The sequence below is a fragment of the Myripristis murdjan genome, chromosome 15 (assembly GCF_902150065.1).
Source record: "Myripristis murdjan chromosome 15, fMyrMur1.1, whole genome shotgun sequence".
Taxonomy (NCBI): domain Eukaryota; kingdom Metazoa; phylum Chordata; class Actinopteri; order Holocentriformes; family Holocentridae; genus Myripristis; species Myripristis murdjan.
This window is the reverse complement of record NC_043994.1, coordinates 14,357,353-14,419,961: the sequence shown is the minus strand read 5'-3', so window position 1 is coordinate 14,419,961 and position 62,609 is coordinate 14,357,353. Positions and strand designations below refer to the sequence as shown.

Below are 62,609 nucleotides of genomic sequence, written 5' to 3'. Positions count from 1 at the left end.
CAGTGTAACTATGCACTCTGCTTGAAGTCAAAAATGAAAAAAAAAGAAAAGAAAAATGGTTTCTTCGCCAAAATGTTTTGGTATCACACAGATATAACCTACATAACAGGAAAAAAAAGAATATGTTTGCTACTGCACGATAGTAAGATGATCAACTGAATATTTGGTAAATATTACTACGAAACTACTTTTTTTCTCCTCTTCTATTTGTGTTGTCAGTATCTTTGAACTTGTATTTGTATTGTATATATGCTTTGGCTGTAAGTACATTTGTATTTTATGCCAGTAAAGCACATATGAATGGAAACTGAACTGAGAAACTTTCATAATGAAATGTTTTTTCTTTTTATAAGAAAACAGTTTCATTTTTTAATGATATTTTCTCAACATATCAACATGTTATAATGAAAAACTTTCCTTATTATAACGGCATACCTACAATGTTGTTGAAACATGAAACATTTCTTATTATAATGAAATAACTTAAATCATTATAACATGAAAGTTTTCTTTTTCATGTGACAGGTGCTCTTTAGTGAGGAAGAATGCTGGAAAATGCTGGAAGTCTTGCTTGACATTAATCTTTGGTGATGCCATGGAAAAAACTAAAGCACCCCATCTTTGAATGAGGCAAAATAAGTTATTCTTTGAGCAAGGCAACTAAGCAGACCAACGTGTATTGACTGAGGGTCTAAAGACTAACATCACACACAACTTACAGGATTTTCTTGTTATAATGAGTTACCAGCAATCTCAATATAAAACTGATCATTTCTTATTATAACAAAACAATGTCATTATAACATGATACGGTTCTAGTTATAACAAGATAAGTTGGTTTCGGTTGGCAGTGAACTTCTCCTGAACAGGAAACTTGTACCATCCACTGTGCACAATAGCAAGCATGAAGCAGAAGGAGATCAAACGTGTCACTGAGTCTTTCTCAGTGTGTCCACTCTCCTTGTGCTGTTTTCTTATTATGCTCCAACAGATCGTTTTATCATTTCAGCTAGGAGGGTTTCATGTCCTAACATGAGCTGCTATGATGACAAAAGTTTCTTGTTAAATAGAGGTAAGTGTGATAAAAATGAGCTACAATGTGAAAATAGCCTTGTGTGTGGAAGGTCCCTGTCACTAGCAGTGTTTAGCTGGTGGCACAATTTATTCAACACATCAAAATTAAAAAAAAAAAAACAAAACAAGTAGCAGCAGTAACCTATTCTGCTACTACTAGTGGTTGCAGTTATGGTGGTAGTCAAACAGCGGTAGCATTAGAGCAGAAATAGCAGTAGCGCTGTGGTAGAAACAGCAGATGTGTGGCAGTACTAATAGTAATAGTAGGCCTGTAATACCAGGCCATAAAGCACAGGGGATAACACATATCTCTGCCTGGTGAGAATATCCTGTTTGTCCTGCCATGTTGAATCAGGTGTGAGTGGCAAATTTATTATGGATGTTCTGATACAAGTACAAATTGTATTGCATAAAATATATCTCTCTGTCTGGAAAGGACACTTGAGAGTTGTTTGCTGTTTTCCCAGGGCATGTTATGTTAGCCTTAAGTCTACTGTGAAAGTATGTGTTCCTGTTTGTTTATACGTAATAGCATTCTATCAGCGTTTTGGACCAAGGTGAAGACGTGATATTTACAAGTAACAATAAAATGATCAAAAAGTGACTGAGGTAAAACATGACCTATAGAAGGACATTAAGAAAGAAATGACGATGGGTGGCATATTAATGGTGAAAAAACAACATAAAGCGTGTTAATAAAGTGTTGGGCTACTATGAGCTGCTGGAACAGCTTCAGTGCTCTTTGGCATAAATTCTGCGAGTCTCTGGGACTCGACCGGAGGGATGGATCACCATTATCCCAAAAGTTACCAAACATAGAGAGGGTTACACCCCTCAATACAAAGACAAAAGGATATTTTCGAGTTCAATGGTTCTGGTCAACAGAGATGTGGAAAAAAGTGAGGTGGTGCGATGAGTCATCCTTCACCAAATTCTATACAAGGAGAGGGGTGCATGTGTGGCGTCTACCAAGAGACCACTACAGGCCTGAATAGTTGACCCCCTACAGTGAGGGGGTCCACTGGCTGTCTTATGCTGTGGGGGGCATTATCCTCGTATGGTTTTGGTTCAACTTATAGCCTTACAGGGAAAGCTCCCTGCAAATCAATACAAAGTTATTCTGACTGATCACCTTCATCTTATGATTAAACACTCTGTCCTGATGGGCGTGGTCTCTTCCAGAGTGACAAGACCGCCATCCACAGGACAAGAAGGCTCACTGACTGGTTTGATGAGGATGACTATGGTGTAAGTCATATGCTGTGACCTTCATTGTTGCCAGATCTCACCCCAACTGGACACCTGCGGGATTTTGCATTAGTCATCAAAACACCGGATGAGTGAATATCTTCCAATACAAATGTCTTCCATAAAATTTACTTTTATGATGCCTATAAAGCTCAGGCTTTCCTTTTGTCACAGTAAAAGAATTGTGTTAATTCAGTTATATGTTGGCATTGAGCTCATAGTTCATAGTAGTGCCGCTGTTGTGCTGGACTGCATTTTATTGAGAGGTGTTTCTAATATTCTGTCCCCTCATGCATATGAAATGGAAGGACAAAAATTTAGAAACACCTCTCAATATAATGTAGTCCAATACAGGAGCTCTGCAAACCACAACCTCAATAATAAACATAGAATTAAATTTACACATTCTCCTCAGTGCCAACAAAAACTGAACATTATAGACTTTCTTAAAAGGTAGAATTTATGGCAGAGCTGTTGCACTGAACTACATCAGATTGTACAGGTGGACCTAATAAAGTGGCCACTGAATGTATAATACACATTATTGCATTACATGCATTACACAATAACATGACACATGGTGTGAAAATGTAGCAGTGGGCAGATGTCAGCTAACAGTTACCACTTGTTTGACCTTTAGTTGCACAAATTACAAAGTACATAATGATTTATCAACAGTACTTTTCCTTCTTGACACACAAACATTACTGCTACATGGTGACGTTTCGCAAACTCAGGATGAAAAACACAAACAAGCCTGGCTTCCCCACCACTTCTCACTCCTGCATTGTGAAACTGAAGCTGTCTTTTTTTCCCCATGCCCCCCGCCTCCCTCTTTCAGGATATGCCTGCGTCATTCTCCTAGTCGGCACGTAGCTGGATGAAGGACGTTGGGTGGTCTCTCTCTCCTCTTTCTGTCTGACCTATTTATCTAATAGCAGCACATCAGTACAAAGCTGGTGGTGAGTCATGGCAGCAGAGCCCCTGACTCAATGCTACACTGGTTAATCAGTAACCAAAATGGGAGAGCTGAGGCAGGCTGGCTGGGTTAAAGCAGGGGAGCAGAGCAGTGGGGCGCTCACTCTCCACCTCACTCAGCAGCAGCAGCAGCAGCACATGGTAAGAGAAACTCTGAGTTTGATCTCATAATTATCTATAGATAGTGCAATGCTGTGATTTAAGCTCATCACAAAGACTTGAAGGAAGTAGAGTGCTGCCTTTAATGTGTCTGTCAATCATTTTATCTTGTATATCTATAAAGAAATGGTCTAAATATGTGAAAATTACTGTACAGTGAAGCACTTTCAGTGGATTGTGTCTGAGAGAGACCCTGGCAACAATTTTAGTAGAAATTCAGGATTGTCTGCTGAAAACTCTGAGTGTGACTTTCTTTTGAAGCTGCCAGGTTAACACAACATATTCTCTTTAAAACAAAACAAAACAAAAAAAGATTATTATTATTATTAAAGATCAGTATGGTCACAAATGCAGTCCAAAGTCTGGAGTTTGGAAGAAAAGCATGTAGACTGTGTGAAACAGTGACTGAGTGGACCTGCTATCTTTGCCCCGACTGTGATCAGTGAGGTTGATGGTGAATCAGCCATGTTTTTGTTTTTACCTCTGTGATCGAGTCATCAGTACAGGTTTAAGAGCGTCTGAGTGTACAGGCTTCATTGATCAGGACCCAAGGCCATGTCCTGTGGTACATGTCCAAACAGAGGAGATTCCAGTGTTTGCTCACATCTCCCCCACGAGTCCATCAGTCCACTCCACTGCTTGTTCACGTTCAAAGGATAAAGTCCTACTTTTATGTAAGAAGATTTATTCGCATAATGCTTTTTCTTGGATATCTATGTCACTCCATTCAGATGGGTTCTTCTGTGAGTGTGACAGTAATCAAGTGATAATAGTAGTGCTACTTCAGTGCATTTCCACCTGCCCTACCAGGTGAGCAACAAAATTAGCATCACCAGTTAAAAATCTAAAAGAAAAACTCATAACAGTCTTGAATAATACTCAGAAAAACAAAACTTTTTATCAGTAATTTGATAAAACTATAGCTTTTATCAAAAATCACTAAATTGGTAGAAATTGGAGGGTGTAGTGAAGAAACATGCACAGGATCCAAAAGTAGGATCAGACCTTCAGAATATATATTTTTGCTGGGCTACCCATTTGGGAGGGTTGATTTTATTTTATGTTATTTTATTATTCATTCATTCATTTATAAAGCAATTAGTAAACCACAACCGCTGTAAACAGTTTTGTGACAGGCGAATTTGTTTTTGTTTTTTTTTTTGTTTTTTTTTTATTGCATAAGTCCTCATCCTAAACTGAAGGCTTCTTACACAACAGCTAATGAGGATCCAAATAAACGATGAGCAATAGCCAAATAAAACATCGACTTTATTTTAGTGTTTTTCTGCACACAAACACACCAACGCTCTTCATTAACTACGTGACCTCTACTGCAGAGGGTAATGCCTGCTTTCATTCACTGACCACCAGGAGAGAGGACACACAAAGAGCAATGAATCAATCATTGACATGCCGCTCTGTGCCTAATGTCTCTGCCAGCCAATCCTGTCAGAGAAGGAAAACCAGATCCAGCCAGATTTCTAGTGATGTACTATTCACAGCACCCCCCCTTATGGTCCCCATGCTTAAGACCCCAGGAGACAGGAGGCAATGTAAAAATTAATTTGATGGGTTGATGTAACCAAGCTTGTTCATCTCAAACTAATCATGCTCATCTCTCCCACAGAAGAATTTACTGTGAGGTGATTTGACTGTCAAGGAAGCCAAAATGCAGAGACTCTGGTCCCCTCCTCTCCTCCTCCTACTTTACTGCTGCCTCTCAGGAAGCCAAGCCAATCGTGTGTACGTTCATCCCTTCTATCTCTTTGCCGGTGAAAATGTCAGCTGTGAGACTCTGCAGACCCAGACTACCAAGCCTCTTCAGACGCTTCCTGTGGCATCCCTTGATATCGAAGTCCTAACGCCGGACAGCAGGGACACGTCAGGCCAGGATGGGCAGAACATCACCCAGAGAACGGCCGTTCTGGCAGAACTCTTGAACTCTCTGGGCCTGAGGATGTACCAGGCACACAGCAGCAAGCATCAAGGTGCCAACATCCTCCTCTCTCCTGCCAACACCTACGGCTCTCTCGTCACTTTCTACCTGGGCGCCTCCAAGAAGATTGCGGGCTCATACCAGGTTCTTGCTTTTGATTTGTTGTCAGCAATTCTTAAGGTGCACAATGAGAGAAAACACTACAATGATATATAATGAGTCAGTACCCATCAGAGAAATGTCAAGGTTTTGGGTTATGCATATTCGGGCTGGAATACCTCAATATTGATACTGTGATGATATTGTGTAGATGTTTACACACAGGAGATTTTTGATACACAATCGTTAGTGGTGTAGATATGATGAAGGGGTAGGTGGAGGAAAATAGAACAGCTGGAATTATTGAATAAATCCAGAAATGAACACTAAGAAACACTTAACAAAAACAAAATCCAAAATCCTGGACTATATCCAGTCTCTTATTACAATATCATATAGCCCTAAAGCACATGCATTAGACTTTAACCTAATGGTTATTAACAATGAATGAGTGATAAATCGAAAGATGCTCTCCAACAGTTGAGACCATGACTGACTATGAAGCCATGAACTTTTTATGCCAACCCAACCTTTTCTCTCCCAGGAAATCCTGGGCCTGGGCAGAGAAACTGATCAAGAGGACTGCGTGTCATTAGTCGACGGGCACAAAGTACTGAAGACCCTGCAAAACATCAACTCTCTGGTGGATGATGGCCCCAAAGACGAGATAACCACCCAGGTCTGGGCCTTCACTCGCCAGGACGCCCATTTATCGGAGGATTTTATTCAAGGCACAAAGGATTTCTCAGACTCGTCGTTCATCCGCGGTGTGGACTTCTCCAAACCTGAGGAGGCCGGGGAGCTGGTGAACAGCTTTGTGGAGAAGACGTCAGGCGGGAAGGTGAAGAGCGTCTTCAAAGATCTGAGCTCCGGCAGCAACCTTCTGTTCATCAGTTCCTTTAATTTCAAAGGTCTGTCTCTTTGCCTGCCTTTTCTGTATACCACTGCTAAGCTAATTCACACATCACATCATATGTAATTATTACATTTTACTGACATTTTAATTTACTTAAACTTACCTGTTAAATTCTTTTAAATGACTTTTTTTTAATGCCATGCCATTTTATTATGTGTATTTTTTATTTTTTGATGAGATAGTTTGGAAATATTGAATCAGAAAGGTCCTATATTAATAAAGTTATCGGTGTTATTATTATTATTATTATTATTGTACACATATCTAGAATGATGATCTAAAGTCTAAACCTACTTTAGATCTTCAGAGCTCAACCATATAATGCAAACAAATCAATATCATGTGGATGAATGTCTTTGACCAAGACTAACCAGCACACCAGGCACCAAAGTTTAATTTTGGGATGGATAGCATCTCTCAGATCTGGATTCCAGTTAATATTAATGTTTTGCACTTGCTAAAAGTACCAGTCAAACCTGAGGGGATTTGACTTTGTGCAGTTACGGAATGCAGTTTATCATAGCATTGGAGAAATCTAGATGCTATGAAAAACAAAAATGCTACCATCCGCAATGCCAAAAGTACTGCGAACTCATACGATCTTACCTGAGGTTGACGATTACTGGCTGTGTTTACTCAGGTAACTGGAAGACAGCCTTCCAACCAGAGAGAACGTCCCTGCAGGAGTTTCATGTGAATGAAACGACCACAGTGATGGCTCCGCTGATGACCCATACGGGCCAGTACCACTACCTGAACGACAAGGTAAATCATTGCCTGGTGCATTTATATTGTTTGCTGTTTTGTTGTATCATTTTGTGCGAAGTGGTTGAACTTTCCTCACTCTCAGCTCCTCTATTACCCTGTGACCCCTCTCTTATTTAAGAACTGGACTCATTAGTAATGAGTGTTTTTGTATGATGTTACCATGAAGATGCGGCAGTGCACAGTTGTGAAGCTGCCTCTGAGTAAGCGGTCCTACATGTTGCTGGTCCTGCCTCATGAAGGAGCCAGCCTCCACAACATCGAGACCCATCTTCGTAGCGACATCATCTCTGAGTGGCACAAGAACCTCAAGGAAGGGTGAGTCTCCTGACGATTCAAAACTTCAAAACCTTAAACCTAGACCCCAGTGGAACCTGCACCGACTGCTGGCACAATATACAAAGTTGAGGGGCTGGTAATCTGCAGAATCTCCTGTCTCTTGTCACATTTAACTTGTCGGTGTCTTCTTGTGTGTCCATTCCTGAAATCCATCAATTCCATGACTTTTCCCTGATTTACAGCAACATTTCCATGATCAATATCTTTAAGATAATTTGTAAAAGTTCCATCTTTAATAGCCTATTTTAATATTCAATGTTTTGCCTTGTCTAAGTTCAACTTTTCAGATGAGACTTATATAATTAGGAAATTTATATTTTGGATTAATATTCAGAGATACTTCGATCCATCAGCTTGAGAAGCAAACCTCCATGACATGACTCCATGACATGTATCATCAGCATCAGTTTCATCATTTTTTTTTTTTTTTCCCAAGCCTAGAAGTCAAAGCTGTGAAATTCAATCCCATTTGTCTGGTTAAGTGCTTCTCTGTCACTGTGTAGATACATGTGCCAGTTTATTTGCTCCAAGTAAAAAGACCTAAGTCAGGAAGTGTCTATCAGCCTCTGAGCCAGTCAATCAATAGAGGGTTATTGTTTCAGTGTGGACTATATGCTAGCAGCTATGGATTTTGGGGGGAGAAGTGGAGGTCAGATCCAATCCCATGTCAGATTAACCACTTTTTTGGAAAAAAAAAAAAAGTAAAAGCTGTGTTCTCCCTCTGTCCATCCACCCAGTCTGCTGGAGCTGTCTCTGCCCAAGTTCTCCATGTCATCTCTGACCGATCTGCACAGCCTGCTGAGCGACATGAATACAGAATTAGAGAGCAAACTGCTGGGCTCTCAGGCTGAGTTCGCCCGGCTAAGCACCACTGAACCCTTCACTATAGATAAGGTGACATACATTAGATGGTCGTCCTGTCAGATTATAGAAATCTATCGCTGTGTAAGTGTGTCACTAACTCTGTGTCTGTGTGTAACCCTGTGTCCTCTCAGGCCTTCAACAAGGTGTTGTTTGAGATGTCCGAGGAGGGGGCAGAGCCTCAGGACAAGACCGAGGAAGCAGGCGTGCCTCTGAAGCTGACCATCAACCGACCTTTCTTCTTCTCTGTCACAGAAGGAAACTCTAATGCCATCCTCATGCTGGGCAAGGTCACCAATCCCACACTCTGAGGTTACAACCCTAACCTCTGATGGGTCTGATGTAGCGATCTCATCTCTCTATGGTGTTCTACCATAAAACTTTACCCACTGAAGCTCAAGTTTCTGCAGGGCTTGAAATCAATCTCTTCGAATATCTCATTTAGATCACACCCACGCTTTCCACCTGAATTAATGTCCGCAGATACGAGGAAATGAAGCACGCACTCACTCAAGAAGGATCCATCAATTTTCTGCAGTATTATGGCAATTTGTCACCGCTGCCAAGCTGACAAACTGGTGGTGATTAGAGTGACAGGCACTGAGGATCCATTCATCAGTATTTATCAAAAACCTGTTGCTGTGAACTGAGCTGAATCGCATTAAAGCAGCAGGTTGAAAACATACATTTGTTTCCTCTGTAAAGTTTATTATAGCAGTGTTCTGTACAGTATTTTTCCATAGAGTAGGAACAGTAGGCACAATTCTCTATGATGAATGACTAATACTTTGAATATTGTGTTCATTAAGAATTTATTTTTGTTTTGTTATGGTTTGTAATTGCTGGAATAAAACATTTGTTTCTCAGTGTAGCTGATATCTGTTTGTTTCTTTTCATCAAGAGCATATTCCCAACAATTACAGGGCATCAATAATGTCCTGCGTCAATTTTTGTCATCATCTAACCAACCAGTGAGCAGCCAACCAAACTGGACTTGAGTCTAGAGTTGCACTAGCGGTCATTCAACTGTCTGGTCAGGGTTTAACCCAGATACAGTTGACAGAGCTGTATTTGCAAGTGCTGCATTTTTAGAGATAAGGAATCCTCTTTCAGAGTCACCACGCTTTTTACTTTCTCAGATAATGGATTTTAAATGTACTACATTTAAATGCTTGGTGGATTTATGGTGCTAATTCTCACACAGCCTAAAACAGGTGAAATTTAAATCATTTTGTCTTGCTTCATTCAAAAACTAAACGGGAGCCCTCATATGCTCCAGACAAGAAGACTTTAACAAGCGCGCAAACAGAAAAGTACAAGATTGAAACAAACAACATTATTTAACCTTTATTTAACCAGATAAAGATCTCTTTGAGACTTTTACCTGGCCAGGTGACCACAAAGGCAGGATTAAACATACGGGACTGCTACTGCTTTTAAACCATGATAACTGATCTGATTTTACCTGATTTCTACCTGTGTGTATGACTTTGTCTGAATGATTGTAACTTTGTAATTCAGCTGCCTCTTGGCCAGGTCGCTTTTGTAAAAGAGATTCTTTATCTCAACAAGCTTATCTGGTTAAATAAAGGTAAATAAAAATAAAAAATAAACAAGTATACATCAAATGATGACAACATATGCTCAGTTACAGAATAACATCTGCTGAAACTGAAATAAATGTAGGTGTGGCAGATTAATAGAAAGTGGGTACATCTAAATAAATAAATGAACACTTCAGCACCAAATAACCACTGAAATGCACTGAACCAGCCTGACATGACAGAGGATGATACTGATATAATCACGGTGTTAGATCAACTGCAGGTGCTTTTTTTTTCAGCATAATACTACACCAACTCTCATCAGGATACTGACTTTCACACTTTAAAATGAGCCCCACTACACAAGGGATACTGTTGTAATTATGAAATGACATGTCAGCCATTTTCCTGTCTTGTCAGCACTCCTGAAGAGGAAAACCTCGTATGGTACTGAAACTACGAAGCAGCTAACTGCACTGAATATAACTACAGTATTCTGATAAACTGTAAAATAAATTTGATTCCTTGTAAAACAATAATAATAATAATAATAAATGTATCCCTGTGCTTTGGCAAATCCTTGAGCAGTCTCTCTCATTATATTATACTGCCAATGACTCAGTAACATTCTATGTCCCATGAAAACACACAGGATTTGGGTCATTTGTGCCTCAAGTATCAGCTGTGTTGCAGTGCTGTGAAGGAGGAGGAGGAAGGGCCATCTACCGGCCCACCAGGGTACTCGATCTCTTTGACTTTCATTGCAGTTACATTTTAAAGATTTTCAGCTGAAATGTAGTTCAAATGCAGCATAAGAGTCTGTTAAGGGATATTGTTGTGTCTAATTTCCCTCAAAGCCATTATTCTGTTCACTGATGTAACATCAAACTGTGTAGATCTGCTGTGAGGAGCAATATTACCTCTCACAGGTAAGAACGGCTTTCTGCTTCAGGCTCACACCAAAATAAAACGTCTCATGATTTCTGGTCAAGTGTCATGTTAATGCCTAAAGCCTCTGATTTCTTCTGTTTTCTTCAGCCAAGGCCATTATGAACCAGCTGTCCCCCTCCCTGACCACCATGCACCATCATGCCACCTTTACGAGCTCCATCTGTGATGAGAAGGCCCACTCTGTCATTGAAAAGGTAAAAAAAAAAAAAAAAATGCCAGATGTCCTAATGAAGCAGCTGAACCACAGTGGCACACAGTTTAGTGCAGATATCGTCGCCGTCACAGTGGAAGAAACTGAGGTGATGTTTGAGCCCCAGAACGACACAAAACAGGCCGAAGTCGAGAACACCAACAAGGCAAGAGGACCTGTTCACATGAATTATAAAGGAAAAAAAACAGCTTTTATTTTCCAAATTTGATTGAGGAACACAACATGGTGGTGGTGGGAAGACTTTCAGAGGTCTTATGACATATTATTCACTGGTTTGCCAAATATTTTCATGAGAAGCTTTCATAAGCACCTAAATTCGAGTTGTCAGGTATATGAGTTAGTGTTTAAATGAGTGCTCTGGATATTTCATGTGCCCTACCCTCCACTTGGCGAATACCCACAAAGGAAAATATAACGTGATAGGACAAATAAATTATCTAGATACAAAAGTTGTTTTAATAAAAGAGTATGTGTGAAAAGGAGAGTGTGTACAATATCTGCCTGACTCTTTGCAATGTAAATTTGCACTGATGCAACGATGGATGATAAGCAAATATTTGTCAATGCCATTAAAGTCCTCTGACGTAAGAATCAAACAGAATCCTAAATCACTGCCTTTGTTCAAACATTTCATTGTAAGAGTTACTTAAGTGATAGTTTCTTTTTTATGGTCATTTTCAAATTTAAAGATAATGAATATCAGCATAAAATACTGGTAATCGGCAACATCTATTAAAAAAACAAACAAACAAAAACAAAACAAAACATGAGTACCCTAACCCATTCCATATGTTTTTCCAACTGTACAGCATTTAAGAAAAAATAAATAAATAAATAAATATTGCTCAGTAGGGCTCAGGAGAGAAACTGATGAAAAAAAAATCTTGCTTCATTACAGAAATTGGATATTATGACATTATGGACATTATTGGACTTTAGAAATTTCCAATCATCATAAAACTTTGCACATAGTATGTTGAGAGGTGATTAGAAACATTGGCAAGGTATTTTTAACACCACAAATTTTGCTTAATCTGACGGATTGAATTTTATGAAATCTGTAATTAGACTTTAATGACCCACATGGGAAAAAACTAGATCATCACAGCTACGAGCAAAAAGAGACAGATCAGAAGAAGCAAATGCAGGTCATATGAGGGCGACTGATTACTCCAGTGCTTGGACATATTGGGAAGAAATGTGTGAATTAAAATAAAATATGGATTCCAGCCTTGCTGCCTTGCACTTCTTGTGCCACCTAGAAAAGACTTCACCACTCCTGTGCTCCACCCTCCACTTTCCAACACAGGACCAATCGTGATTCAGGAGAACCTCTGAAGGACATTAGAAGTGTAGAGGCCAGATAATCAAAAACCAAATTCTTGTCATACACGTAGCTAATGAAATAACTGCTTTCCCCTCGCTGTAATCTCCTGAGTTACAGGGGCTCCCAAATAAATTACACATTATACCTAAGGTGATTTTTTTTAAATTTTATTACCAAGTTCATTCTGTTAATAGCATTATATTACACCTTGGTTTTTAATAGAAATGGACACCATTCACACTAGCTGTCTCCGCTATTTGAAATTCATCCTTCAACAGGTAACAGTGAAGAGACAGAAAGAGTTGGTTGGATTTTGTTGTTGTTTGTTTTACATTCACTCCATAGAACTCTTACATTTGAAACGCACCATGTTTACCCAAGATCTCTTTTGGCCATATATCACCAAAACAAACATCTGTATTGGACAGTGCACACAATACCTTCAGCATCACAGTCATTTTGCAAAGAACGATAATTTCCCAAACTTCTAGTCGCCGTATAAAAAGTACCATCTCTATCAGAAATACCACAATCCCAATCTCCCATGTGAAAATTTGCCCATATACAGTCAACTGTGACCCTGAAAACACCTTAAGACAGGAGTTCCTCTCGTGTTTACACCCAGAATTGACAACATGACCCACAGTGGCTGGCAGAGCTCGACGGCTCCTGGTGTGTTATGAACCTCTGACGTCTCTGAACACCAAAGAAAAAATGGCTGACTTAAAACCTAAACAGAGAAATGTGTAGAGGAGGCGAACAAAAATACAGTAGTGTCAAAAAAACAAAAAAAACAAAACAAAACAAACAAAAAAAAAAACGTTCTCCAGTCCTGTCAGGTCTTTACAATCTGCTTGATACCCAAATTACTTTTTTGTAAGGTTTATTGGGCTTCAAATAATAAATATACATATTAATATATATTTTACTTCAGTGTATTGTGCAATCTTTCCCAAAAATATAATTTAAAAGAAACAAAAATGAAGCCTTCATACGTTGGTGAATGAGTTTTAGTTTTAGTCAAAGAAAATTAGGGGGGGTGCCAATGTCACTGACAGGATTTGGCTAAAAGCACAGATCTTGTGCCTAAGGCCTAATGTTTATTGGTTTGATTCATCCAGGCATTAAAAGTCCCACTAAGTCTTGTACTGCAGGAAGTTGACGGGATGTTCTGCAGTATCACAGACCAGGTGTGCTTGGACCAATGAGCCCAGCATGTTAAAGTGTTTTAGTTGCTGTGGGTTCAGTGGCTCTACTGGTTCTGTTCAGCCAGCTCTCGGGCCTCCTGCACCAGATCCATCAGCGTGGAGAACATGGAGATGTCGCCTGGCTGGAGACCCATCTTCTGGATCTGAGGAGGAGAAACAAACACACTTCAAATGACTCTATAATTTTACCTCATTTTATGATAACCTGTACTTTTTGGGGGCCTTGCCAAGTATAATGACAATAAAGTCCTATCTATCTATCTATCTATCTATTGTTATTGTCATAGTATGTTTTTATTGTAACTGCAAGTTTTTGTGTTCCTGCTCAAGGCCAACTGATGCAAATTAACCGGAAGTTATCTCAGATGTCTAAGGTCTAACAAACAAAAAGTTACTTTATGTCCATGGTTTGTTTTTTTGTTGTTTTTTTTTTTTTTAACTCACTGCCTTTTGAAGAACTTTAAAATTTCATTAATTTCAAGTTTAAGTGTATTTTAATCCCAATATCAATGTTTACATAGCCTACTATTACTATTTTTAATTTCATGTTGTTTATGTATTTATTTAGCAGTCTTGAATCACAAGTGTTAACCCATATAAGCTTAAGCATTCATTCCTATGCAGAAATATGATAAATACGGGGGTTTGTTCCTATAATTGGGCTCTATTGTCTTTTCACTTCCTTGAATTCTATATTTTCTTAACCTATAAAGCACATTGCTTTACATTTGACTGTATGAAATGTGCTAACTAAATTTTGATTAACTATAGAGTACATTCTGAAAAAAGTTTTGATTAATTATTTGACTGATTGATGTGTCTGTGTCTGTGCCTGTGTTATGTGTGCTTATGACTCAGTACCTGTTCACCCAGGTACTCCACGTCCAGTGCCAGCTGCAGGCGGATCTTGCTGTCGTCTGTGGGTCCCCCGTTCGCTGCTGCTGTGGTTGTGGTGGCTGCACCTTTCCTGGCCTGCTTTAGCCGCTTCAGACTCTCCTCCATCTTCCTCACTGAGCTCAGCACCTCTGAGATGGTCTCATAATACCTGCACACAGAAGTACGAGATAGGAAACGATGCTGAAGAAAGAAATACAACCACACCGTCAGCTTCGGTCCTATAATGATGAAAATAAAATATAATATTTATTATTTATTAACTATATTCTAGCATTTAAAACACCCTCTGAAAAGGCTAAAATGTGACACAATACACACACAACACAACCTATGGCTATCTACTCAACCAGTCCCAACAGAGGACGATTTCACTCAACTGTGGTGATTACTGATGTTGCTGGTGTGTGTGTGTGTGTGTGTGTGTGTGTGTGCAGGGTCACCTCTGTGTGCAGTCTGACAATGTAACTCGCAGCCATTCCTGTGCTGTAGAAGGAGTGACCAGTCCCGTTGAGTCAGTCAGCAGCTGATGTAGCGGACGCAAGGCGTTGTCCATGTACGCTGACGCTCGCACCGGCAGATCCTGACCAGGAAGCACGTGCAATGTGATATCAGGAAAGTAACAAATTTGTTGGTAGCAAAGACATCCAAATCAAATTTTTGCCCATGTTTAGGATGATGCCAACAATGTAGGTCTATTCAGGGCACTTTACTTTCTTTACAAAGAGTCTAAAACATAAAATTTACTACAGGTGAGTCATTTCCAAAAGAATAAACTGAGGACTGATGAAAAGCATCTGCACACTGGCCCAAAAAGGGAAAAATCCAACAGAGAGACTCTCACTGATGGAAAACTGGAAATAAATATTAATAATATACTCAAGTGAGAAAAAATATGATTAAAATAAAAACTGTTTAAAATTAAGAAACAGTACATAGTACACGTAGAGCATAATCAAACCAAAGACACTGTTTGATTACTCTGTATATTACAGCTTTGTATTTCCTGTAAGAGAACATGTAAATGAAAAAATACTTAGAATTATGTCCACTGAAACATTAAATATTTAACAGGTAAAATGTTATGGATCAAAAGATGACCAAATATCCCAACAGCATTTGTTTTAATGTGGCATGCTATCACATTTGTGGCTATGCTGTCATATATGACAAACGCCGGTGTGTGGACACTACAACTTCGCCCACCTTATTGGTCCTTCGGTAGAGGCGAGGAACCTCAGAGGCACTCTTGAGGAAGCGGCAGCACCGCTCAGTCAGATGCTGGGTCATCCTGGTGTTGAGAGTGGGGACGCTGCCGGACAGACAGGCTTTAGAGTCCGCCAGAGCATCTGACAGGGAGGAGAGCACCAGTACACACGTTAGCCTGGTTTATTCTACTGTGGAGGAGAGGGATACAGCTCAATGATTCGGCAAAAGCATCATTATATTTTGCGACTGAAATTTTCTCTTAGAATATACCCTGCTCAGGGGTCTGCTGGGAGTGTGGAGTGTGTTAAAGTCTGTTGTTGTTTTTTTTTTTTGAATGACAGTCAACACCAACAGTGTGCACAGTGCCAGGAGCCTTCCCTTCTGCATGTTTTCCACAAAAATAAGACCATGTGGGATATACTGTGGTGAAGGATTAGAAAAATGTCCTCCAAAAAGATATGAGATTCCACACGTTACCGTTTCTGTTGAGGTAAACCCCAGACACTTTGCAAAAGATGTATGAAAATGCTTCTTTCTGACTGACAAAAGTTTGAGCGGTAAGATAGATCATATGCTGCAAGGGTAATAAAACGATCAGCAACTTCCCTAGCTCTATGCTTATGTAACTTACCTTCCACAATAGCAAAATTTTTGAATCCGATAGCTTCCAGCCTTTGTCTGACCATCTCCGACATCTCTGGTATCTAAGAAAACAACAAGCAAAATGTCAGCATAAAAATTAAAACACAATCAAAACATGAGAGAAACCATTATAAACATGTCAAAACGGGCTCTTTAATACATGTAAAATTGAGGTTTGGGTCAAAACCAACCTGTCTAAACCCTTCATTTAGGTGTGTGACATAATATATGTGTTAAATATCCTGGTGTGTGTTTGTGTGTACCTGCTCCTGCAGTTTTTGGATGTCAGCTGCAATGTAGACCAGCTGCTTGGTGGACAGGGAGGTGGGACTTCCGCTCTCACTGCCAGCCTCATCCAATGAGGTTCGACTGGAGGTGGAGGAGGCGGAGCTAGGCAGGGGCCTGGTTGGCTCTTTAGTCACCTCAGGGGGCGGAATCTTGGTCAGCACCTGTCAGGACAGCGATCAAGATGTGCAACAAGAACAAGCACGACCAGCAAGTAACCAGGCTCTGCATTTGGATGAAGACGCTGCTTTGGCTTTGTTGCTCTTGCGGGGTGTCTACAGCTATAAGAGACCTTTTTAAAACAATGTTAATGAAATGGAACAAATCATCGTTTCAGTTTTACGTAGGAATGTGTGATTAATTACATGACTCTATTAAACCAGGTTCAGCAGTAGTCTTAGTGTGTCATAGGTTAACTCTGACGCAGAAGAACTTGACAAATTTTGACAAAATAGATGGATAAAGAGAATTAGATAAGAAGTTTATGTTGAAATGAAGACCTCATAGATTCAAATGTAAGACTATCTGATGACATTTAAATGCTGAAATTTACAAAATTGAATTTAAGACACTTTAAGACTTTTAAACACCAGCAGACACTGTGTGTGTGTTAAATGAAAATTCCACCTTAAATTATGAACACTGTTTAAAATATGGATTGGTGACTTACATAGGTCTCTATGGAATAACAAAAATACAATATTAAACTACAAAACAGCATCAGAAACACAATGTGAAATTGAAAATGCATTGTTTTTAAATGGTGTAAATATTTTTAGGCAGGAATTTTTTACCAACTTCAATAATTTAATAGATTTTCAATGCATTAATAAAACAGTGAAAAATTTTTAAAACCAGCCCGCTGTAGTTTACCTCGTTGAGGAACTTGGCGTATCTTGAGTACAGCTGCAGCGTGAGCTTCCAGAAGCGATGGGCCAGAGGGGACAGGTACACTTTGTCTGACCAACACCTCACGAGGCAGGACCACAACACATCAGACACCTGCAGGTGGTACGCACTGCCCGCTGCAGACGAAAGCACACACACACATACACACACACACACATAAAAAGTTCATACAGGTAGTAGGATAGGGCAGTCATTACATCCAGACTCATTAATTCTCTACAGTGGTCACAAGAGGGGGTAAATGCGTACCTGGAGCTGCCACTAATCCATCATTTATGGCATTTTCCAAACTTCCTGCTATTTCCTTGTACCTGAGACAGCGGAGGGATTGAGACACAGAGTTAGCGAGAGGGGGGGAGGGAACAGCGTTAACAAAACAGTCTGTGTTCATGACATAAAAAACAGTAAGTTTTACTCGCAGTGATGGACCTTCCAAAAAGTCTGAGCTGTACAGGATGTTTGTATTGTGAAATGGACATGTGGATCTAATCTTGACGTGCTTATGGTGAATCTGTTTTGTGTACTTTACTGTGTTTGTGTGTGTGTGTTTAGGAGGCAGCGGGTGGTTGACAAACAGCAGAAGACACAGTGTCCAACTTCCCAGTTATTTCAGATCACAGATCAATGTCCAATCAGTCAAGGGTTACTGTCATGTTTATGGGCTGTGGCTGGTATAAGGCTGCCTTCGACTGCCTCGATTTACATATTGCTCCCTGTTCAATATGAAACAGCAATCCATATTCACTTTTCCAAAACACCAAAAAATAGGGCATTGTTCAAGTTATCAGCTTTAGATGACCCAGTTTTTCTGAAATAATGCTGACAGGCAAAGTGCAACTCCAGTCTGGCTCCTCCCTGGAGGCCTTACATCCAGACTGCTAAATTCTTCTTAAACTCTGCACTAAAACAGAAATCCCCCCACCGCACCCTCGAATAATATCTGACTGAATTCATTTAAGGTAACTGAGATGATGAATTTCAAAGCCGTGCACCAGAAGAGAAGATTAAAGCCTATTCTCTTCCCATTGTTAAACAAACTTACATAAAAAATTCATTGGACATGGATGCTGAAGTTCTATATTCATGAAGGGTTTGATACCAAAACAAGAACATCAATAAATATGGTGCTTGCTCTGGTAAAATGGTGCTGGCATAAATTCAAAACTAACAATATACAATTTCTGACATTTGGCGTGACTTACAATGAGCCGTAAATAAAATGACAACACTGTAGAGGGCGTAATTCCCACTTTAAGACACAAAGAAATAAAGCATTTTGGAATGAGAGTCTTACTGTTTCAGAGCATAGCCTGCAGAGTATAATAAGTCTCCCCTGCCATTCAGACTGGTGTAGGAGGGATATTGTGTTGTGTGTCTGTGATCTGAGGTGTAGGCTGGAGTGTGTAGGGTGTAGCGCATACTAAAGTAATACGCACCGCAGCTGAAAGTAGACAGGAAGGTTCCACTTGTTATGAAAGCTGGTGTATGACGGGTGCACTCTCAGCCTCTTCACACTGGCCTGTGAACTGCACTGGCGCTCAAACCTCCGCACAAAATCCATACTCACACTATACCGCTGGGAGAGAAGACAAGCAAGACGCACAAATGCATTCAAACACAGATGAGATTAAAAACACTGTAGTAAATGCCGAGGTTTGCATGCTATATGTACATCCAGCATGTGAACAGATTCAGCAGAGGCAGAGTTAAAATGCAAACTACTGCACTGCCTTTTCAGTTCTGTAACATTAAGATAAACTTACAGTAATAAAATTAAACTCATAAAATTTTGACAGGCTCGTACAGGCGCACACACATCAACAGTCTCCGTGTTGCAGTACCTCATAAAATATGTCAGGATTTCCAGGGTTGAAGAGGAAGGCCATCCTGTCCTCTATCCCTCGGATGATTTCTGGCCACACAGAGTTCACCAGGAAATCGTAGCCCGGCACGATATCTGCTTTGTCACTGAGGCCAAAGGGAACATTGACACGTAATTCAAGCATTATTGTTTTCTCTTCATCAGGCCGCACCATGGAGGAGCACGGCTGTGTTTCATCTTTTGTTCTTTGTTATGTTAAGTAACAAAAAAAAACAAAAGATGTGGCTCTTTGTTATGCTTGAAAAATCATGTGGAGCCATTAGAAGTCATGAAGCTGATTCTCATTATGGGAACAAAACAAATTTGTGACATGAATGAAGTGCAGCAATTATGTTGAAACACCAATAAAGCCTGGTTTTGCTGCTCAAAAGCACTTTATAGTTGAAACTAACCACTTTGTTATTGTGCTTCAAAGCACAAATTAACTGCTTTATCAGCTTTGGGACACTTGGCCCCATACACACCCATGTTCATGTCTGGTGAGCAAAAGGCAACAACTCATCATCATAGTTTTGCTGTCAGCAGTGAGAGAAAAACTAATGATATGAACATCCCTCTTTTCAAGTAAGATGATCTGCGTTAATACCTGGATACGGCTCCTCCCGTCACCTCTCTGAGCAGCCGACAGTGGTGAGGGACAAACTCCAGCAGTCGAGAATACATGAGCTGGAGGCCGTTCGGATTGGACTTCACCAACTCTTCCACTATGACCTGCAGAGGAGAGGAGAGGACAGCAGAAATGTTTTTATTCCTCTTTTCAGCCTATGCAAATAATAATAATGCTCCTTTGTGTTAAAGTTCTTTGTGTGTACGTCTCAGTGGGCTATATTTTGGCTGCATTTTAGTCGCACTTTATTTAGCAAGTGCAATCTCTATACAAGCATTAAATCCTTTTAGTTTATTATATGAGTTCATGGGGCTAGAAGTTTCTGTTATAACTTTAGATGACTGCTATACTTTTATTTGATTATCGCTATTTTTGTGAATTAAATATAACATACTGCTACTTACAAATGACCTTACTGTGATATTATGTGCTTATTTTCACTGCCGATCTAACCCTAATCATTTTTTCAATTAATCAACTACTCATGCAGAGTGGGAAGTTAGCAGAACTCAAAGTCACATCTTCAGGTTCCTTTCTTAGTCTGGCAGGCAGGCCCCTAAAAAAGTATTAACATTATATTATATGAATGGACAAGAACAAGGAAATCTTAGCATCTTAGTGAAGCTGTGACCAACAAATATTTGGAATTTTTACTAAAACTTGAAATTATGACTGATTACTTTTCAGTCATTCAGCTAACTGGTTAATCGACTAATGTTTTCAGCACTAGTGACCAACAGCATGTGACTTGTATAGTTGTATTTGACCGACACGCTTTCAGTCTTTGACAGCATTATCTTTGTTGACTCAGACATCTGTTAGTTTATGTCTTCACAAAGCATGCGGTGCTTACCTGGTCCATGTATGGTTTGACCAGCACCTGTCCCACCAGAGCCTCAGCGTCTCGGGTCTTATCGATGGTGGCGTACGTCCTGAGGCAGTGGCGCACCATGTCTACGTTGGACGTCTGCAGACCCTCTATCAGCAGGCCCTCCAGAGACTGCTGCAGCATGGAGGTGATGCCTGCAATACGCTGCAAGACGACAAACACCCCATCAGGCATGCAGAGCCTCACATGTGTAGCTGTATACGGTATCCAAAATATCAGGACCACGTTCTCACTCAAGGACATCGACAGACTAGACTCCTGAATCATGCTGAAAAGTAGGATCGCTTATAAATTATGCATATCAAAACCACTTCAGTCATGAATGATATAAATGATGGGAGGTGAAAAGATTGAGAATTTCTAAGTATTGAAACACTTTTAGTATGGCTCTTACACAAAGAGCTGCATCATGAAATTAGGATGATGGTCCTTCTATTTTCTGTTCAATAAATGGCAGCAGTGATGCCATTGTTAATACTGTTTGCAGAGAAGAGATGCCTTTAGTATTAACCATCAGGAGTGTAAGAAAGCAGCAAGTCATTGTCAGATAATCATGAGATGTATAGTTGGCTGACTGACACACTTACAGGTCTGACTTTGTCCAGAAGCGGCATGCCTTTGCTCTGTACAGCATGAAACTGCAGCTGGTTAAATTCTGTAGCGATCCTCTCAAGGATCTGGCCTGCCAACAGAGGACTGTAGGCGCACACACACACACGCGCACACACGCGCACACACACACACACACACACACACACATTAAGTGCAACCTTCCTGCAATGACCAAACTCATAATGTGAATTTATGATGTACTGAAGCACTCAGCCAAAGTCTCTGTGGTGCTGCATGAAAGTGGTACAGACATTTATTTAGCACAGGGATACAGTGCTCCAATCATTATTATTGAAAAATATGCTTGGGCAAATGAAATAATAAATAAATAAATACTCAATGTCATAATAACCTATTCCAGCATTTTACTACAGAGGGGTTTTGTATCACCAAATTCCATTTTTCCTAAATCCAGATATAGACACTCTGCTAAGACTTGATATTGAAATACATCTGTTTGCAAATATTGCCCATACACATCTGCTAAAAGAATCTACCCAGTGATTACCAATGGTATCGCTGTACAGTCAGTCTGTTTCCTACCTGCTGATCTCCAGAGAGCTGGATTCCTTGGAGTTTTGCGAGTGGAGAATTTTCTCAATCTTCTCCACTGAGCGCACCACCTGGATCAGCCTCAGCACACACACCTGGTGACCAGATAAGTTGATATGACACTTAAGCGATCCCTACAGCAGGTTACTTCAATCCAGACTGACCCATACAGTTGGAGGCTGTCTCCTGTTACAAGTTTTTATGTGCTTGAAACAGTCTGACTACACTTAAATAGGATGAAATAATTCAATAACAGGCGGGTCTTTCTGGGTCTACAGCTAACCAGTCACAGGGCATAGCAGTGTATTTACAGATGAATTAAAAATAATACATCAAATGGTCCATCCAATGACAACATTTGAGGAGCCAAACCTTTTTCTTCTGCAGATCATCCTGTTTGGACAGCTGGTTGTCTATGGCCTGAATCACCTCACTCACACAGGAACGCAGGCTCTGCAACACAAAGCAGTTAGCTGACATGTTTACCCACATTATGGCAGTCATGAGGTCAGACATGTGAGTGCAGGAAATACACACCATAACCTCCTCTCGCAACTGACCCAGAGGCACAGACAGCTGATTGAGAGCTTTGTCCATCCCAACCTGTCAAAAGGAAGCAGAGGGAGGCTGGACTTTAGAAATAGTCTACATGACACTTAAAGATTTATTTACAAAAGTGTACAGGCGGTGGTGTGCTCCCCTCAAATTGCAATGCAATTCTCTGAACTTATTAGCCTGTTGTAGCTGTTTTATTATTTGTCTCTCCCTGTTTGGCTATCATATTCACGTTACTAGTGAGTGTTTGTCAAAAATCTCATGTTTAAATATCTTATGAAAGCACCAACAGCCATCCTTACAATATCATCACAATACTGATATCGAAGTATTTGGTCAAAGATATCATGATATTTGATTTTGTCTATATCGTCCAGCCCACATATAGATGACATGTTTTCAACAGTGATGAGACATGATGAGGTAAGGCACCCATACTGCCCACTCACCAGGTTGGTGGAGAGGTTAACAAAGTCAGCGTAGTCCTTGTTAATGAGCTCCACCATGGCTGTCTTCAACAGCTTGTAGTAGAGCTCCAGGTCCTCTCTCATCTCCTCCAGTTGGACCTGCTTCCGACACTCCGACACAAACTGGTCGACGTCGAAATCATCCTAAGGAATAGGAGAGGGAGTGTGGGGGAGGCAGTGGTGTGAGACAGACAGGACAGGACACAGCAGCACACACACACACACACACACACACACACACAGTGACAGAGCCTACTGATCAGCCATGTACACAGTGAGATGCATCACTAAGAGAGACTAGCTGTGTTACAGACACAGACAGAGGCTTTAGAGGAGAAATGCACACAGACTTAGACAGTTCACTGCACAAAGTGACCAAAGTTTTACTACACCAGCTAAACAGGCTCATCATCTGGTTAAACTTTACTGATATTTTCAATCAGACTCAATACATTTTATATTCCGACAGCATCGATAATTAGCTGTGACTGTGATTCATATCCATAGGCTCCATAAATGAAGCAGCTACATCGTCTATAAATCAGGTAAGGTTTAACAAGGTAACCAGCAGCCAGTGCCAACAGCTAAACGTCAGCTAGCTAGGCTGCTAACTTAGCATAAAAACTAAACGCAACGTTAACTAATTAGATTCTCACCTTCATAAAAACGTCCTTGTCGAAGCACAAAGAGTCTGGTCCCTTTGGCAGATTCATCTTTTACTGTAAGAGATGAAACATACACAATAAAGGGACAAGCGACTGGCTAGCTGCTAAAGAGGTTTATACACCTCACTTCCGCAAACATGGCAAGAGCACCACCGAAGAAGAGGAGTCACGCTCAGCAGGCTGCAGCGACGCTACTGCGCCCCCTAAAGGACAGTGAGGGGAAAGTGTGCTGTGAAAAGATGGATGATGGGGTTAAGGGGTTTTCAACTCCGTGTTTCATCATTATCATCAACACCGTTTCGCGATATCTGATGGATTCGAGTTTCATGGTTTGAAATGGTCAGGGATTTATTCCATAGACTTAATATTTTGCTTGAATAAAACCAAGGAAGGAAGGAAGAAAGGAAGGAAGCTTGGAGGGCAAGGGTGGAAGGTTGGGGTGGGAATGGAACAAGAAAGCCAGAAAGAAAAAATAAAAGAAAGCACCACTGCATCACTATAAGAGAGTTACTGCTCTGCTGTGATGAAATTCAAATCACATCATCCGCCTGTCACATCCAGATCATGCTGTGGCTCATTTGACACTCCTCAGGCAAAGTATGTCAAAGTCACTTAAAGGCTCTCTGTAGATTTCAGGCACGATCAACCTGCAATTTGATCTATCAATCATGAAAAAATTAGGGTATTTCCTGTCCACTCAGGTTTTAGATACATGTAGTCACAAGCGATATTGGACAATATGGTAATAAATAGTGGGGTGAAATATTTAAACACTGTGAAGAAGTGTTGGCCATTGATGTTGAAGTTTCAGTGTTACCTTTGCCAGAACACAAAGTGAACAGGAGGACAAGCACTGATGTGTGTTACAATTAAGCAAAGTGGTGTCTTATATGATAAAGAAATAAATATGATAATGCGCATCTCAAAGGGTCTTGGCTGGGCTCTCTGTCATAGTACATCAGGTCTTCAGTTCATTTCATTACATAAAAGGCTACAATATGCTTACAGAGCAACTCTGCTCTGATGAAGGCTACCAGCCAAAACACATAGAGCATATATTGTGGCCCTTTAAGCAATAAATTAAACAAAACCCTGATATATGACTCTGTGGAGTGGAGCCTTTTCTTCTTTGATGTTTTATGATCTTGGAAATTCATATGGCCATACCCTGACATCCCTGCATCTTTTAATATGGAAAATGTCATCAGTTGTCTTCATCAAAGTGAATTCCCGACTATAGACCATGACCACCAAATAAAGGCACAGGGCTAATCAGTTGAAACTTTGGGGTAGGGAGAACCAAAATCATCATCTGTTTTAGACTAAAGAACTATTTGTTCAAGGTTTTCTTTGTTCCTCACTTTTCTAAAAGGATGAAGTCAAGGATAAACCCACCTGAACTCAAGTACACATCTTTTGGAGCTTATATAAACCATTACCACATAAATTCACACAACTGAAAAACATAATTTATAAAAGCTTTATACACTGATGCAGTCATGACCTGTGCTGGGAGAAATGATCCAAAAGTGTTTTGTTTGTTTGTTTGTTTTTTGGTCAAAATTTAAAATAATATTTTTTACTGCAAATACGAAGATAATGTGCAGGACCACTTGTCTTTCAAAAATCTTTCTCAAAAATCTTCTGTATTATTATACATCTTAAATTGTATTTATTACAAACTGGAGGTCATGGATTACCCCCAGTTTTAAGACTTGGGCCTGACTCAATCACTTGTTTTCTATTTGTATTATGATGATATCTGTATTAAAACTATTATTTCATTATATATTTTTTATATTTTATCTCCCAAAAATGTGTATTTGATTTTAATTCTAGTGTCTTGGCCTAAATTTAGGCTGCCACCAACCATGAGCTGGTTCCTCTCTGACTTTGGGTTTGCAAAGCCAGCCCTATTGGATGAAAGGGAAGGGCGATGGTGTCAGGTGATGCAGCGGCAGCCACTATTCATTGAGATTTTGTCGCTTTGGAGAAATCGCTGGTCGCCCAACCCGGATGCTGTGCTGTACAACTACTGATGATCTGAGCAGTGCGCAGCGCTATCGGCAGAGCAGGGGAGAGGAAATATTTCAGTACCCTTGGAGAGGACAGCGCTCTCCCCGGATCCACACTCGTGACCGGCGGGGCTCCGCATCCCAGGAACATCATTATTCATATCCAGGGTTAGGGGAGGGTGTAGCCGCCACACTACAAACGCTTCCCCTCTCCTGCACTGCAAGATCGTGAGAGGAGCACTTGCACGGCGCTCACCAGCCGTGGAGGGTGAGCCAGGTAGGCAGACAGAGGCACAGAAAGAGAGAGAGAGAGGAGAAGAGAGAGAAGGAGCCGATCATTACTAGAGATGGCGGAGTGCGGGCGGAAGGCGCTGTCTCTCCTGGAAGCGGCCCGTTCCCGGTACGAGAGCCTGCAGATATCCGACGACGTGTTCGGCGAGTCCGGGGACGACAGCAGCGAGAACCCCTTCTACAGCACCTCCGGGGACTCCAACTCCGACAACTACATCGCCGAGGCAGGCGAGGAGCAGCAGCAGCAGCGGGGTTTGGGCGACAGCGATAGTGGCCACAGCGGGAGCAGCGGAGGGGGAGGCGGAGGGGGATGCAGCGGGAGTAGTGGAGCCGGTCCCCCGGGCTCAGTGTCCCGGAGCCAGGCTGAGGAGGACGGCTGGACAGAGACCCTGCAGGATGTCACCGTGCCGCCGTACAAGGAGACATACGGTGAGGCGTGATGCATGACAAGATGAATAAGGTCATTTGTGTGTAGGGAGGCACTGCCTGTAGGTGTTAGTTTAGGTGTAGGGAGAGGAGCAGTGCAGCACACTGTCATGTTTTACAGGTCAGCCAGGCTCTCCATGGTTCTGACTTTGATGCCAAACCGGCGCACAATAAGGCTATTGCTGTAATACAACTGGACCCTTGTTTCAGCTCCTCCTGTGTGTGTGCACGCGCTGTGCTGTGCTCTGTGTGTGTGTGTGTGTGTGTGTGTGTGTGTGTGTGTGTGTGTGTGTGTGTGTGTGTGTGTGTGTGTGTGTGTGTGTGTGTGTGTGTGTGTCTGAGTGAGAGAGAGAGAGAGAGAGAGAGAGAGAGAGAGAGAGAGAGACAGAAAAAGAAATAAGCATTTTAATAACAGCATTAAGTTAAAGGCAAATGTTTCTCCTTTGATACTTTACCCAGGATAAGGTGCTGTAGTTCACACTCTCTAGTGCAAGTGCATGTGTGTGTGTGTGTGTGTGAGAGAGAGAGAGAGAGAGAGAGAGAGAGAGAGAGAGAGAGAGAGAGAGAGTGAGTGTGTAAGAACAGGACAGTGCAGGGAGGCATGCTGTTTAATTTAGAGGAACAGCATGATGTCGGTTTCTCTCCCAGCCCTACATACACACAAAGATTTATATGCACGCACGCTCATAAGCACGCTCATAAGCAGGCACGCACACACACACACACATGTAGACACTGTCCTTTTCATGTGTATTAAGTTAATTAATGACACTCTTAATAGTATTAGCAGGAGACGTCCACTGATCGAGTGTGTGTGTGTGTGTGTGTGTGTGTGTGTGTTTGTGTGTGTGTGTGTGCTGAACAGAGATACTTGTGTGAGTCGTGACAGTTGAGTAGTGCCACCCACTCTGTTCTCTCTCCCTCTCTTTCTCTTTCTTTGTCTTTTTTCTTGGCAATAAATGCCTACTGTCCTCAACTCAACTCATCAATGTTTAAAGCCCAGTACTAGTCAACTCGTGCCACAAAGAGCAGAGAGGATATCTGATGTCTCTATTACCTGCATGCCCCCAGGCTAGTGTAGTGACTGCCCTTCATCATTCTTTGTCCTCCTCTTTGTTCTCCTCTCTGTCTCTCCCTCCCTCTCGTCTATGTCTGTTTTATCTATTTGTGTACTACCAAGTATAGTGGTGCACATCAGGGAGCAGGTTTTGGGCTTTCAGTGCAGCTGCATCTGTAAGGCTCAGTTTGGATTAGTTCTCCTCCTGTGGCTCTTCTCCCTCAGCTGGAGCAGATGTGATTGGTGGGAATGCCATCCTGTCTCCACGGTGACATGTTGCACTGTAGCACCCTAGGAGGTGAGCCAGCCATCTGGCTGTAGCATCAGCAACACAAATCCAGCCCCAGTCTGATCACACACACATGAAAAACACACATGAAAAACACACATGCAAACACACAAAACTGACTGCATGTCCCAAACATCCTATTTTGGTAATATTAAAAAGCAGTTACAATAATTATATTGGAATGAACTTCATTAGACTGTAACTGACAAGATTAGCATGTAAAGTTGCTAGTTATTTATAAAAATGTTGTTGCTAAATTTTTGAAATTTTGTTTCTAATTAATTATACAATATTAACATATAATTAAACTTAAGTGGTTTTATGTGTAGAATACTTCTTTTATAGTTAATTTTGCAGAGGTGGAAGTAACTAATTACAGCTACTCAGATTGCTGTAATTGAGTATAATAAAGGGTACACTATGAAAAATTGCAGACAGTCGATAGAAGTGAGGATCATTTATGCTCACCTGGCAAAAATGGGGAATAAGCGTTGAAAAAATATTCAACCACCAAATTATGTGCGTATTCCACATTTGCCACTTGAATCTACAGGGTTCTCGCTTCTGTAAACGCGCAGAAATTTTGCACAATGCACCTTTAAAAGAATGTAGTTTGAATCGTGTTCTCTCATCCTTTTATAACTGCACAGAAAAGATCACACCTAAAAAAAACAACAACTAACTCAGTCACTTTCACTCTGAGTACATTTTAAATGAGCTACTTTTTACTTTTACTTAAGTAGATTTTTACAGCAGTTCTTCTACTTCTACTTAAGGAGAAATATCAGCAAAGTAAGAGTACCTCTACTTGAGTAGCAATTTGAAATACTCTTTCCACCACTGTCCATTTTGTATGGCCATCTGCACAAAAAGCTGAAGTAGTTTGGCTGCACTTCACCTATACTTAACCCCTTTTTAGAATAAAAACAACACCATATATGACGATGTGAGTAGGAGATAACTTTTTTTTTCCTGTACTATGTCAGCTGGAGGTTGGTATCAGGAGGTGTGGAGTGATGTCTCTTTCACACAGCCAAAATGAACCTGGATAAGCTGACTGGGTAAGAGGTATCAGTTTGTTCACCAAGATGGCACCAGTTGTGAGAATTGAGAGTACAGGATGTTCTTTGCTCTCCCGTCCTGCTCGCTCTCTGTTGACTTAAGCTTAGGATCCGGCAGGTGTGTGTGCTTTGTATAAGCGGGTGCGGTGACAGGCGTGATTGCTAAAATGCAGTGAAAGTGTGTCTGCACAAACCCAACCAAAGTGGGTGTGGCTTTGCACTGCGTCAGGGGTGTAGATGATGAAGAGCTGCTTGGCTGGATGGTCGCAGGGCTACCAGGGAGGCTAAATCAAACTTCAAACCTCAAGCAGCCAAGACTGTATTTCAAGCCAAGTCTGATTTTATGGGGCTGAGCAGCAGAGCTAGACTGCACCCGGAGTCTCCTCCTATTTGTGTACCTACACAAATATTTTTCTCCACTGATTTATTAAAGGCATGGGATGGGAAATGGCCTCAGCTAAATGAGGGTTCCCCTAAGTCAGCAAATGGCTTCATAAAGTCTGGATCTCTGTCCATCTATCTGCCCATCTAGCTGTCTTATTGCCTGTCTACCTGTCTGTCTGTCTGTGTCTATGTGTCTTCCTGTCAGGCGGTGACAGTGCTGACACAGATGCGGTGTTGATGTGACAGCCCCACTCCCAGGAGGTTGTGCGCCCTGTGCATAAATCATCAGCCGGCATCAGAATGCATCTAGTCAACCTCAAGGAAACTCCACACTCCCACATCAACTGTACCACAAAAGATTTCAGGCTGCATTTTGTCTCACCGACTTGTGTTTTTTTGCGCTTGTTTGGCCGAGCTGTGCTACTGCACATTTCCAAAAAGGGAGTTTTTGAATCTGTGCTGCATTTTTTCGATTACATAAAATTCTGGTTTGCTGAAAGTCAGGTTTGCAGGAGATATGTTGTCCTCATCTCGGTGTGAGATTGTTTCCCTGGCGGTGTGGGGGCGGGGGTGTGGAAAAGGACCAAGCTGAGGATTATGAAGCATATATCCACATCTCAGATTATATAACCATCTTATCATGATGATGAGGCTTCAAGCAGGGAATTAAAGAGCTATTTATTCATTCACTCTGCTGAGTGGCTCTGGTAGTTTTTTTTTACCAGTACCCTGCCTGGCTGGTTGTGTTGTTTGTTTGTCTTTCCATGTCTGTCTTTCTTTTTCTCTGTCTTTCTCCCATATTTGTAACCTCTGTTAACACTGCTGAGCCATTTGAAATTAATCATCATCCAAACAAGGATTCACACACTCACACAGACACAGCGTGAAATTTGATAGTATGCTCATTCAGGCCTATTAGGTAAACGTTACTATAGGGTACATTCAGAGGGCCTGAGCTGCATCATGTCTCATTTTTTCCCCCCTCCTCTCTCTGCTTCTTCCCTCAGATTTAGGGAGTCTTCATCAGATATTCCCTTTTTAGTTGAAATAGCAAGAAATCTCAGGGCTCTGCTGCGCTCGTTTTCTTCTAAACACCAACCTGAGAGCATGTTTTGTCTGCATGGGGGGCTTATCCACTCCAAATACACAGTAATCTCTTATTCTTAATTCTGCTACTATAAAAGCGCTACTGAAGCTCTACCAGGCAGCTGTTTGTCCCTCAACAATAGAAATACTACATCAGCTGACAGGCACAAGGGATTATTCTTTCGTTTGAATGTGCAAGGCAGGTGGAGTCACGTTAATGGGTAATGCGGGAAAACGAATACATTTGAGTTTTCCCTCATACAGACAAACATCTACTAACATGAGTCGCCTGACAGCAGAATTATGGAAATCCTTAATCCAGCTCTATCAGAGTAGAGGATATTGCATCCACTGAGGATGGTTTGTGTAAAAAGTCTATGGGGAAGGGAGTTGAGGCATATGTGCTCAGCAGGAGATGAAATTACTCCATTCTCCGTAAAAATGATATGTCGTTTCTGCAGTTTATATTTTTGGCTTATTCATGTGGTGGGCTGAGGTGAATCATTTTATTTCCGTGGACCCTCCATCTTTATGTCTGCTGTTTTTTATTGAGGAGCAGCTTCCTCCAAGGAAGTCACGCTGGATTTTGCATTTAGCTTTCAAGTCTAATGGAATGCAAATGAGTGGATTTTGAGCCATGCCCCGGGCTGTTTCACTGTCTAGGCCACAAGCACAGGCTCTGTGGGCCTGCTTACCGCTCAGTCTGTTTTTTCCCCTCCTTCTTATCTCACTCTCCCTCTCCCACATGTTGCTTTTAATGGAGTACCCTTTAAGTTCAGGTCTTGTGCATCACTATCTTTAGCTCGACACGAGGAGACTACTATGACAATCCTTAATCCTTGATTATTTTTGTTGCAGCAGGCCATAAAAGAGACAGCGGGACAGAGATGGAGAGAGAGAGAGTATGAGAGAAACAGAAGCAGAGAGAGATGCAGACAGTGAATTAGGGGCAGACAGATAGAGACAGAGTGAGATGCAGAACAAGGAGAGAGAGAGAGAGAAACCTTGTTCTGCACTGTTCAGAGATAATGAGATCGTGGTGTTTAATTGAGCCTGAAGTTGTTCTGCTTGCCATCCTGAATCCATCTTGCTGCTTGAACCACCACAGAGAAAAGCCCTAACTGCTTTACTAGGATATGAAGCACATTAAATCTGTTGTTGCATTGTGCATTTGTTGTATGACATCAATGTAAAACACCTAAAATCTGTAAATATACAGAATGATGATTGGGTTGGATGATTTGGATGGGAGAAAAAAATTTGTTAAATCATTTCAATAAACTACTGAGGGACAATATATGAAAGAAAGGGCTCACATAGGTGGAACAGTGTACTAAACAAACAGACAGTCAGTGTACATTATATATGCGTTTACTGGTTGTGACTTCAAAAATTCGGGTGCCTCCACTAAATGGTGTAGAGTGACTCAGTGAATTTGCTGTTTAAACAACATATGCTCTCATCAGCTGACATGTTACAAGACAAGCATACACAACGCCTACATGAACCATGTAGGCGTCTGCAGGTTTTTGTTTGAACCAAAAGTGATTTTTCCCTCTCTCAGTGTAAAGCTGCTTTGGGCAAGTTTGGTAAACTGGAGTAAATTTGGTGAAATTTGGTGGAATTTTGAAAGGCTGCAACTCCCTCCCTCCCTCCCTGCTCAGCTTGAACCCTGCCTGCCAGACCCTCCCACCCACCTATATGCATATTTCCATGCAGCACAAATATTAGCAACCATGACAGAGATGTACGCAAGGTGAACAATGTTACAGAATATATACTAAAACAAAAAATAGCAAAGGTGGTTTTACTTGTCCAACAGGAATTTTGCGAGCTGAGTGTACCTTTGGAAGCCATTTAAGTCCTATTTCTGTCACCATTGCTGGTAAACTCACCTCCAATATTTGAGTTTCACCCCTCACTCAATCTAATCCATTTTTTGTAAAATTGTTTTTTGATAAATGTTTTTTTTTGTGAATAAGAACCGAGCCACAGCAACCAGAGAGACTGGAGTTTATCAAGGCATATTTACTTTATGATTACCAGTTGGAATATAATAAGAATTTCATAATAAAGTTGGCTTGAAAGAAACTTGCGTAGAACAGCTTTAGGTCCGGGCTAATCTGTGAAATGACCCCGTATAGCCTCTAGCTGGAATAAAAACCTGCAGACTTATTCCACTCCATGGCACATGACCGCCTGTCCCTCTGCTACTGTATTTTTTTCAGATGCCTTTCACTCATAGCTGGTGCTGTGTGTATTTTGGCTCATCAAGGCCTGGAAGCATCGCCTGCCACAATGTTAAAGCAAAGAGACACTGAAACCTTCCACAAGGATAGACATGCCATGCCCTGACTGGGATCACAGTGTGGTGGCTGTCATGTTGTGTAAACTTTGTAACTGTTGCCTCGGGCTTGTAATACTCATGCAGTCAGCTGCTGTGCCTAATTCATTAGAAAGCCCAGTTATTTAACATGTGAAAACCGGGTAATTTGACTGTGTGCATGCATGTGTTCTTCCAGCTCTGATAATAGGTCTGCATTTTGGACTCCTTATCCAGTGATCTTGTTGTCGCTGTTACTTTCCCCGCTTGAGTTGAGAATGCGCAGCTTCTATAAGCAAGAATGAGTTTGTATGCAACTCACAGAGCCATGACAGTGACTGGCCAAAAAATATCTAATGCATCTCATCCTGTCTCCCAGTGTCAAAAGAGACATCTTTTATCCAGCACAAGAGTCAAGCCAAGTAAAGGCCTGGTGCCAAAGTAAAAATATAGTGATTTAGTGACAGTGTGTGACACATCATGTGAGTCCCTCTCTCTCCCCTCTCTGTCTCTCTCTCTCTCTCTCTCTCTCTCTCCTTTCCTTGACCATAATTCCATTTTTTTTTTTTAATGCAGGCCCTGCCCAGAAGATGCCAGCCACCGCTACGGCCCTGGACTTCTTCCAGCTCTTCGTTCCGGACAATTGCATCCAGAACATGGTCACCCAGACCAACATGTACGCCAAGAAGTTCCAGGAGCGCTTCGGCTCTGACGAGGGCTGGCGTCCCGTCACGGCCCAGGAGATGAAGGCCTTCCTGGGCTTCGTCACGTCCACCAGTGTGCACCGCTGCGAGTCAGTGCTCAGCATCTGGAGCTCGGGCTTCTTCAGCAACCGGAGCATCGCCCTGAAGATGAGCCAGACACGCTTCGAGAAGATCCTAAAATACTTCCACATTGTGGCTTTCCGGCCGTCACAGGGGAGCAACCAGGGCCTGTACAAGATCCAGCCCTTCCTGGACTCGCTGCAGCAGTCGTTCAGCTGTACCTTCAGACCCTCACAGACACAGGTGTGTGCATTGTGCTCCAGTCCTGAGCTTTCTGAAACCATCTTACACTTTCAGACAGAGAAAACCACATGTACATGCTTCTGTGCTTGTACTGATCTGATCAACCTGACATGATAGCTGCAGCACCATAATTTATATTTTATACTTTATCAGGATTCCCATTAGCCGAACCTTCAACAATCACTTCTCCTCCTGGCACTTAAAGCTGAAATCTGTTTCTTAATTAATATATCATAATGACATTCATGTGTATGGTGCTCTGTGCTAAGCGCTAAAATGGGCATATTCGCTGCTACAGCAAATTCTCTCAGTCTCTCAAGTATCAATCAGCTTGTCAGGTCACACCTGTCCTATTTGACAGTGTCAATAACATCTGTTCAAAACAGAGTCATTACTTTATAAAGCAGATTAATCAACCATAGATGCCCCATTTGCAATCTCAGAAAATCACAGATAAAGTGAGATTTGCCAGAAGTAATAAAAAACAAAGATATTCAGTGCATTTCACTCCCTCCTCCTGAGTGAAACACACTGTGCTAGCAGCGTGTTTGTTTACTACTGTGAACCTACTTTGAACATATTTACATCATCTCATGCTATTTTACTTTCAAATTTCAGCACTTAACTAGATAATATATTCATATTTATGTTACCAGGTCAGTCAGTGACCACCATGGAGCGACAATGTGCATAAACTTACAGATGTCAGCTGTAACGGCAAGGTGGACATCATAAAACATAAACAATGCAACACAATGAATATTAATAGATGCCGGCATTATTGCACAGCACTCAAATAAATTTGTCAGGTATGAAGCATCCCATAAAAATGATCTACAACTGATGAACAACAAGATTTGTTGCATCAGAGTTTTGTCATACATGTAGCTGTGAAGGTGCTGTTTCAAACATGTTTTTGAATGTATGGTTATTTTGTACACATGCAAATTGATAGGTAAGAAACTGCACCTTTCCAATTATAACATAAAATCAGCACACAGAAGGAGGTTTGTTCTTGATCTAGGGGGAACAAAGGGACCGGAGTCCTCGCTTGATAATGGTTGCAAGTGCAAAGTATCTGGCTGAAGCACTTAAATTTGTTTTTGGCAGAGCCTACACTTCAGAAAAACACCGAGAGGCTTTTTTTTGTGTGTCAGCTGTTTGTTTCAGCTGGTAACCGTGAGACTCAGTGCATGCATTAGGTCTACCTTTTTGCAACTGGGGCAGTGGGGTACCAGCTTTGCTACTCTATTCTGGGTGAGCTTATGCTTATTTAGCTCTTTGTTTACTGCAAATGAGCTTATACCGTAGCTGAAAATCATCGCAGACTAGATAAATCAATAGAATGACATAAAGCCATTGCCATTCTTATCCATCACTGACTTCAAAGCGATGAAAATATTTTCACTCATTCATAATATGGTTAGTGACTAGAGTGCTTTAGCAGAAAAACAGCAGTGACGCCATGTGATTTGCTGCTGAATGGCCATACTTAAACGTTCAAAAGCTCAACTCCTGTCAACTTCTCCTCACTATTGAATTGAGAGACAATGGTGACCCATGGAAGTGGCTGGGCTGATAAAAAAATAATGGATTTCTGAGAACGACTGGATTGAATTGCTTGTGGTCATGCTACGGTATGAGTGCTATAACATCATCTTTGCTCTGTCGTGAGCTGATGGACAGAGATGATGTCAGAGCAACTATGCCTCTGGGTATACAGGGTCTCAAAACACATTAACCTCCTCTTCCCCCCTTCCTCACTACCACAGCCACATGTCATTCAGCTGCTTCATTGGAAAGTCAGCGTAGTTAAAATGTAAATGTCAGTGCATTTTTTTTTTCAAGTGAAGTAATTAATAGTTTGATAAATGACCGTTTCACGGCGGCTTCGCAGGAGTTCATGACACTGCTCTACCATCTACTTAGATTTGCAAAAATTAATAATACAAAGAATGAGGACAGTTAAGCTGTATCAGACAGTGTGCATGTGTGGTTTTTGTGTGTGTGTGCATGTGTGTGTGTGTGTGTGTGTGTGTGTGTGATTAGCAGTGGCAGGGTACATGTGTATCTAGGCCAGTTTGTTTTATCTGTTAGATTTCTGTGCCAGGGGCAGAGAGTGGGCCCAAATAGTCAGAGTGGCACAGACTGAAACTGTTGCTCCATAGACACTGGCCTGGAAATTTAATCTAGCTAATAAGAAGGGCTGAGAGAGAAGCTGACCCAGCGGGGGAAAGGAAGGAAGGAAGGAAGGAAGGGAGGAAGGAATTTAATGGATGAAAAGCAGTGAGTGGACAAGAAATCAAGAGGAGGAAGGCAAAGTGGATCATTAGAGTTTGTATTTGCCTCCAGTGTGAGTGACAGCCTGTGTGTTTAAGTGGGATTGTTCCTGATTTCTGAGTGAGTCACTGCGCACTTACCAGCCTGTCCATGTGTTAACCGATATTCACACATCAGCCACTGACAGTGATGCTTCCTATTTTGTGTGTCAGAGTCTGGCAGTTTTGAAGTGGGTGGGATCTGTTGACATTCATTTACAAGTGTAAAATCTTTGAGAGCAGCTGTAACAGTCCTCACTGTTGGAAACAGCAAGTTGGTAATCATATTTACTCTCTTTCCTACCTTCTGACATTAACATACTTGAGAGAACTCATAGGTGAACTCATGCAAACGAACCCCATCATTCATGCGCAGCAGGTGTTTTAAGTGTAGAGGTCAGTAAAGCACTATTACGGCATTGTTGCTCCACTTTGACAATTCATATTTTGTTCTCAGATGCTGGACTTTGTTTTCAGCTGCTGTAGGGAAGAGGCTGTTACACTAATGGAGGTGAAGGGATGCAGGACAGCCACAAGGATGACATATTGCTGAAATGACCATGATAATGACCGTGGTAATTGCATGATGTCATCCACCAACAGGATAGATAGAGACATACATTTTGCACGTCTGTAATCCATAATGCTGCATTTCTCCTCGCTCTTCGTCCCAAGAGGTGTTGCCAGGCTCTCCCTGCAGCTCTAGTCAAATTACAGTCACTCAAATTATGATTGAGAGAGAGAGGTGGGGGAGAGGATGGAGAGACACGAAAAAAAAGGGAGAGCTGCAAGTTATTTGAAATGCAAATATTTATTATGTGGAAAGCGCCTGTGAAATGCGTCAGGCCAGGTGTTAGGCGTGCCATGCAGATTAAACTGCCCGAGATTATGCCCGTGTGCATGTGTGTGGGCATACAAGCATGACTATATTGAATGTTTTTGTTTGTGCGTGTGCGTCTGTGTGTGTGTGTGTGTGTGTGTGTGTGTTTGTATTTATGAATGTGTGCCAGTTAGTAATAAAAAAAATAAATAAAATACAGAGACACTGCCCACACTACCCTGAATATATGATTTGTTTGTCTGATGTGTGGTATATGCTCAGACAGCGAGTAAAAGGAAATTTCACCTGGCTCTTCTCGCATGAGTCTGATGGCTTGACCTAAAAATAAGCAAGTGAAATCAGCGTGGCCACAAGCAAGTATATTTGATGACACCACTCACTGCAACAGAGAGCAGGCAGGGACAGGATCAGTCAGTATGATTAGATGTTTTGGTCAACATCTAGTTAATAACAGCAAATTTCTTATTTAGTATTGTTGTTGAATATTACCGTCATAAACCCTCCAGAGTTTTAAGGGCTGCATTTTCTACAGTAATACATTCCAGCAGCCCTCATTCTCTGCATGCAGTGTTCTCACAGTGTCATGATGTTTTCTACACTCAGTGATGGCAATAAGAACAATAATAGTAGTTGTGGTTTACTCTCACTTTAATGGGGAATGATGAGTCGATGGCTTGAAACTCTGCTTCAGCGTTCTATTTTTAAAAAAAATCTGCCATGCTTTTCATTTTAATCATTTTGCACTGGCCCTGGCAGCCAGCAGGACCGCTGTGGACATTTTTCCTGCTGTGCCTGGATCGAGCTCTGCTTGAAACTGATTGGCCTTCACTTTCCTGCGTCAGGCAAATTTCTCACTCGAGCTGAACAGCTTCAACTGGAGCTGACACCTAGTTGCCTCGATTCAAGCCTCCTATAGCAAAATCGCATTCATCTCGCCCTGTTCACCTCCTTCAGAGGACTTTGCAGGCTTTTTCTCTGCCTCTAATTTTGTCTTTTTTCACGTTCTGTCTGAGTGTGTAAAATAATGAGTTATCAAGCACAAAACACGGCTTTGCTGCTCTATTCTGTTTCAGAGCGTGCCCCTGAGTTGCTAGCATGTGCATGATTAATTCAAACTCCTGCTATTCAGAGTGTTATCATCATTCACGCGCCAGATGCCATTTAACAAAAAAAAAAAAAGCAGCTAATTACCTGTGGTTTGTATTTAAACAGAAAGAATGAAAGAAAGGAGGAAAGAATTGGCAGAGATAAAATAGAAATATAACGATGCAAGACAAAAGAGACGATGAGAAAAAAAACGGGGCGGAGAAGTGCGAGGGCAGTATATTGCAAAAAAGTCGCCTCGAGTGTTTTGCACACAAAGCTGTACGATTCAGAAAGCATTTCTGCTGAGGACAGTGGATTTTTTTTTTCTCTGTCACACACGCACACACACACCCCCTCACACACACATTTGTTATTGCTATACTTGTAAAGACCGTCCATGGACTACATTCATTCCTTAACTCTTCTCTTTTTTTTATCCTCATGGCATATACATTCCTTCTAAGGATAAAATTAAGCTATAACAGCACATGCACTCACACTAATATGCATTTAATGTTTTATTAGAATCCATTCATTAAATTCTAATATATAACATTCATATATTAGAGAGTGTCAAGATATTTAAAGATATGCAAACCACTTTGGCCTCCATATCTATTCAATTATATAGCTGCAGCCAAGATACTGTATGTCTCACTAATGGCTGAACCCCTCCCTTCTCCAAAACACACACACACACACACACACACACACATTTCTCTTATTACATTTGTGAGCTCATTCATAGTCTTGACTAATTATTATTCCTTCCCTAAATCCTCAACAATAGCATTGTAGTGTAACCCGGCTCTAATCACCCAAACTGCAATATGTTGTCATTCATTGTTGTAACCAGCCGTTTTTGTAGCATAGCTCACCAGTGACATGAACATGCACACAGACAAACACACACATGCACAGTAACCGTGTGTGTGTGTTCCAGGTTCTTCATGAGCCCCTGATAGACGAGGACCCAGTCTTCATCACCACCTGTACAGAAAGAGAGCTGAGGAAGAGGAAGAAGAGGAAGTTCAGCCTCTGGGTTCGACAGTGCACCTCGACTGGATTCATCTGCCAGGTAACAGCATCCACTGCTCTGTGTGTGTGTGTGTGTGTGTGTGTGTGTGAGAGAGAGAGAGAGAGAGACAGAGAGAGAGAGCACATTATTACAAATTTAACCCTCCTGTTATGTTCAAATTTACCAACATCTTTTATGTTTGGGGTCAAAATTATTATAATTAAATCTGTTACCAAAGTTTATGTGCCAGTTTATGTGTTTCATCCAGTATTGCTAATACGCGACTATGGAAAAATATGCAAATCACCATAAAATCTCACTGACTTGACCTAAAATTGGAAAGAAATATCTTTTTGGTGTTTTAATGGCTTTATATTATTTCTAAATACATGCTAAATACAGTAAAGCCATGTTTACCCGGTACTACTGGGTAAACATGAAAAAAGTCATTAAATATGAAGCAAAAAAAAAAAAAAAAATCATTTATTTAGAGACATTAAACACTGAATGGGGTCAAATTGACCCCAAACATAATAGGAGAGTTAAACAATGCATACACAGGTGTAAATCTGAAATATACACACCACAGTATGGAAGAATATAGGAGACTATATTAAAATCATAATTAAAGCTTGAAAGTATAAATGTAATCCCACAATAGCACCTGCATTACCCACATATGTAAGTGTTATTTGGGTCCAAATTAAAATTAATACTTCACCAGTTAATTCCCTGACCATATTAAAACGAAAATGGAAAAGACTTAACCTGCTTGACAGATAATGATACACAAATGTTGAAAATGAAAATGCAGCATAAATAAATGTAAATACTTGTTTTTCATCGATGACAGTTTAGACAGCTTTTCAACAGCTAATAAATGGACAGTTATTCAGTGCGTTCACTTACATGAGATGCACTTTAATTAAGTCTTGTCAAACTTTAAGACAGAAACATTTAACACTGAACATAAACATGAAATTTTAAAGAAATATCAGTTTCATTGCAGATGTTCATAACAATGTCTGTAAGTGCAGCACATGCAGATAATTAAGCAAAAACTAGCATTAAAAAGCACATGTTATGAAAAGCATCCATGTTCTTGATAGCTACACTGACTGTCAAAATGTCCTTTTAGTTTAGTTTTTGTTTTTTTTTTTTTGGAGGAAGAGGAGGAGGAGGGGGGCTTGCTCCTGGCCAAGCAGCTGATCTGGGCACGCAGACAGAATTGCTCCGCTCTCTACTCTTGCCCTTATTGCAACCTTCCCCTCCTACGCCACTGGCTTATATAACCTCCCCATTTCACCGAGGCCCGGCGCTGCAGGACTGTCAGACCTGGCCGGCGCTGACCATTACGCACAGACAAAAAACATTATAACCCACAATTCCCAAATGGAGAGAAGCTGCAATGTGTTATTTTTTTATTGTTTTCTCACCACCAGAAGTGCTGTAGGCTGAATCCTAAATAGACGGTGTTTGTGGTACACGCTGGCCGGCCAAACTGTGAGCAATAGCACTCTCACATTCTGTCTCCGGAATACATGTTGAATAGCTGTCTTAAGTGCTGAGATATTTTTCTTTTCTTTTTTTTATAAATATTGCACAGTACAAAGGCTCCTCCCATCCAGCCGCCCACCCACCTCATAAATCAGCCTATCGTTAAAAAACAGAATAAACAAACTGCTGTAATAAAAGATGCAGCTGTGTTCATGTGAAGGTTTGAGGGCGACCTGCTCTCCTGTAATGTAGGCTCTTTATCAGGCAGTGGGGACTGACAATAAAACAATGCAACAAAACAATGCAATGCCAGAGAAACAGAGCACTTAAGGGCTTCTCACTGCCAAGAACCCACAAATAAACTTTTGTGAGGAAAAGGGCTGTGTTTCCTTTTTTTAGAGAGGATATATTCCAGTATTGCATTACGAATACTGGTCTTCCAGTGTTCTCTCACTGGGTTAGGTGCTATCAAATGAAATTAAAGAAAAGTGATCATTTTACTGCACGACCCAAAACCCCAAAAAGGAGCACTTTTGTGTACAAACAGTTCACTCTGCAGGAAACTATCAGCTCTCATGCCGGCTCTGTCAGCTGATGCCATTACATTATTCCATCCATTAAACAGATATGCGTTAAGGATAATACACTGATGACGCCCCTTCAGAGTCGCCCAGTCTTTACCAGTCTGCTGGCAGTTTGTGTTTCTGCACAAACTGAGATCCACACCCTCTAAATGAATTGTGTCAAGCAGGAGAAAAAATTTAAGAAATAAAACGGGAGTTAATGGAGTGAATCAATGAGATTCCATTAGCCATTGCGGCACACAAAGCTGCACGCACACACACACACACACTCACACACACACAGGCCACTTACTGTAATAGCAGCGTGCCTGAGGTAGATGGTGGCTAATCAGACTAATGCCATTCCGCATGTGAGCAACAAAACTCAGCAGCATGAGGACAACACTGGACTGCAATGGTGTGTGTGTGTGTGTGTGTGTGTGTGTGTGTGCGCGTGTGCATGCATGTTAGTGTGTGTGGATGCACTAATACATTTCTTTTGATACTTGTTTATTCCGGTGCATCACAGAAGAGAATCATTGTGCTTAGCTAAAAAGCACAGCTCAATCTGCCCATCTGCTTTGCCACTGACCTTTCTGAATTAAAGGGTATTACCTCTCTCTCTCTCTCTCTCTCTCTCTCTCTCTCTCTCTCTCTCTCTCTCTCTCCCCCTTTCTCTCTGGGTTTCTGGGTTAATATCTCACTTAAGTGCAGATATCAGTCCAGAGTGATAGTCATTACAGGAGCAGTACTTGCTAACAGAAAGTAAGAGCACCCTGCAGATTAAAGCCGAACAATTAATTGAAATATTATCAAAATCACAATATGTCGTAATAAAATAATATCAGACATTGTTGACGTTCACATAGCATGCCTGCCAAGTGTTGTTTTTCCTGAATGATGACTCATCCCTCAACTTTTTAAGCCATCAGAGGAAGTTTTTTGTTTGTTTTTCTTTTTTTTACTGGATTGACTGTAGCCAAAAAAAGTCCTTATTCTAAGACGGAAACCTCCACAAATATTTGTACATTAACCAATGGATATCCTTATTCCATGATGTATGAGTATTAGAATTATCAATACCACTTTACAACAAGACTACCCCGACAATGGGTTTATTAATGGTTTGTAATTAGGTTGTAAGCACTTAATAAATCATTAGTAAACAATTAAACAAGTGAACAGTTTCCATGCATCAATGCAGGCTCACTATTTGGCAAGATCAAGTTACTGCTGCTCTGCATCTATTCTGTTAAATCTTAAATCTTAAATCTTGTTGTGAGTTGCTGTTTTTTTTTATCAGCCAGGAATCTGCATCAATGTATGAATTTATGAATGTATGAATGTTTAATTTTCTTGTTTGATGGTAATGAATGATTTCTATGAGTGTATACAAGTTTATGCTTATGGAAAACAAATAAGTTAGTGAGAAAAAAAGATCACAATATGGGCATGTGCAGTATCCAAACCAGAGAAGGTGCATTTTTTGATAAAGGTAAAAAAAAAAAAAAAACCATCATTTTAATACTTTCTCCAGTGAAAATAAATTATGATGCACAAACAATCACCCCCACTAAAATCATGAATCATTTCACAATTGCAATATTTGTCCACATCATTGCAGTATGATTTTTTTTTTTTTTACCACATCAATCAGCCCTACTGCAGATGATCTGACAAGAATTTTCTCTGCAGTCATTTTTCATACGTTATGCCGCGTCTCATGTCCCTCACTCTACAGATCTCAGTCCATCTGAAGGAGGGCCAGGGCACAGATGGTCTCTCCACCCTTAAGAACAAGCCTCAGCTCCACAGCCTGGTGGCCAAGCAGCTCTGCCAGAACATCTCTGGGAAGAACACCATTATCTTTACCGGGCCCTCCATCACGAGCCTCAGCCTCTTCACCGAATTCAGCAAACAGGGTATGCGAGCTAGCTACTGTAGCTGCAGATGGATGGATGAATGGATAATTCTGTTATCCTGTCTCCTTCTCATTCTGCCTTCCAGCCTCGTGTTCTCACATGCACATACCTCCTCATTTATTCTTTATCTCGCTGATTTGTGTTTCATTATCTCTCCTGCTGCCTTGCTTCTCTCTCTCGGCCTCCCTCTTCTTTCCTACCCCTCCCTCTTGCCCCCCTCCTCCCTCCCTTCCTGTTTTTTTTTTTCTACAGCGTGTAATCTCCGTCCTCATCTCATCTTCCGCCCTTTCTGTATGTTTTTTTTTTTTTTTTTTTTGTAATTATGGTATGATGATACCATCTGCGGGCTAAGTAACAAAGAAAGCGAGACAGTCTGTTGCAGTTCACCTTGAAATTAAACCACGTAGCGCCACGCTGTACACAGGAATGCTGCATCTCGTCCATCCTTGTTCACGCCTCAAGTAAAAAAAATCTTCAGAAACAACTGAGAATGCCGTAGAAGCACATGCACGCACTGATCGTTTAATTCTAATTCTGTGTACCAATGGGTGAAAGACTGAAAGCTGAATTAAATGGCTGTGTGTGTATTTGTCTTGCTTGTAGTAACTCGCGTCATAAGACAGCAGCAGCGGCCTGACAGCAGCTTGTTGATGCCAGCTGCTGAGGGCATCATACAGAAGAAAGCTGCCATTAGTCATTGTGCATTTTTGTCATCTGGGAACTGGGAAGTTTCTGACCTAAGGTAAAATGTGTTTAATGAGGAGTGCCAACCAACTGGCACCAGCTGCAGCACCACCAGGATGCATTGCAACAGACTGCGCTCATTGTCTTTTGACTTGCACAATAAATCATGGATTCACCAAGGAGTGTGCAGCCCGGTCAGGGTCAGGTCAGGGAAATCAGAAGGTTTTTAACTAGGCACTTGCTGAAATATCCCACTCTCATCTCAAAGACCTAATCAACCTTCCTCTTTACAGCAGGTGCTTGTTTTGACAGGTGCTATCTGGTAGAGATAATCCAGCTAATCTGCACCCAATTTCCCCTCAGGGATCAATAAAGTATTTCTGATTCTGATTCTGCACATTTCTTATTGTCATGCATTTTACTAATGTATGCATAACCTAATTGTGTTAATCAGACCCTCTTTGATTTTGCATCGGTAACCCACAGAGTCGCCTCACATTCTGTAAATTTGAGCGGACTGTGTTGTCGTATCATGAGAAACTAAAATGGGTGGAACAATGCAGGGGACAAATGTTCCACAAACCAGTTTGGGTTTATTTTGGCAGTGCTATCTGTGCACACTACAGTATTTATCCTTGTAGCCTAGAAATTGCAAATCTTTCAAGCTGCAGTTCTCACAAATGCTCTAGCACTTGAACAAACAATCTCCAACATGGCCAGGCAGAGCTGCAGCACGCCAAGCAGATAGAAGGTCCGGTCCAGTGATGCAATCAATATTTTGCCATCGTTAGCAGATGACACGTATTACCAGGCGTTCAGCCCCAATTCCAGGCTTGTGAAGGCATTGTCCACTGCTAATTTTTCCTTCGAATTTATCATGCTGGATTAATTAGCTGAGCTAATTACCCTGCACTACAGTCCTGTGGAGGCACACACATTGACTTGCAAACACACTCACACACACACATAAACATGCACAATCAGATAGAAATCATTCTCCAAATTGAGAAGAGCACCAAATTAGCAGGAGTCAGCAGCGTTATTGTTTCTGCCTTGTGAGTGAAAAATAAAGAGAGGTGGCGCAGAGATAGAGAGGCAGAGAGAGAGTGTGAATGATACAGAAGAAGTGTGGCTGACTATGAAGCAGAAAAGTCTATTTGTCTACGTATGTATCCATTAATCTGTGTATCTAGCTCAAATATTTACTCAACATCAAGTGGTATTTGTTTTAGTGATAGTTCCAAAGTGTGCAAAACCGGTGCCAAAATAACACTTTTAGCACATAAACGAATGCCAGCAAAGAGGATTATGACAATATCAGAAACAACTTTTCTTGTTATTTGCCTGTTTGAACTGGAAAGTAGATCCGGCAGCATCTACAGGACACTTCCACATAAAAGAAACAACCAGATCGTACTGGTAATTACGAGAGACAGGGATTTGTTTTTCATGTGTGTTAAACATCTGTGGTGAACTACAACTAAGTCTTCATCTTATCATCTGTCAGAGTTGACATACTGCAGGATGTAAGTGATGGCTCCTGTTTGTGTACCTGGCCAGATATCTACTGCTGCGGCCTGCTGAGCACCAGGAAGAGCGACTGCACAGGCCTGCCCCAGTGCATGCTGGTCTGTAGCTCCACGCCAGCGCAGCGCGGCCAGTCGCGAGTCATGATGAGAGGTACCATGTCACTGATCAGCTGGTACAACAAGGGACACTTCAGGTTTCTCACCAACGCTTACTCCCCAACGAAGCAAGGTTAGTAGTGCCCCAACACACCCTGCTCTTATTCAAGCCAGCAACAAAAATTTAAAAATTATAGCAGCTGGTGAAGTTTTCCCAAAAGCATCTTTACACTGAAATAATCTTCGCCTCATTTACTTGCAGTGGAACTAATAGGGTGGTAGTCTTAAAGCTCTGGACTTATCTTTGTCTCGCTGGCTTATAAATAATGTAAGAACATTTTCGGGGCAAATACATCTGGGGAAACTGCAGCCAATCGGACTGAAAAGACGATCAAACAATGAACAAAATATGCATTAATGCAACATGATGTTAATTGTGCACTCTTTTCAAAATTCCCTTTTTAATTCATACAGTATTCTCCACCCAGAATAGCCTGTGCATGATGTTTTGGAACATCCACAAATGTGTTTTTTCCATATTCAAAACGATGTATTTCAATAATCTGAAGGTTTGATAGGGAAAATCAGATTAGCCGCACACTGACGTCGCTAAGTGCAAATTAACATCAGGTGACGCGAGGCCCATCATTGAGCATTCATGATAGGGAAATGAGTGAGAGCTCCTAATCCATGATAATCCATTTCCAAGAGGCAACAGGATCACGATACTTCCGTCCTCCTTTTGCATAATCCACTTCGATCATCCAGTGCTGTTAGGTTTTAAATCTACTCGGAGGGCTGCAAGATGTGCAGAGACTGGAGGCCAGGATTCAACCCTGAGCCAGTATTATGCAGTATTGGTTCACTTTTCTTTCTCTTTGGTGTGTGTGTGTGTGTGTGTGTGTGTCAGGCATGATCATTAAAAGGAAAAGTGGGGAGATCCCGTGTCCTTTGGCTGTTGAAGCCTTTGCCGCCCACCTCAGCTACATCTGCAAATACGACGATAAGTATAGCAAGTGTGTGTCACCATTTTACATTTGCAGCACATTTGACTGAGCATGATGCTATTTGTGTGTTTCCTGCACTGACTCATAGTGACAAACCTAAATTAGTCCCATTTTAGAGAGACTTAACATGAGATACTCTTCCTAAGGCTTCTGTTATGGATACTTTCCATTTGACCTTTGCTGTAACCGCGCATCTAGATGTTTTTTTTTTTTTCCCTTGACACATTTTAATCAAGAGGAATTTATCATTCATAGTGCATTAACAATCTGTATTCAGACACAATCTTTTACAGTGCCACTGGTTTTCAAAGTGGGGTTTGGGGACCCAAGAGGTCCTTGAGTGGCTTCTAGTGGGTCCTCAGCAAAATGAGGAATAATTTGGTTTCACTATCAATCCATTTATTAGAATTTGTTGGAATACAAAAAAAATGATAAATGATGATTTTATGTTATATGTTAGGATTGTAGGATTGGCATTGGAAGCATGGCATCTCAACAATTTAACACTTAACACAAGCTAAGATGTATTTTCATATCAGGGTCTGTAGGGTAAAATCTCTTCAAATGTCAACGTCAGGGTCTGGAAATTGAAAAACCCGTCCCGTTCTGTAGCTTAATTTCCTTCCAGTAGGTCCTTTAATGAGTCAGTGTTTTGTCCCACAGGTACTTTATCTTCCACAAGCCCAACAAGACGTGGCAGCAGGTCTTCTGGTTGAGCATCAGCATCGCAATCAACAACGCGTACATCCTCTACAAGATGTCCGACGCCTACACTGTCAAACGCTACAGCCGGGCGCAGTTTGGAGAGAGACTGGTCAGAGAGCTGCTGGATCTAGACGACTGCTCTCCCACCCAGTGAGCAGGACGGGAGGAGAGCATGACACACGCCTACAAACACACATGCACACACTCACACACACACACACACACACACACAACAACCGCACGTACACGATCCCCACACACACACACACACACACACCACACCATTCTTCATTACTGATGTACAGACACTGAGGTGTGTGTCTATGTTGTAATAATGAAGCAGTGCCAAGCCTGTGTGACAAAGGAGGAGCATCTCTCTCTCTCTCTCTCTTTCTTTCTCTCTGTCTTTCTCTCTCTCTCTCTCTCTCTCTCTCTTACTTTCTCTCTCTCCCTTCCCGGCCCAGTTGCCAGGAGAACATGCTGGCATTTTATATTTCTGCAAACCAAAGATGCACTGAAATGTTGCGTTTTCAAGTTTCATGATGTAACATAAAGCAAGCAAAAAATACAATATTAGGAGGTAGGCAGGGTTGTGGTGGGCACAGTCAACGGGACTTTTCTTCTGCAGACCAGGATGCAATGTCAAGCAAGAGCTGTTCGCTATTAAAAGTGTAGAAGAATAGCTAACATTTTGAAAAATTAACCATGACCTTTGGGCCTTTGCATGGTTCAGCCAAAAATGCTGAACGTTTTGGTATCTAATATCTGTATGTTCGGTTTGAATTGCAGGCGTGAAGAGTGAAAAAACGGTATAATTTGGTAGTGAATGGGGCATTTTAGTGTTGTGCAAATATTTATAGCGACTCGGAACACCCAGCTTGAAACCAGGACGGTCTCAGACAAACTGGGGCAATCCTGGACAGACCAGGATGTCTGGTCACCGTATGCGATATGCAGCATATTTTTGTTTCAGCAACGTTGTCATCTCAAGATATTTGTTGGTTTGCAGAAATGTAAAATGACAACATTTTATTCTGGAGACTGGGTTTCTCTCTCTCTCTCTCTCTCTCTATCTCTCTCTCTTTCGCTCTCTCTATCTCTCTCTATCTCTCTCTCTTTCGCTCTCTCTCTCTCTCTCTCTCTGCCTCTGGTTGTTTTCTGTGGTACTGTAAATATTCACTAACACACTACTGTACACTACACAATAGAGAATCATGAGCCATGGGACAGTTCACATGCAACTTTTAACACACAGATTTACTAAGGATTTGTCAGCAGGAGCTATTTCATAAGCAGAGAGGCAGGCGGCACAGGAGGAAAACTCAAAGAATAACGTTACGGGAAAGAATTTATCACAAGATGATGTCAGTTTCATATTTTAACTTGTATTGAAGAGAGAAAAGGATGGATCTGAGCCTGAAATCTCCCGTGTGAGTGTGAAGACACCCAGGTAGTAGTCAGGGATGGAAGATATTTAGGCTAGATATAAATAGATATTCAGACTCTGCGAAAACAGCTCCGATTGACCCTGTAACAAAAGCTTAGTAAACCAGGACTATGGTGTGTCACACACTGCATGCATAGAACAGTGATGTTCTCTTGTTCAATGTGAAAATGATTTCTGCTACAGGTGGGTTTTGAAACTTTTGTTTGTGTGTATGTATTTAGTAAATAAGTGGAGCTGCAGTTTTTCAGTGTGATAATAAGGGTGAGGATGTAAATGTATGGCTATTGTGACCCAGATATGTTGTGCTGTTGCATCCTTGCTGGAGGAAGACGTAAAGGCAGGGTCTGTCAGGTGACATAAAGCCACACTCAGCAGTGTGTCACCGACCTCACCGCCCATCTCAAACACAAGGCCCGATTGGCAAAGGCAAAACGCACTAACTGCTTGTTTTAAAGACCAAAAGCCATTAGTCTGACCACCAATGATATTAAATTTACAGCCCACTTTTGTACCCACATTGCTTTAACCAGTGCAAGAGATAAACATGGAAATCACATATGTCGGTTTCATTACTTATGCAGTTACTGCGCTTTGGCTTTGCAGGGCAGAACAGGACTAAAATATTTTTTGATTGAATGTCCAGGAAGGCAATGTTGCTAGGCAACAAGTGCAATCTTGGCCAGTAAACAGGGGTTTGGCTAACAGTGCTTGGCAAGATTTCGTTCCCCGTTAGTAGGAACTGAATTACTGGTGACTTAGCCTACAAAAGTCCCAGACAACCAAATGTTGCAGCGAGACTTAATATTGAGACAAAGCTTTGGGTTGTCTTTGGTTGAGCAATGCGATCCTCTCTCATGTCCTCCCATTTTTCCTTTTTTGACGTCCAAATGCTTCTTATCATGAACTTGACCAGTAAAGAATGATACTGACCATCAAAAATTTAATTTTTAATTGTACTCCAACATGTAATATCCACTTTTTTAATAACATGGCACGTACACCTACTGGACAATTACCAGTTTTCTGAACCTTTTCTTTTTAAGCTCCGACACTTCTGTGGATATGACCGTCTTTATCTTTGAAATAAGTGATAACGTCTTCGCCCTCTGAGGAGGATGTATGGATGCATTTCAGACAATTTTGTCAGACATTTCTTGCCAAGTAACAGATTTAGCCTTGGCGACCCGCAGTCAGCAAATGGAAGTGTGAGTGGAAAAGAAAGCGTTTATCTGAAACAAAATGCACTTAGTGTCTTTACACGTTATAGCTGTGCCACACTGCTCTCTGTAGCTTTATTGGGAACTAAAGCACTGTAATGTCCGGGACAACAGTCCATTTTACTTTGAATAGAAGTAAAAAATGACTAAGGTGGGGGGGAGATACATGCTTTAAACATGACATTAACACGTTACGCAATCAAAAACTGGTATCAACGTGTTACTTTCATGTTGTAATCATAGTACGAAACTGCAAGTGGAGTGTTGATGTGTGCTTGCTGGACCCATCTTTCCCCATCAGCATGGTTTGGTGTGTGAACAGATATTAAGATAGACGTGTTTATGGTGGTATAGCAGAGCTGAGCGATTTGCAGGCAGGACTCATGCACTTTCCCCCATCACAGTCTTGCACTTTGAGGAGGTTTGTAAAGCTAGAAACATGTTTACTAGACACCCCTGTCTAAGCTTTGATTTGAACCCCATAACTGTATCAAATGCTCTTAGAAAATTACTGAAAATATGAATAGCTGTGTTCTGTAAATATACTCAGATAGACATGCCGGTGAAAATGGATTATGTGAAAATATGCCAGTGAAATTGACATGAGATTGAAAACGAATATGACTATTACCAAAAGAGAAAAGATTTCCATAGTAGACTTAGAGTATGAGGTGTGTGCATGTGTGTGTGTGTGTGTGTGTTTTGTTTTTTTTACAGATTACTGAGTGTATGATCATATTTACTCCATCTGGGATGTCACAGACACTCAAGATTGTGAATTTTCACTTTTTTCAGTAATCCAAAGCATTGTTGTTGCCATTGTTGTTGTTGTTGTTGTTGTCGTGTGTTAACCACTGAATGTTTGTGCTCTCTCTGTCTGTGCGCTGATCAAGCAAACACTGTCAGCTGTCGTCACCCATGTCATGCCATGTACTTGTCAGCACATCTTTATAATACAATATTTTATACCAACAATTTACACATCAATTTAGCATGAAATCAACTGGGTCATATTATCGAAATGGAGGACAGCAGTAGCCATTGCAGAAAGCCCGCTCCACCCCTCTCTGCTCAAAACACTTACTTCCCAAAATTAGTGTTATTTAGTTGTTTACCTAGCATTTCTGGGGCCCATTTGTTGTTTATGGGTGTATTTGTCCTACTCCCACACATAACCAGCCAAGTGTAGACAATGTGATGTCACGTCAAAATTGAATCAGTGCAGCTACAATGGAGTTTGACAGCGTTGTAAAAACAAAAACAGCAAAAATCAGGTTTTAGTGACAGCCTCTCAGAGTCAGAGAGCAAGGGCTTTTTTCTCAGACTCGCCATTTTGCACTGATGTTTCACAATTAATGCACTGCAGAAGAAGCAGAGGTACCGTTTCCTCCACAACACCATGGTCTCAGTAGACCAGAATGCACTGCAGCCGCGAGAGTGAAGGGCACAGCCGCGATCCCAGTGTGTGAATTAACTAGCTATATTAACATGTCTGCGCACCCGCCTCTCTCTGGGGGTGGCTGGAAGGCATTCTGGGAAATGTAGGAAATCACAAATTGAGGCAAAATGTACGCCAAAAAGAGTAAATCACAACTCTTCAGAGCAAAATAACTGCTGGATTGCATTGCACAACATAAATCGATGATGTCTAACAGTTTATGCAAGGGTGGAATTTTCCTCTAAGGATTTTGCTCACAGCTGCGTGTGGGGATGGAGGAACTTCTACAATGGCTGCGTTTGTAAATGGGCATTTCACCTGCGGCCCGATGTGGCCTGAGGCAGGTAGCGCTCTGTGGTCACACACATGCCTTGTTACAGTGCCCACCAAAGGATGGAGCCGTGTAATGTGGAAACTGTGTGTGGTGTGTGTGTGTGTGTGTGTGGGTGGGTGTGAGTGTGTGAGAGAGGGGGAGAGTATTTGAAGTTTTTCAGGCCATATGGCAATTTTGTTATCACCCCGGTTGCAGGCTGAGCTGAGCTGCTTTGCGTTTGTCTCCTTTTTTATCATCTATTAGGGCTGAAGAGCTGAGGTGTCTGATGTTTTTGTTCAATTAGTTCAAAGGGAGGTGTGGGGAGAGGAGAACAGTGAGGAAGGAGGGTTACGCTTCACCCCATCGAGATCAAAAACAGGTCTCGCTTCACGACTCTCAGGTTGATCTCTGATGGGATTCAAAACAAAAATAGAAAAATCAAGATCACTTAGGTCAATTCTGTTCAGCCCGCCGTATCGATCAGCCATAAACCAGATATTTTTATAGTGCCTTTTCCTTAGAAAACTCCTCTCAGTGCAACAGTTTGGTGTTGTTGATGTCCTGAAATGGGGTCGTCTTGAACAGAGTAGAATTTTAGACTATACAGTAGCTACTAATTCTCAGATATAAGTAAATGAAAACAGCAGAATCCTGCGCTGCATGGCATATAGAAATAGGCAAGAATAGTGCATCAGAAGTAAATCGATCACTTCCAGAGTAGAGTAGTAAATGGATAAAAAAAAAAAAAAAGTCACTGCATCCTTGCTGCTATGCCATTGTCCCATTCCACTCATTTCAAGTGAAATTTCACGTTTTAATTTGAGTGGATAGATGTTGGATATTGACAGCTGAATGCCTTGAGTGGCTGTAGGTTTTACCAATACACAGGATGTCAGCATCCTTTGTGTTTACATGGATGACCACTAGCTTGGATGCTGGAGGGAAGAGGGGGTGGGTGAGATCAGGTTTGTCATTATCAGCTGTCACTGATATTTTACTGAAGTGGGCTCCAGAAAGCTCAACAGTAAGTTACTGCCTCCCTAAACACAGCTGACCTGCACCTAACCCGTAACATTACACAGCTTCCTGTCTAACTTGGCTGTTGTTAATGGGGCAGCCCTCTCAGAAGTTCAAAAAGCAAATAATACTGATCATGTAGAAACTGTAAATGTCCCCCCAAAGAGAAATGACACTTTAATGGGTAAAGTGGTTCTACAACTGCATGGACATTTCTTTCACTTTTCTTTAACATTCACCTTCACATCCTTCTGAGACGTCCAAATGCTTGTAGCTTTCTCTCATGCCCATCCATTCTTGTCTAATTTGCAAATGGGGAGTGAATGAGCACAGATGGGAAGGAACAAGATATAAAAACTGAGATATTTGTCTTTGATCTGGCAGGTTTCGGTGTCATTAATTTTTCCTTGGCACGTTCTGTCGTCAATAACATAATCTACTCCCAATCGGCAATCAGTTAGTGACCCTGAATTGTCAAAGGCTTTGTAATGTTATGACAAAATGCTATGAAATGAATCATCCACACAAAGGCAACTGAAACAGTTTATTTATCATACTGAGATGCAATGTTGGAAAAAATGTTTTTTCATGTGTATGTACTGTATGTGCCAGTGTCTCTGTCTGTTCAGTGCTTCACAGATGTGTGTCTGTAGTCAGTGAGTGAGACAGTTGTTTGTCCGTGCAGTGAGACAGTCGAGTGAGTAAAGATATTCGCAAATAATCAGAGTCTAAATGATTAGTTATTTGTGTGATAAAGAATTAAAAAGGCTGACCTCAGGGCTTCATAAGTAACTGCTGTATAATATATCCACTTATTCAAATGATATAAATGGACTTATGTAACCTTATAAGGTGCTATCGAACCACTGTACGAGTAATAGTAGAATTAGACTTGTTTACTATCACTGTTGGGAGCTCAACAACCAAATGGGAGCACCAGGGTCATATAATGCAGGAGTTGTACCACTAAAATAACTAGAAACACATGCACTTCCTCAGAAAATGTCAAACAGACGGATGTTACAAAAACACACATTTATGGAAATCACAAAAAACGGATTGTCCAGGTGGTAGAACTTTTTCACTCCATATGATTCTGGTTTGTAATGATGGCTGTGGGATGTTGGCATATAATCTAGTGCTAGAAGAGGACAGAATTGTGTGTGTGTGTGCGCAAGTGTGTGCGTGCAAGTGTGTGTGAGTGCAATGTTAACATTTGGTTGAGTAATATGTGTAAATAACTGCTGTATGCTGGACCAAACTTCCTAACACCTGTGGTGATGAGCTGTTGTACAAGGTTGTCGTGTGTAAATGTGTCTTTACTAAAAATGCCACCCTGCCATCAGTGGGCTCTCCACCCTCGGAAACCACATAGTAAAAAAAAAAAAAAAAAAAAAAAAAAAAAAAGTCACAACACTGTACCTTTTTGTCATTGTGGTTGTGCTTTACTGGCAAAAAGATGATACAGACTCGTACATCTTGGTACTTTTTGTGGCCCTTTTCATCTTCAAGCCTCTCAAATTGGAAATTGTTTCCCAGACAAATAAACTTAATGCATTAGCTTTCAGGGCACCAAAAATACAGCTGGAGCTGAGGTGTTATTTGGAAACCGTATCATATTTCTTGCTGATCTAGAACCAATTGCCCATCTCTTCCTCATACAGATATGGACAAGATTATCAACACAATTTGATCATTGATTGGAAATCTTATTTTGAGTCAATTGATTCAGCTTGTTCGTCATGAAAGCTGGCTTTGAGAAAAGGTCTTGTACACACAGAGGCTGCAAAACGAGTGTGTGAAAGTGACATTTGGGGTTTAATTAACTGCCATCGAAAGATTAGCCAACACTGGTGCACATTAACGGGTTTGAAACGTCGTGCAAAGTGGATACTTCATGGTTACTGTGTGTGTGTGTGTGTGCTCTCTCACCGAGTCTGTACTGTGAAGATTGTTGGGGAAAAGGTTCCGCGACGGCGTAAGCAAAAGAAGCCAAAGCCTAACATTTTGCTTGCGGCACCCGAGGAACCTAACCTGTAAGTTGTGTCCCGAGGCCAGAAGTATTTTCTTGCTTGATGGGGAGGGTCTCCATGCCAGTTTTCACTTTGTTTGACCTGTGAACTGTATTATAAAGACTGGCTCTCCTGTGTGTGGCTCCCTCTGTCACCTGTGCACTTACAACCCCCACCCCTCCCCGCTCATCCCCCAGGCCCCTTCTCTTCCCACCACAGACTGATGTTGTGAAGTGTGTATTTACATTGTACCTGTGTCTCACCTGCCACTCACCGCCATTCAATGCTCTGTAGAATCGCCACCATTTTGCACATATCAAATAAATGTTCCTGGTTTGGTACACCTGCCTCGCCCGGAGACTCATTGTGCTTATGGATCTGGATGGAGAGGGAAATGGCCTGTGAGGATCTTTTTCTTCGATTTAATAATAAACTTATTTATTTGCACACCATCCATGAGTATTTTTATGCTCACAACAGGTAAAGTGAGGACGTGCAGGGGCGAGGGGAAAATAATAATTCTAATGTCTCAAGTAAATGATAAGGCAGGAGAGGGGAGCAGACACGGGGAGCAAATGCAGGGAATGAGATAAGACTAAATGACTGCATACTGTGAAATGCCATTCCATTTTTGATAGTCATTCGTTTCATAAATGAATCAGACAAACCAATAAAATTTCCACACACTAATGCGTGACACTTGATAACTCTAGCTCTAGATTTTTTTTTTTTTTTTCATTCTCTATTTTACTTTAATTGACACCAAATAAACTCACAATTCTATGATCCGTCATAAACTCACTCAAAAGCCACCGCTACAAATCTTAAAATTGGGCTGTTAGTTATTTTAGTTATTTCTTTATAAAATGCACAAGCACTTGTTTGCAGAGAAGATGATATTACCAGAAATGAACACGAAATGCTCAGAGGAGATTACGAGGTGTCATAGGGTCACGAGCACGTCATCCCAGCACTGATCTGAGGCCATATGTAGATGTGTGTGTGTGTGTGTGTGTGTGTGTATGTGCGACGTTGTGTTTTCCTATTCTGCACAGGAGCTCACAGTCTGGCTGGTCAATCTGCCAACACCAGCATGCCAGACTGGAGGCCCCACGGTGGTAAACCAGTGTGTGTGTGTATGTGTGTGTGTGTGTGTGTGTGTGAGGACATGAGGATACATGAGAAGGGATCATTTTTTACACTTCACAAATAAACAAGGCCATTTAGAGAGATAACAGGTTCTCATATGCCTGCACACTTGAACTCTACAAATCAGCATTTCATCTATCATGAAGCTAAGAAAGGTCGTAATGTTAGGTTAAGGGTAATGTGAAGAGGAAGTGGAAAAACAGGAAGAAGATGTCATTTCATATTCTTGTTTTATCTTGTGTAATCACATAATTTCATTTGTTATTTGAATATACATTTTGTAACACTTGTAATACTATTTGCCCACCAGGTTTGGTTTTAGAGTAATCAGTGATTTACAGGCTCTTGAATTAGAGGAAGAAAGAAGAACAAGAACAAGAACAAGATGAGGAGGAAGAGGAAGAAGACAGAAAAAGCAAGTCCAATAATGGTCTAGAGGAATAGTGATGCTTTGTGTTTCTGCAAAGCATCACAGTTGTGCATGTTTTTTTTTTTTTAACTATCAGTCTTTGAATTAAAAGGACAGGCACTAATTTTCAGGGATAAAAATCAGTATCTTCAGTCTGGCAAATCATTCTTTCAGAGCCAGTGGTGGAGGAGCCATTGTTTCAACACAGCACTGTAGTGGATTTTGGGCAACAGACTGAAAAACAGATGTAATACAAGAGGAAACCAGAAGAGGGCAGCAGATCATTGTTCTCTCAGCCACACTGCAGCCAACACTGACCTCCACCTCATTGATCACTGATTGTTAAGGGTAAATGAATTATGATTTCCTGAAAACCAAATCAAATATTGTAAATGAATTAATGTTGCGCTGAACAGACAGTTTTTGCGGAAGACACGCTCTGTGACTGACTGACCTCCATCACAACAACACAACCAACAACCTGCACGAAGAGGCACGTTGCCCAAACCGGTTGCATGACACACTATCCCATCTGGAAAGTGCAAGAAGCGTTTGATGAAAATATTGCCTCCGCATCGGTCCAAACAGGTTGAAAGGGGAGAGACGTTTGGAGGAAAAATGCAGGAGATAAAAAAGACAAGAGGGAGAAAGAAAGGCCAGGCAGACGGAGAGCTGTGACTCCGCTTGCTTCCAGGCCTGAAGGTACAGAACACAACCATTTGAAAGGAGGGAGCGGGGTTTGGTATTTATTAAATATCATAGGGAAATGGGCACCAATACTGAATAGCAGAATAGGGCTGTAAATGTCATGCCAAGACAGCAGCCATTGAATTAAAGTGAGGCAGACAGACAGAGAGAGGGAGAGAGTTTAATAACTGAGGCATTTCCTCCTCATGTCTGCACTATTTTGGGGTATTTTTTGATGAGAAATTATCTTCCTAACATGAACACAGGGGAGACTTGAAATTGCTGAGTGACTGAGTGTGCAGGTAAGTGAATTAGTCTCGATGCTTCAGACTATCCAGGCCCACTGGGGGATTTATCACACAGCCAGTAATGTTGCTGTGGAAGAACATGAATCATTTAACACAGATTCAGCTCTGTTCATGTTGGTGATTCAACATAAGAGCAATTTTTTTGTTTTTTGGAACTATTTGATTTGAAGTAAATGTATAACATATGATTCAAGTCAACCTTTTGATTCAGTACTTTAAGCTTAAATTATTTTATATCCTGTTCTAATTGAAGGTATTCTGCGAGATCATGACCATAAGATTCTCTCTTTTTCAAATCATGAATGAATCAGTTCAAAACATTTCATATTGATTCATTCTGTTCAATTCTCATAGCAGATCAGTGCAGTTGAATCAGACGAATTTATAATCGGCACATTGAATGAATTGTTATACCCCTATGTGATGGTGTAGTCAGTGCACATTACCTGCAGAGCAAAATGTGATAGAGCACTCAACCTTTACACTCCATAAATGTGCACCGCACTCACACTTCAGGATTGCAGAGAGCGATGTTTGAAATTGACATTACTCTTTTGAAATCTGAAGGCTGACTCACAATGGTGTGCCATGAGAAAAAGTCTCTCCCAAGTTTATAACCTCTGTCTCCACAATGTCTGAGTCCCCACCCAGCCTATGTGTCTAAGGCTCTGACATTCTCAACCCACACTCTTTCAATCAAACTCTTAACCCCTGCACGCACACAACGCACGCACGCACACACACACACACACACACACCTATGTCATTATGTTGTAATCAGCGACCCAAGTGACATCAGAGTAGTGATTATTTTTATGACTCTTTTTTTGATATCTGCTCAATGCTTCTGAGTTAGGAGTCACCTGTGTGAAGACGCAGATTATCCACAAGCAGTGAGTCACGGAGGAGCAGGAGAGAAACCACGCAAGCCGCTCTCTGCCCTGACTTCTCATGTTTGTTCATCAAAGAAAAGGAGCCAATTCATCAAACTGTGCTTAAGAATTAATGATTAACCACAATTTGTGCCTTTTGTGGAGTGTTTGCTGCCCTCATGCTGCACTGCTACACCTGACTCGAGAGGAATTGTTTGGAAAATCCTGTAGTGGGGGTTGAGAGGGAGGAAGCAATGCAAACCACTCATCTGACAGGAAGATTATTCGATTTTTCCATACCTTTCTATGCGTACATTTGCATATAAAAATATATACAGTTTTACAATGTAAGCATATCTTTCCCCCATATTTTATTCCACCAACCCTTCCCCCACCCCCACCCCCACCATACAAATAACATTCAAAGACAAAAAGGACAAGAAAAAAAAAAAAAAGGACATGGACATACTTTAGTCCTACACAAATGATTCATGACCAGAAAATAGATACAGTCCCATGTACAGTACGGTTGACTTGAAATCTAAATGAATGAATCAAAAACAAAACAAAAACCAAAATAAATCCGCCAAACAAAACACACATTTGCACGCTGTGACCTAATACAGCCCTCCTTGTGAACTGACACCATGTGATCTTAGCGATTATTCACCCTCATTCCACAGCTTCATGACTTCATGATGCTTCCACTGCTGCCACAAAACCACCACTTTCGCTAAATTCATAAACAGCTGCCAGATATCATGGATGTCAGAACCTTTTTTCGTCATCCTACACGATAAGGAGCCAAGGTTGATGTTAGATCTGTGATCAGAAAGCCACACAGTGGAACTGAACACGCAGCCTTTGACTTATGTAAATTAATCATCCTTTTCTTTCCTCTCTATTGTGCAAATGAAAATTCTGTGGTTTAGGGTTGCAAATTTCATTAATGAGTTGAATTCACTGATTCATTTATTAAAAATATATTCAATTTTTCTTATGACTGTAAACACCCAATGTTGTTGAATAATTTATTGATATGAAGGCTCCACTCCTAAAACATGTAATAAAAGAGAGGCACTGAGGCAGGCAGTGTGCAAAATTGTGCTTGTCGCCTGTAACTTAGCCAATAATGAAATACTGAAAAATAGTTGGGCAAAAAGCTACAGGAAATAATCTCCATGATAATCAGTTATCATCAAGATTATCTGATTAAATTATAAAATCCCTTTTCTTGATAGTGGCTTTAAGTACAAAGTTTTGGGGCTTAATCATTTTAGGGGCTCGGTTTAGGAATATATCACCCTCAGTCATATAGAGCACCAGGATGACTGTTACACTTGTGACATTGGTTGGGATTGTTGGGATTAAATCCAGAGTATGTAGCATGGTACATGGTACAGCATGTTGACATTTCCCACAAGGGCTGAGTGTCAGTTGTTTTTGTTTTGGGCTTTTGTGCACATTGAGTATTACAGTTCTCCACTGCTCCTCTGAATCATCCTCTTGTAAGTCTTGTCTTTTATCATCAGATTTTTCTACAGGATTTGCCAAGTTTGAACTTAATCATGATTTTTTTTGTCATGAAACCACAACCTTGGCGCCTTAAGAAACTTTTTTTTTTTGGATATAGCTCTGAGTGTAAGTGATTGGAAAGTTTGACATAGGAAACAATATCGGTAATTATATTAATAAGTTCCTCCTGACACGCAGGTGCAGAAAAAAAAACACTGAAGGCTATATGTAATCCTCTCCCAGTCACGTGGTGTGTACGTGTGTGTGTGTGTGTGTGTGTGTGTGTGTGTGTGTGTGTGTGAGTGCAAGTGTGTGTGTGCGTTTGTACGTGTGTGAAGGGATCTAACACATCTCTGTCATGTTTCCTGAAGGCTGCTCACCCATGACTCATCATGTTTTCTCTGCCTGTATGAGAGGCTGAATCTTTTTCACAAGCTCAATAGATAGATACACTATATGGACAAAAGTATTGGGCCACACCTCTTGGTCATCAAATTCAGGTGTTTCATTCGGTCCCATTGCCACAGGTGTATAAAATCAAGCAGCCAGCCATGCAGCCTGCCTTTACAAACATCTGTGAAAGAATGGCTCGTTCTAAAGAGCTCACTGATTGTCGAGCATGTTACTGTCATATTACTTAATGTAGTAGGATGCCACCATTGCAACAAGTCAGTTTGTGAAATTTCTTCCCTTCTAGATATTCCACCATCAACTGTAAGTGGTGTTATTGCAAAGTGGAAGTGTTTAGGAACCACAGCAACTCAACTGTGCACCGGGAGCTTCATGGCATGGGTTTCCATGGCTAAGCAGCCGCATGCAAGCCTTACATCACCATGCACAACGCCAAGCATCAGATGGAGCGGTGTAAGGCACGCCGCTGCTGGACTCTGGAGAGGTGGAAACTGGTTCTCTGGAGAGACCAATCACGCTTATCTGACAGTGTGATGAGTCTGGGTTTGGTGAATGCCAGGTGAACGTAACCTGCCTGACTGCATTGTGCCAACTGTATATTTGGTGAAGAAGGGATAACGCTATAGGCTTGTTTTTCTGGGGTCGGCCTGGGCCCCTTGGTTCCAGTGAAGGAAAATCTTAATGCTTCAGCTCACCAAGACTTTTTGGACAATGTCTATGCTTCCAACTTTGTGGAAACAGTTTGGGGAAGGCCCTTTTCTGTTCCAGCATGACTGAGCCCCAGTGCACAAAACAAGCTCCATAAAGGCATGGCTGGGTGAGTTTGGTGTGGAAGAACTTGACTGGCCCGCACAGAGCCCTGACCTCAACCCCATCCAACACCTTTGGGATCAACTAGAACAGAGACTGCAAGCCAGGCCCTCTGGTCCAAAATCAGTGTTTGACCTCATAAATGGTCTTCTGGATAAACAGGCAAAAAATTGCCACAGACACATCAAAATCTTATAGAAAGCCTTCCCAGGACAATGGAAGCTGCAAATTGAGGACCAGCTCCATATTAATGCCTATGGATTTAGAATGGGATGTCAGAAAAGCTCCTGTAGGTGTAATATGGAGGTGGTCCAATACTTTTGTCCATATAATGTAGAAGAGCGATAGATAGATAGATAGATAGATAGATAGATAGATAGATAGATAGTGCACATGCACAGATCTCTTCAAGGCCGCTAGAAGTTTGACCAACCATTGCTTTCTCATGGAGACAATGGCTCCCAGCTGTAGTGTTTGTGCATGGTGTGTGTGTCTATGTGAGAAAGAGAGTGAGAGAGTGTGTGTGTGTGTGCGTGTACTTAGGGAGCAGCTATTCTCCCACTCAGGTCACATCTAAACAACAGGACAGGGTCAGGACCATACAGATTAAACTATGATCATTATGATGTTGGAAGGACTCAGGGGTGGAATCAGAGCAGCAGTTATGAATACCAGGTTTCATAGAAAATAGTTAACATGACTCACAGCTGCCAAGGAGGAGAGGAGAGAGGGAGGATAGACAGGGGCTGGGGAGTTAGGGGATGTGTGTGTGTGTGTGTGTTGTGTGTGTTTCTGATCCTCCCTATGCATGTGTGTGTGCCTGCTTGCACCAAAGTATGCACGCATGTGCCTGCGCATGTGTTCAGTGAGTGTGTGTAGGTGTGAGGGGATATTTTGTGGGGAACAGGGGGATTCAGGCATGAGAGAAGAAGCCCGCGTCATATAATAGGACAATGTTTTATCTCACTGGAAGAAAGAGGGAGAGTAGGGGGGAGTAATGAGAGGGGGAGAGAGGCAGATTATTCTCATAAAGCAAAGCTGGTATGGTTGTCTGCCCACAAAACACATGCATACACACTCACACACACACACACACACACACTCTTACATACAGGCTAGTAGCTGGTTGGACAGGTTAGGACAGGCAATAGGGACCTCTCTTCATTATGTAACATCTTTTCATAAGCAGAATTATGTGCTTATCCTTTATCTACAAGAGAATGCATGTCATCTTTGTGTGTGTGTGTGTGTGTGTGTGTTTGATTGGTCTTAGTAAAATAGAGCCCCTGGCATGTTTGTTTTTTTCCCACTACAGTTGAATGTTTTTGGTATGTCATCATTAGCACCGTTTTAATGTCAGCCAATGTGACTTGGACATGGTGAATTTCCCTTGAACAAACACCCATTTGCTACAGTGGAGCATCTCACAGGACAAAATGACAAGACAGTGGTAGTGCTGTGCAGATCCAGAGTATGAGTGTGTGAAAGTGTGTAAGCTTCCCTCTCTCCCCTGCTGCTCCCTCAGGCTGTTGCTGTAAAAAAAAAAAAAAAAACAAAAAAAAAAAACAATGTGTTCTTAATCAGCTGGCCTACTTAAACAAGCATTAAAAAGGTGTTAGGTTTTTGTGGTGGGAATCTGATCAACACCACCTCTCCAGTTTCTTCTCAGTGTTGTTTTTTGTTTGTTGATATTTCTTCAGTTAGTTTTTGTTTTTTGTTTTTTTTTTCATTTTTGTATTTGCCCCTGGCACAATCATATATTGACTTGATTTACCAGAGTGGATGGCTGGATTTTTGGTGGGAAGCAGGAGTTGAGACCAATTGAAGCACCAAGTCCTCAGTGTTTAGGTCAAGTCAGAGCCACCAAGTTCAAGTCTGACTAACCAGTTTGAGGTTGAGGAATGCATGCAAGAAGAAACAAGAAGGCACATTACAGCGTTGACCTCTGCCACGATCATGGCCTGAAGTTACAGCTCTGCCACACCCCCTTGGGGTTGACTGGCTGGAAGAGGCTA

The 62,609-nt window shown here is 41.3% G+C and overlaps 3 protein-coding genes across 3 annotated transcripts; 2 read left to right on the top strand and 1 right to left on the bottom strand.

The window, feature by feature from the left end:
* The first annotated feature begins 3,274 nt into the window (after window positions 1-3,274).
* agt (angiotensinogen) lies at window positions 3,275-9,214 on the top strand. Its single transcript, XM_030070691.1, has 7 exons — window positions 3,275-3,441; window positions 5,087-5,539; window positions 6,039-6,405; window positions 7,051-7,175; window positions 7,345-7,493; window positions 8,252-8,408; window positions 8,510-9,214. The coding sequence occupies exons 2-7, from the start codon at window positions 5,129-5,131 to the stop codon at window positions 8,684-8,686; spliced, it is 1,386 nt and encodes a 461-aa protein (XP_029926551.1). The 5' UTR covers window positions 3,275-3,441; window positions 5,087-5,128; the 3' UTR covers window positions 8,687-9,214.
* A 3,356-nt stretch (window positions 9,215-12,570) lies between these two features.
* Window positions 12,571-23,916, bottom strand: cog2 (component of oligomeric golgi complex 2). The gene is made up of 18 exons (XM_030070919.1): window positions 23,776-23,916; window positions 23,102-23,263; window positions 22,635-22,700; window positions 22,470-22,550; window positions 22,089-22,192; window positions 21,521-21,629; window positions 20,898-21,077; window positions 20,024-20,148; window positions 19,397-19,523; window positions 18,992-19,131; window positions 17,805-17,866; window positions 17,520-17,671; window positions 16,625-16,810; window positions 16,351-16,423; window positions 15,717-15,859; window positions 14,954-15,093; window positions 14,478-14,661; window positions 12,571-13,759 (listed from the first exon to the last, which is right to left on the bottom strand). The coding sequence occupies exons 1-18, from the start codon at window positions 23,830-23,832 to the stop codon at window positions 13,661-13,663; spliced, it is 2,190 nt and encodes a 729-aa protein (XP_029926779.1). The 5' UTR covers window positions 23,833-23,916; the 3' UTR covers window positions 12,571-13,660.
* A 1,870-nt stretch (window positions 23,917-25,786) lies between these two features.
* pgbd5 (piggyBac transposable element derived 5) lies at window positions 25,787-47,215 on the top strand. The gene is made up of 7 exons (XM_030070203.1): window positions 25,787-26,519; window positions 33,293-33,723; window positions 38,912-39,046; window positions 42,788-42,968; window positions 45,213-45,410; window positions 46,188-46,293; window positions 46,948-47,215. The coding sequence occupies exons 1-7, from the start codon at window positions 26,147-26,149 to the stop codon at window positions 47,141-47,143; spliced, it is 1,620 nt and encodes a 539-aa protein (XP_029926063.1). The 5' UTR covers window positions 25,787-26,146; the 3' UTR covers window positions 47,144-47,215.
* The last annotated feature ends 15,394 nt before the right edge of the window (window positions 47,216-62,609 follow it).

Excerpts from the sequence above, each read along its gene's own strand:
- agt (XM_030070691.1), top strand. The coding sequence starts at position 5,129 with ATGCAGAGACTCTGGTCCCCTCCTCTCCTCCTCCTACTTTACTGCTGC. Across the intron at positions 7,176-7,344 it reads ACCACTACCTGAACGACAAG|ATGCGGCAGTGCACAGTTGT; the intron begins GTAAATCATTGC and ends GTTACCATGAAG. Across the intron at positions 7,494-8,251 it reads CACAAGAACCTCAAGGAAGG|TCTGCTGGAGCTGTCTCTGC; the intron begins GTGAGTCTCCTG and ends CCATCCACCCAG.
- cog2 (XM_030070919.1), bottom strand. The coding sequence starts at position 23,832 with ATGAATCTGCCAAAGGGACCAGACTCTTTGTGCTTCGACAAGGACGTT. Across the intron at positions 22,551-22,634 it reads AGTTGCGAGAGGAGGTTATG|AGCCTGCGTTCCTGTGTGAG; the intron begins GTGTGTATTTCC and ends TTTGTGTTGCAG. Across the intron at positions 17,867-18,991 it reads CCTGTCTACTTTCAGCTGCG|GTACAAGGAAATAGCAGGAA; the intron begins GTGCGTATTACT and ends CCGCTGTCTCAG.
- pgbd5 (XM_030070203.1), top strand. The coding sequence starts at position 26,147 with ATGGCGGAGTGCGGGCGGAAGGCGCTGTCTCTCCTGGAAGCGGCCCGT. Across the intron at positions 45,411-46,187 it reads TTACTCCCCAACGAAGCAAG|GCATGATCATTAAAAGGAAA; the intron begins GTTAGTAGTGCC and ends TGTGTGTGTCAG. Across the intron at positions 46,294-46,947 it reads TACGACGATAAGTATAGCAA|GTACTTTATCTTCCACAAGC; the intron begins GTGTGTGTCACC and ends TTTGTCCCACAG.